This window comes from Scleropages formosus, chromosome 9 (genome assembly GCF_900964775.1).
Source record: "Scleropages formosus chromosome 9, fSclFor1.1, whole genome shotgun sequence".
NCBI lineage: Eukaryota > Metazoa > Chordata > Actinopteri > Osteoglossiformes > Osteoglossidae > Scleropages > Scleropages formosus.
The window spans coordinates 6,096,686-6,167,406 of NC_041814.1; the positions used below are offsets into that span (position 1 = coordinate 6,096,686).

General features: G+C 42.7%; 5 protein-coding genes across 8 annotated transcripts in view; all 5 read right to left on the reverse strand.

The window, feature by feature from the left end:
• Positions 1 to 728: 728 nt before the first annotated feature.
• abca7 (ATP-binding cassette, sub-family A (ABC1), member 7) lies at positions 729 to 30,151 on the reverse strand. Of its 3 annotated transcripts, none has more exons than XM_018745881.2 (50): positions 30,024 to 30,151; positions 29,001 to 29,072; positions 28,336 to 28,429; positions 27,949 to 28,090; positions 27,731 to 27,858; positions 26,612 to 26,733; positions 26,300 to 26,494; positions 25,610 to 25,702; positions 22,725 to 22,962; positions 22,347 to 22,486; positions 21,977 to 22,093; positions 21,609 to 21,806; positions 21,207 to 21,412; positions 20,782 to 20,958; positions 20,023 to 20,245; positions 17,568 to 17,789; positions 16,954 to 17,158; positions 16,755 to 16,868; positions 14,005 to 14,176; positions 13,748 to 13,879; positions 13,416 to 13,555; positions 13,111 to 13,248; positions 12,094 to 12,317; positions 11,788 to 11,842; positions 11,481 to 11,683; positions 11,055 to 11,169; positions 10,874 to 10,897; positions 10,318 to 10,463; positions 10,080 to 10,204; positions 9,893 to 9,985; positions 9,444 to 9,636; positions 8,769 to 8,863; positions 8,633 to 8,665; positions 8,411 to 8,516; positions 8,173 to 8,247; positions 7,907 to 8,076; positions 7,607 to 7,784; positions 7,303 to 7,418; positions 7,004 to 7,148; positions 6,143 to 6,266; positions 5,541 to 5,670; positions 5,288 to 5,411; positions 5,087 to 5,149; positions 4,799 to 4,905; positions 4,433 to 4,574; positions 4,081 to 4,215; positions 3,867 to 3,970; positions 2,374 to 2,466; positions 1,445 to 1,688; positions 729 to 1,335 (listed from the first exon to the last, which is right to left on the reverse strand). In XM_018745881.2, the coding sequence occupies exons 2-50, from the start codon at positions 29,064 to 29,066 to the stop codon at positions 1,039 to 1,041; spliced, it is 6,921 nt and encodes a 2,306-aa protein (XP_018601397.2). In that variant the 5' UTR covers positions 29,067 to 29,072; positions 30,024 to 30,151; the 3' UTR covers positions 729 to 1,038. The 3 variants fall into 3 exon arrangements, with proteins under 3 accessions (XP_018601397.2, XP_018601398.2, XP_018601402.2); XM_018745882.2 differs by having other exon boundaries at positions 29,001 to 29,111; XM_018745886.2 differs by lacking the exon at positions 10,874 to 10,897.
• Positions 30,152 to 33,382: 3,231 nt separating this feature from the next.
• Positions 33,383 to 40,472, reverse strand: cnn2 (calponin 2). Its single transcript, XM_018745954.2, has 7 exons — positions 40,309 to 40,472; positions 36,592 to 36,713; positions 36,404 to 36,470; positions 35,460 to 35,597; positions 34,956 to 35,072; positions 34,616 to 34,762; positions 33,383 to 34,399 (listed from the first exon to the last, which is right to left on the reverse strand). The coding sequence occupies exons 1-7, from the start codon at positions 40,369 to 40,371 to the stop codon at positions 34,136 to 34,138; spliced, it is 918 nt and encodes a 305-aa protein (XP_018601470.1). The 5' UTR covers positions 40,372 to 40,472; the 3' UTR covers positions 33,383 to 34,135.
• A 6,143-nt stretch (positions 40,473 to 46,615) lies between these two features.
• LOC108930490 (amyloid-beta A4 precursor protein-binding family A member 3) lies at positions 46,616 to 56,132 on the reverse strand. Its single transcript, XM_018745763.2, has 12 exons — positions 56,052 to 56,132; positions 54,966 to 55,113; positions 53,628 to 54,623; positions 53,448 to 53,478; positions 52,643 to 52,788; positions 52,454 to 52,540; positions 51,889 to 52,071; positions 50,732 to 50,911; positions 49,897 to 50,109; positions 47,997 to 48,116; positions 47,614 to 47,754; positions 46,616 to 47,326 (listed from the first exon to the last, which is right to left on the reverse strand). The coding sequence occupies exons 3-12, from the start codon at positions 54,564 to 54,566 to the stop codon at positions 47,255 to 47,257; spliced, it is 2,112 nt and encodes a 703-aa protein (XP_018601279.2). The 5' UTR covers positions 54,567 to 54,623; positions 54,966 to 55,113; positions 56,052 to 56,132; the 3' UTR covers positions 46,616 to 47,254.
• Positions 56,133 to 60,462: 4,330 nt separating this feature from the next.
• pex11g (peroxisomal biogenesis factor 11 gamma) lies at positions 60,463 to 64,752 on the reverse strand. Its single transcript, XM_018745847.2, has 5 exons — positions 64,485 to 64,752; positions 64,055 to 64,237; positions 63,189 to 63,367; positions 63,013 to 63,084; positions 60,463 to 61,204 (listed from the first exon to the last, which is right to left on the reverse strand). The coding sequence occupies exons 1-5, from the start codon at positions 64,548 to 64,550 to the stop codon at positions 60,982 to 60,984; spliced, it is 723 nt and encodes a 240-aa protein (XP_018601363.1). The 5' UTR covers positions 64,551 to 64,752; the 3' UTR covers positions 60,463 to 60,981.
• Positions 64,753 to 70,707: 5,955 nt separating this feature from the next.
• LOC108930550 (FYN-binding protein 1) overlaps positions 70,708 to 70,721 on the reverse strand; it is a 20,084-nt gene continuing 20,070 nt past the window's right edge. For both annotated transcript variants that reach the window (XM_018745840.1, XM_018745839.1), the window contains exon 16: positions 70,708 to 70,721. This exon is cut by the window's right edge and continues 181 nt beyond it. The gene's annotated coding sequence lies outside the window, so the exon portion shown is untranslated.

A 70,721-nucleotide genomic window follows, 5' to 3' on the forward strand; every position in this document is an offset into this window, starting at 1 on the left:
TTATTCATAGAGGTCTCTATATATTTGCATACAAATAGATAAATTACAACATTCAAATGTTCAGCATAATAAATACACAACTTCCATACATTCTGCTTTCTGTTACTTGTCCCATATTTCTTTGTAACACATATCATAATTCTACACTCTCCACTTTCAAAGTGCAATAAATACTATGCAGTAAATAATTTAGAACTACAAGAAGAAATATAAAATAAAATAATTAAAAAAATGAATCATCCTAATGAAGGCAATAGTTTGAGTCTGGTACCCAGAGGCTGTACATTTTTTGTGTTCTGTACTGTTCAGACACAGAGGGAAAGAAAAATAAGTAATTACTAAAAACACTTTCGAGTGCAGCATTTAAATATTCATCCCATCCAGTCCAACCAAGTCCAGTTTGCCCAACCAAAATGCTATAAACACTTTTTCTTGCAAAGCCTTTAGTCACCAATAGGGGGCTCCACGATGCATGTGCAATATTTGCATGACCTCAAAATTTAAAAAAATTGACTGACAAGGGAGGGGGCGCGGTGGCGCAGTGGGTTGTACCGGGTCCTGCTCTCCGGTGGGTCTGGGGTTTGAGTCCTGCTTGGGGTGCCTTGCGACGGACTGGCATCCCGTCCTGGGTGTTTCCCCTCCTCCTCCAGCCTTACGCCCTGAGTTGCCGGGTTAGGCTCTGGTTCCCCGTGACCCCGTCTGGGACAAGCGGTTCTGAAAGAGTGTGTGTGTGTGTGTGTGTGTGTGTGTGAATGACAATGGTACAGCAGAGCAGCATTTGAAAAGACCCAAACTTTGAACTTCACAGAGCAAATGGAAATATTTCTAGTGCCCCAAAAAATACCTGAAAACAGCAGAAAGGTATAAGAATTGCAGCATACTCTGTAGTACAGCTTCTTACCAAAATAATCAAGGCACCAAACTCAGATTTCATCCGAGAGACTTTGAATTTTTTCCCCACCAAGACAATAAAGTAAAGGTGCGGTGCTGCCTTGTGTTAAACTTTGTCATTATTCTGACCAGCTGTGCAATCACAGCTCACATCTTGCTCTCCTGTGAGCTGCTGTTCACCAAGAACAGTGCTGTAGGGTCCTTGCTGCTGGATGCCTCTTCTCGGGATTCCGCTCCATTGGCTGTTGACTCCCTCTGAGATGGTGGTCTCTTTGCCATGGACATCCCGCTACCTACTGCCCCATTCACCTCCTTCGACATGACTTCAAGGGCCCTGCCGGGTAGTGCCGGTCGGCTGGATGGAGCAGTCTCTATTGTCCTGATTACACTCACCTCCCTCAGCTGGTCATCATCACTTTGGTCCTTTGCAAAGTTCACAAACACCTGCAATAAAATTACACAGATTTTGTACCACATTTTTCAAATTTAATCTGTGGCACTACTTCTGCCAATTAAGGATTTCTCAGGTACATTCACAGCTTTAGTCATCTACCTGGTCTAGTGTGGTCTGAGATACAGAGTAATCTGCGATGCCTAGTTCTCTGCAGCTGTTGGAGAGCACGGAGAAAACGTGAGCCAGGGAGCAGGCATGGGAGGGCAGCTGGTACTGCAGAACATTCTGGTGTCGCTCCTTCAACTCAATAGCAGGGAACGAGGTCCTTATAAACACGTCCACAGGACAGGGCTCCTCGGTTGGCTCTAACATGCGCAGAATGATTGTGTAGCCATCGCCAAACCTGTGAGATTTCATATGAACATTGGAATTTTATATCAGTCTAAGTAAAATAGATCTTTATTTATAATATACAATTAACAGCAATTGTAACACTCCTTATCACCGCTTATAATCTGAAAAAAATTTATGTTAACTGTCTTCACCATTGATATAACCATTGGTCAGCTTGGACCCACTCTGTTGGAACCCTGGTCCAACCAGTCAGCAAGCCAAATTTCATATATATTCATATTATTTTATGTATTTCATGCATGAAACTTTAGAAACTGAGAAATCTCTAACTTACACATAAACATCATTCAGATGTTATTGACTGTAATAAGAATTACTAGAGGTAATGAGATTACATTTAGAACACCCTGCGTTCTATTAGTGCATCAATGGCAGTCCACACAGTGAATATCTGCAAGGTAGCAAGGTTAAAACAGCTATATATAAATTCATTGTAAACCTATCTGTTCACCATCATACCATCTTGACTGTGTCCCTAAATTGGGATAAAAACTAATATAAATATGCTGCTGTCAAGCTGATATTGTTAACTGTTGAGATAATCAAAGCACTGATCTTGTTGGATATTCTACAGTAAATTTTGGCAGTCTATTTTGGATATTCTACAGTCTATTTTTATATTTTGTCACACCAGGTTTGTCCTATGATTACCATCACGACCCAAAATCCCATACCTGTTCTTGAGGTGTTGCACAGAACCCAGGCAACGGAACCTTCCATTGACCATGATGGCCATTCTGGTGCACAGAGCTTCACATTCCTCCATGCTGTGAAAATGGACACAAAAACACTTGCAAGAGCTTACTGACATAAAAGTTGACAATATAGATTAAATAAGTCTAGTAACTGACTAAATTAGTGTGCATTGGTACATCACAGGGGTTATGGACTCTATGACTATCTGACAGGCAGAACGCAGTTTGTCAGTCTTTGGGACTCTCTCCAACATGGTGGTCAGCAACAAAGGGGCACCACAGGGAGCAATACCATCTCCGTTCCTGTTCACCCTCTATACCTCCAACTACAAATATAGGTCTGGGCTGTGCAACTGTTGGGTGTATAGAGAAAGGCAACAGAGTAGAGTACGGGCGTTTAAATAAGGACTTTACTGGGTAAGGTTAACCAAGCTGGTGGCCGACATTGACTGTGCCAAAGAGCCCTTGTGGCTGATTTCTATTGATACAGATATGGAGATTGTTCGCTCCTACAAGTACCTGGGGGTGCACATCAAGAATAAACTGAACTGGTCACACAACATGGACACGCTGTATAAGGAAGTACAGAGCAGGCTCGTCGTTCTTAGTTGAAGTCGTTTAACGTGTACAGCAAAATTCAAAACATGTTCTATCAGACTATGGTTGCCAATTTCATCTATTATGCTGTTGTATGCTGGGGTGGTCATCTCTGTGTTCAAGACCAGCATTTACATTTATATGCATACCAGCAGACTGAACCAGCTTGGGAAGACAGTGGTTTCTGTCATGGGTCTGACCCCAACTCAGTGCAGCCAGCGGCAGAAGCCAAGATGAGGACGAAACTGGTGTCCATTATGGACAATAGCGCACACTCCCTCCACAAGGTGATGGCCATTAGTCACCAGATTGTTCAGTTACAGGTCACGAAGATGTATTTTTGAGGGCGCTTCTTACCAACAGTCAACTGTCTCCCTAATACCAGTCAAGGGCCTTTTAGTTCCTCAATGCAGGGGGTGCACTAAGAGTCATTGAACTGTTTTAATCATTCTCAAGTTAGTTCTAGGATAGCTGTAACATGTAAAAGTTCATTTTGTCCCTTTTTAATTTATTTTGTTACTCATTTATTGTTTTGTCAGTATAACTGCACTTTGGTTTTATATGTCATGTCTTATGTGTTATGCTGAGCTGCTGAGTGTAAATTTCCCTGCTGGGATCAATAGTATTATCCTGTCCTGTCCTGAAGGGGGCGCGGTGGTGCAGCGGGTTTGGCCTGGGCCTGCTCTGTGGTGGGTCTGGGGTTTGAGCCCTGCTTGGGTTGCCTGGCGTGACTGGTGTCCAGTCTGGGGTGTGTCCTCTCCCCCTCCAGCCCTGCGCCCTCTGTTGCCAGGTTAGGCTCTGGTTCACCGTGACTCTGCTTGGGACAAGCAGTTGTAGACATTGTGTGTGTGTGTGAGATAAACAGTACCCTCTACCTGTGGGAGGTGAGAATAACAGATCGACCCTCTTTGATGACACTGAGAATGCAATTCCAGAGGAACCGCTTGGCCTTGGGGTCCATGCCTGTGGTAGGCTCATCCTGATGAAGCATTGACATATGTGGGTAAGAGAAGTAAGCACAACAGATGTGCTGGTTAAAATTCAATCGGTTCATAAAACCCATTTCTGTGCTGTTTTGCTCTCACTCACCAGGAATATGACAGGAGGTGCCCCAATCAGGGAGATGGCAGTAGACAGTTTACGTTTGTTGCCCCCACTGTAGCCACCTGCTTTACGCTCAGCGTACTGGGTGAGGCCAAGCTTTTTCACTCCCCACTGGGCAACCTAAACGAAGAGTAAAAAACACTGGTATCCCTATTCCAGTAAACTCTTGGTCACATCCAGGCTCATCTGCTCATCTAAAATGAGAATCTTCAAGGTTTTCACATTATTCCCAGTATGTAAGTGTAATCAAATTGAATTAATGAAAATTACTTAAACATTGTATAACAGTGTACAATCTTTAATATTTGTATGAGAGTGTGTGTACTACTTCTGTCACCTTCGCTACAGCTTCTTCCCGGACCCCACGAAGACGGGCATAGAACTCCAGGTGCTCCCTTCCAGTGAGCAGGTCACTGACGGCATCGAACTGTGGGCAGTAGCCCATGAGTTGGTGAACCCGCTCCATCTCATTCAGCACGCTGATAAAAACAAGGCCTTGTTTAGAACTCATCCACATCAAAATCTAAGTCATCTTCACATGTGTGCAAGACTGCTGCAACTATGCAGTATATATTGCAACAACTGAAAAGATAGAACTTGCATTACGCCTAAAGTACTGAACATTTTAGGAAACACATTAGCTAAAAATCAATCAAGTATGAATCAAATATGCCAAACCTGTATGAAGACAAGAGAAACTTACCTGTGTCCATTGAGAAAGGCCTCTCCATAGGTGACAGCGGTGTCTCCAGTGAGCATACGAAATGTGGACGTTTTCCCAGCACCGTTCACCCCCAGAAGGCCAAAACACTAGTCAAGGAAGGAATGCAAAACACACCTTGGGTCACACTTTCACACTGTCAGCATACCCTACTGAGGAGTATACTGTTCACTGCATTGAAAGGATTTCAGCAAGCAACTTCTAGGCTACATATCTATAGTGTGACCAGGCACAAGTGAACTGAGTTTAAGAATAAGAAATGTTGCTCACCTCCCCTCGTGGAATCCCCAGACAAAGACGATCCACTGCAGGCTTTCTTCCCACTTTGTACACCTGCATAGTGGAAGTGAAAGCACTGCAGTTAATAAGATACTGAAAAAAAACACTATATTAATGTTTCAGATTTGTCCTTTGTGGAAAAAGTTCTAAATACTGTCTCTGGACACTACCAGTGTTCCATTGGCTACCTACCTTACTTAATTCTTTCATAAGCAGTATATCTTCTTGTGCTTTTCCACTAGTGACTCTGCGTCTTTCCTTAGCTACATCCTGGTCCTCTGGGCCCAGAGGGGGCAAACCCAGGTCAGAAAAGGGCCTAAAAAATGGTTAATCTCAACATAGTGGCTTTTTTGAATTGCAAATCACAGTGGATTCTGACATAACATGCAATAATGGACAAATGACTTTGACAGTATAGCACAGTACTAGTCGGCAGTTGATGTACCTGCAGTTTATGAAAAACTTGTACTGCAGCAGTAAAGTAAACAGGAAGAAGATGACACCTTCCACTGCCATGGCAAACAAATTCTTTCCCACAAAATCCCAGGACAAGGGATCGAGAGTCTGTTTGGTGCCTGTGAATATTGAGAAAATCAGTTGCCACTGTATTTTCATCCTGAACATTGGAACCATTGTGCTGTTACAGCTACTAGTCCATGTTACGCATTTGCACCTGTGAGGAAGTTATTCAGTTGTGAGATGAAGGCAAGACAAGGATGTACAGACACATTTACATTTACATTTATTCATTTAGCAGATGCTTTTGTCCAAAGCGACGTACATCTCAGCAAAAGTACAATTTATGCATTACATTAAGAGAAGGAGACATAGCTGCAGACATAAAAGTCTCAAGCAAACCTAGTTCGTTACCTACCACTTGCTGCACCAAGGTTCATCGATCGAGTAGGTGCATAAAACAGGATAGAGAAATCCCGATACCCTCCCACCAATTACAGACACAGTAGTGTTTGTTAATATCGATCTGTGAACATCCTTTCCCTTAGCCACACGTATCCGCACATTGATTCATTTTCTAGTGTTACATACCCAGACGCTGGAAAGCATCAACCATGGCCTGGTTTTTCGCCATATCAATGAGCCCACGGCCCAGACAGAAGTGTGGGAAGATCAGAAAGACCTTCTTCAGGATCTTATTCACATCACTGAGATACTACAAAGGAGAAGGGCCAGTATTAATGGGGTAAAAATCAAGCACATAAAACCCTTATTCAAAAAATAATATCTTAAAAAATTTACTGATTCAAAGAAAAGGAAAAGGCAGTTATAACTGGAAACAGCTGACTGAAACCACTTTAAAATCTGTTCGTATCCTCTGGTACTTTGTGTAGCTGCCCCTTCGGAAGCATGTGCAGGTACTTCAGGTACATCTTCTTTTCAATGCTCAATTTTAAGCCATAAATGTTGGAACAAGTCTTGCTTTCTGACACGCATTTCAACTGCACAGTGCTCTCTTTATTCAGCTCAACCTTAGCACATTCTTAACTATCAAAACTGAGGTAATTATTTTGACTGTTAAACCTGCTACAAGGTGTTATAAATCTGAAACTTTTGAAGAGGGTTAATGAGCACCACACAAATGTGCTGCAGTTTCTCAAACTTTCTTTTATACCTTAAACTGTAAGCAAATGCGACTGAATGCATTCATACACATGACTGAAGGGAAGAAGTACAAATCACAGGTTAATTAAAATGTATTCCAGAACCTTCTGGATTATGGTCCAGTATTATAGGTAGGGCTAAAACTATGAAAAAAAATATTTTTTAATACCCATTGTAAATTATGCAACTTAAAATCCTCAAGACACTGTAGCTATGGAACCCTATATACCTACAAAGGACTGGTGTGGTGTGTGGGTTGTGTGTGACCAGCAGATTCAATCCCAGTACCTGATCTGTGAAAAGTTCCAGGACAAATGTGGCTATGCTGCCATTGATGCCAATGAAAAGGTTGACAGATGTGAGGACCACATAGGCTGTACTTGGGACATTAAATATGAAGGATGCTGGGTACATAAGAGGCGTAATTGACCACCTGAAGCAGAGAGAGGAAGAACTGAATGAAATATCAGAGCACCAGTCAATGCCTTGTTGCTGTACATTTGAGAAGGTGCTTAACATTTTTTAACTGGTCCAACTAAATTTCCACTTTACGGTAAATATCAAGCGCCACAATACTTAGTTCTTACCCATAGAGCATGAGTAGCAAAACCAAAGCAGGTAGATTAGTGTCAGAAACATATGACTGTTGCTGGAAGCCAATGAAGATTAGGACTACCATCGTAGCTGGTACAGCATAGTTCAGCTATAACCAGGACAAAATCAGAGCAGATTTAGGAACATAGGAAATGCATACAGTGAACTTTATACTCATTTCAAATCAGATTAGAATTATTCTGATTTCTATGCAATTGTAATCTGAAATACAGATATTACAGAGCACTGTTTTCTGTTGTGACTGAGCAAGTAAACATAAGTCATATTCTAACTGACCATGTCCCATGTGAAATTGGCGAGCCAGTAGAGGACGGGTTTCACTCCACTGACAAACTGCAAGTGCTTGGCCTTGCTGACGCGCTCCTCAATGAGGAAAAGCACAAAGCTGGCTGGCACGAAGGACATGGCGAACATCACACAGATTGAAACCAGCACATCCACTGATGTGGTCATCCTAGCCAGAGACAGAGAGTGAGAGAGATACATCTCTGAGGAGACCAGAATCCATCAGTGTTCCCTGACTGGAAAAGCTAGAGTCAAAACATTGATAGAGCCAACACATTCCAATGTCCTCACATTGCCACCTCAGTGAGCTGTTCTTTGGTGAGATTGAGGGGGTGGTTGTAGGCTGTAATTCCATGTCTCCTCCGCTCAATTCCAGGTGGTAGGCTGGCACGGAGGAGCCCATTGTTCATGACATTGACAAAGGATGCCATGGCATGCCAACCTTTGTTGTTGAACCACACCTAGCATGGAGGTAACCACAGTCTGAGAATTAGCTCCAGGTACCACACAATGAGCAGGATGATTTAATAATAGAAACTGTGGCCCCACTCTCTCACCTTCACATTTCTTCGACTGCTCAGCCCACCAAGAAATTCTGGTAGTCTGTCCAGGAGCCTGTTCAGTGAACTGTTCTGTAACCATAAGAAAGCAGGGTCAACTGGGTGGTCAAGCATAACTAACACACAGATGAAAATATCCAGGTAAGAGACAGGTGAGAAGAGATTGTTTCATAGACTGATGAAATACATTTTCAAATTGTTGAAGAAGCTCCAAAATATGCTATCCAGTTCAAACCTGATGTATTCTGTAGCGACTTCTTATGGCAAGAATAGACTCCTCCACGCGATCAACTTGGGGTGCTGCCTGGGAACTGCTGCCACCCAGAGAAAATCCACCATATCTACAAAGCAAACCCAGTAAGTTATTACATTAGTCATTATGGAGACTGACATTTGTATACATATGTACCATCTGATCTACTCCACTTGATTAAAATTACATTTACAAAACATTTACCTGAACTCGTTGACCCATTTCTTGGTCTTCAAACTGGATTGAGACAACATAAATAGCTAATGAAAACTGTAACCTTTATAGCTTTCTTAATATTGCTCATCAAATTGTCCTTAGAATTGTCTTGACAAGCTCATACCTTTTTCGCAGGATCTGCGGATATGTCTTAACCAGATAGTCAGAGATGTTTCGCCCAGTCATGTTCTGCAGGATGTCTCCAGTGGGCCTCTTGATCTGTTAAACACAAATAAATATTCATTTCACACTGGGTAATAAAGTCAAATCCAGCTTTATTAACAGTAATTTAAAGATTGGATTCTGAAGAGTTCTTCCATCCCACACAAAATATTATTAGCCTGTATTTTAAACCATGTGTTAGCATTTGCAATCAAAAGTAAGGAGACTCCTGATCAGTCTGAAGTCTGTGTAGAATTTGCATGTCCTCCTCGTGTTCATCTGGGTTTCCTTCAAATGGTCCAGATTTATCCCACAGTCCAGTGATGTGTTTCAGGTGAATTAGTGACTCCTAATTGTCTGTAGAATGTGAGTGTGTGCATGATTGATTTGTGTGTGTGTGTGTGAGGCTACCCTGTGACTGACTGGCATTCTGTCTGGGGTGTACCCTACCTAGCCTAGAGCTTAACGTTTCTGGGATAGGATCTGGACCACCACAATCCTGCAACAGGACAAAAAGTCATCAATAGTGAGTGAGTAAGTGTCTGAATTAGCATTATGAATGTTGAGTGTTCTCTGGAGCAAAGAAGGGTAGAAGCGTGTGAGGGGAAGGACTGTAGTGGTCAAATAATGCTGTCACCTGTGGTGGGGGGATGCCACCTGCCCCCTCTGGGCAGTCTGCCAGCATTCTGCGGACCTTGTCAGTGCTGCACTGACACTCAGGGGAGGGCTTGGCTGCACTCCAGTTCCCAGTGCTGAAGAGCTTCCATGTAGAGTAGGGAATCTGAGGCCTTCTGAACACAGCACCTTCTTCTTCTGTACACCGGCTCTCCCTGAATCCGACACAGTGCGTTAGCAACACTGAAGGCAGGGAAGATTTCCCCATGCTTGAGCGGGAAACACATACAGTTTACAATAATGCATTCAGATCAGATCCTCCTCATGGCACTAAAACATGGTGGACAGTCTGCTACACTTCCATGATAACCAACTAGAAAATTCTGAGACAAGTACACTTTAAAAACAGAATTTTAAAAATCTGCCTGCATGTCTACAAGACCATACTGTAGAGGAGAAACAATGCCTTACCCATTCCTTTCCATACACTCGGTCCCAAAACCAGGGTTATCTAGTAGGGCATCCAGCAGATTATGGATTTCTGGGTCCCCAGGGGCATCATTGCTGAAAAAACCAAGTAGAATAAAATAAAACTCAAGGTATTGGGAGTAAAGAGGAGAAAGTGTCAGAATGTAAGCAACTGAGGAGAATTCCCTACCTGAAAAATGTGTACTGCTCTCCATACATCCAGGGCTGCAGCTCCAGAGACGGGTACTTTCCAAAAGGTGGGACAATAAGGCTGAACAGCAGGGCAATCAGCACAAACACAGCAGGCAAGACAATCTGAAAGAAGACAAAGCGGTGACTTCAAGGATCTTCAACATTTTGTACTCTCTGACCAGCAATTTTTATGCACAAAGACGGAAACTGTGCAATGAAGCATTATTAAAGGTTACCTGTGCAAAGATGCCCCTTCGACTGCGTCTAGCGTATAGCCACCTCTTAATGAAAAGGGCCCGTAGCTGCTGTACGGTCAGACCCCATCCGATACGGGGCACACCACCCCTCCCATCACCACTCAAAGGGTCCGTTTCCAGAGGTTCTGTGTGAGTGAAAACAATAACTGATGTGTCAATACCCTGGATGTTATGTTTTAAATATATGACATTAGCTGCTGCAGTTTGCTTTAATACTTTAGGAATATGCAGGGGTATGCCAAGTAGAATTGCTTTGCTGCCATTGTGTTGCAAGTGCTTTTATCAAAAGAGACATACATATTTGACCCATTTATACAGCTGGGTACTTCACTGCATCAGTTCAGAATATGGATGATGCTTAAGGATACTACAGCAGTAGCAGGCAATGGGTTTTGACCTAGCAAAATTAAGGTACAGGACCAAGTTCTTCTTTGCAAATAAAATATTTTCTAAAAACAGGAAGTTTAATGGGAAGAGCATGTGAATTTATTGCACAACTTGTGGGACACCTTTCCAAATTTCAAGTGAAATCTACCTTGTTTGCGCAATGGCTTCCTTCCTAGCAGCAGTGTGGACAGACAAAAAGACAGTCAAGAAGCAACACAGATGATGCATTGGACAGTGTTCACATATTGAGCTAAAGACAACAGACATGTCTGGACAACAAATAAAATGAAAGGACACTCCCTGCAGGAGGAGGGAAGCTATGAAGCTACCTGTCTCCGGTTCATCGAAGCGGTCGTTCCGCTGGCCGTGGGGACCAGATGGCTTTGAGCACATCTCCTCAGGGTCAGCATCCACCCCCGTTTCTTCAGCAACTTTCAGAAAGATCTGGAAATGTATGCAGAGCTCAGAAAACAAAGACTGGCACTCACGTGTGTTTTATCCACCCGTTTCAAAACAAACCCTTTAATTCTGCACAAATGCAAGCTAAGTGCAAGTTAACTCTCAATAATTCAAAAATGTTCCTCTCGAGCTATTCCAGTTGTATATAACCATATTCAGGCTGTATACTTAAGGTTATGCTGTGTACTTAATACTGTAAGACCTTTGATCCTTAAAAAAGTTTGATGTACTGCAGACAAGAGTGCTAAACACTTTAATGTCCCATGTTTGTACTTGTTTTAGTATTTCAACCTCACCTCCTCCAGAGTGGTGTCGGAAAGGCCATAACTGGCAATGCCGAGCTCAGCCAACCTCCGGTCCAGCTCTGCTAGAAAGGAAGCCAGGGTGCCGTCCTCCGCAGCCGCATGGGGAAAATTGATCACCACCTCTCTGCCCACATCTTCCACCAGCCGGACCTGAGATATATGGCGCTGTGCCAGTGCCAGCAGAGCTGCCGTGCCTGGTGGATAGCGAGGACCAAGTACGTGAGGAGAGTTAGATTAACCTATGGTTGAATTTAATGCATAAATCATCAATCCCAGGGCGCAGAGTAAGTAAGCTCACCTAAGCCACTCTCGTCACCCAGACCTGTGTCATCGCTCTTGGAGGAGTCGCTATCCTGAGACACACAGAAGAAGAGTGAATCACATGGGGAATGGGGTACTGCAGGCATATCAGAATAACAGCAGAATAAAGCTAATCGCACATGTTACTGTGTTTGATGCCATCTCAGATCCACCTAGATATGATAGTGTTATTTGTGACTAGTTTTGTTTGTATTGTTTATGTCGTTACGAAAAAATTTTACAATAAATGTAACATTCAATTGTATTCCCAGTGGTTAAGAGAAACATCAAGAAAACTTTTTACCTTCTTGATGGCAGAGGACATGGGCTTTCCAGTGGTTACGCTGCAATCTGGTGCACGATTGTCATCATCCTTCACAGCTGTGAGGTAGTAGCCAGTCCCCAGATGAGCCTTCAGGAAGAGTGGGGAGCCACAGCAGCACAGCTGTCCCTGAGAGATGATGGCGATCCTGTCACCCAGGAGGTCGGCTTCATCCATGTAATGAGTGGACAGGATAATGGTGCGGTCTGCAATCAAAGGAGGACAGTGCACAAGAACCAGAGATGCTGACATCAGGAAAGACAGCAGGATATCCTGACAACAGACAGTAAACGGTTTAACAGAAAAAGGCTGTTATATACAAGTGCATGGCAGAATTATATACACAGGATAAAAGATTAAGTACAATGAAAAAACAAAATGAGTATTTCCTATCATTAACATTAATACACACACACACACACACACACACACACACACACACACACACAATTAATACATAAAATTATAAATGGAAGGGAGTGGCTTGATTGGGATGCAGCAGCACAGTGGTTAAAGCTGCTGCCCCCCCCCAGCTACCGAGCCATTTGGTAGGTATGGGGTTTGAATCCTGCTCAGGGGGTGTGGAGTTGGCATGATTCTTTGTGTTTGTGCCCCCCAGAAGTGTGTGGCAGAAGGCACCAGAAAAGCACTTGTGTTCCTCTCGTGTCATGAAAAACCACACAAGTGGTTGCTATGTGAAGTCAATGTCCTTGGACATTTTTCTGATGAAATATTAATTTAACACATAGCTTGCACACACAATCAAATAGCCTTTACTGTCTTCAAAGTGATGCATTTTACATTTGCAGATCCGCAACAAGTTTTATGAAACATCCCCAGCCATGGTTACACACATACAAACTCCTAACACAGGTGGGTTGTACAAAGAAGGCAACAGAAGTTCGTACAACACACCATTCCAGATGGAAATATTAAATGGTGTTTTTGATGGACCATGCAAACCTGTAAAGTAAAAAGTACTCCACATAGTGTGCTGACCTTTTCGGTACTTCAGCAACAGGTCCCAGATGCCCCTGCGGGAATAGGGGTCCACACCTGCAGTGGGCTCATCCAGAACCACCACCTTGGACCCTCCCACAAAGGCAATAGCCACAGACAACTTCCTTTGCATGCCACCTGAGGGTGAATGTAAAATCAGTTTGAGGTTGTAAGCACAAATGCTGTCACTTTCATTATTGCACTTTGCCTTCTTCTCTATTCATGGTTTCAGTGATGGTTTCTGTTGTGTACTGGATAAGTATGTTATACAAGCAGCTTTTTGGAAGGAAATACTCAAAAAGTACCAGAGAGGTTCTTGATCTGTTCATGGCGTTTGTGTAGCAGTCCTACATCCTCCAGCAGCTTGTCCATCTCGTCTCTTATTTCAGGACCTGATAATCCTTTCAGACACCCGTAGAACCACACATGCTCTTCCACAGTCAGTCTGAAAACCAAAACAGTACTATATTAATTTCCACATCTTGCCAAGTTTAGAAGAATGCTCATTTCTCAATTTGCTCAATGATACATTTCACATTTCTGAGTAATTTATAGATATGGAAGATTATACTGCTCATTATTTTTTCAATACCAAGTAGCTACTAAAACAGAACTGCTATGTACCCCTTATTCTTACATGTCAAAGAGGACATTATGTTGAGGACACACGCCAAGGATCTTGCGGATATCATCCATGTCAGTGCGGATGTCCATACCCTTGATGTATACAGTACCAGCAGTGGGAGGAAACAGGCCTGTTAGGATGGACCTGATGGTGACAGTAATGAACAAGGCATTTCATAAAAGGGACAGATACATACATAAGCACCATTATGTAACTGTAAGAAGCACTATCAAAACATTTGGTTTTGGTCACAAACACACAGCCCTTACATAGTGGTGGTCTTGCCAGCACCATTGTGGCCCAGAAATGAAGTGATCTGACCTTCGTAGAATTTGAGATTGAGGTGGTTGACAGCCAGCTTAGCACCCTGCTTATAAATTTTGACAAGGTTGCGAACAGCCACTCCAAGAGGCAGATTAGATGGTTCCTCCTCCTGACAAACTGCAAGAGGGTGAGAACAGTGGTTGAAACCTCCAGGACAAAATATAGTGTTGGCATTGCCAGCCACACCACCGCCATTTACACTTACATGTATTCATTTACCCAAACCATTATCAAAGCAACATACATCTCAGAGAAAATACAATTTGTGCATTACATTAGGAGAAAGAGACATATTTGCAGACGTGTGATTCTTAAGTAAACCCAGTTTGTTACTTTCCACCATATGCACCAATGTTCATCACTCGAGAAGATGCATAAAACAGATGAAGATGTGTTTTAGTCCATGTGTTCTTCAAAGAATTAACCATGAAATGTAATTAATCTCTGGGGACAACCAAATGAGGTCTATTATATTTGCTTTTTAGTGGAATTACTGGACCTTATGGTTAATAGGAAAATATACCACATGAGGTTACGAAATCTGTAGCCGGTTACTGTTCAAACCAAACACTCTGAAATGGGTAGTCTATTTCTGAAAGAGTGTGATCATAAGTCCATTCAAGAAGAACATGGGGAAGAACAACTCAGGCCATGTTATACTCCTCCAGGTCTGTAGTATATGTTCCTTATTCCGGTAAACGTATACACATATAAACTGTAGCTTACAGCAGTATGAAGCTCCTGTTGACTATTTTGAGGACCACAAATATTTTATTACATTTTTTTTACTTCACAGACCACAAACAAATGACAAAAGACAAAATCCATAGATTATTGTTTTGAAGATTTCCATTGCCTTTCTTATTTGACTTAAAATCTAAGGATGGATGGGTTGTATCTAAACTATTCAATGTTGAGTTTATGGTTTCATCTAAAATCGTATAATATACTGATCAGCAAAAACAGTAAAACCACCTGGCTAATATTGTGTAGGGAGGGGCGTGGTGGCGCAGTGACACAGTGGGTAGGACTGGGTCCTGCTCTCCAGTGGGTCTGGGGTTCGAGTCCTGCTTGGGGTGCCTTGTGACGGACTGGTGTCCCGTCCTGGGTGTGTCCCCTCCCCCTCCGGCCTTATGCCCTGTGTTGCCGGGTGGGCTCTGGTTCCCTGCGACCCCGTATGGGACAAGCAGTTCAGAAAGTGTGTGTGTGTGTGTGTGTGTGTGTGTGTGTAATATTGTGTAGGTTCCCTTTGAGCTGCCAAAACAGCTCTGACCCGATGAGGTATGGACTCCACAAGACCTGTGAAGGTGTCCTGTAGTATCTGGCACCAAGATGTTATCAGCAGATCCTTTAAGTCCTGTAAGTTGCGAGGTGGGGCCTCCATGGATCAGACTTGTTTTCCCAGCGCATCCTACAGATGCTGTATCGAATTGATATCTGGAGAATTTGAAGGCCAAATCAACACCTTGAACTTTTTAACAATTTTTCCAGTGTGGCAGGGTACATTATCTCTCTGAAAGAGGCCACTGTCATCAGGGAATACCGTTGCCATGAAGGGGTGTACGTGGTCTGCAACAATCTTTAGGTAGGTAGTACATGTCAAAGTAACATCCACATGAATGCCAGGACCCAGATTTTCCCAGCAGAACACTGGCCAGAGCATCACACTGCCTCTGCTGGCTTGCCTTCTTCCCATGGTACATCCTGCTGCCATCTCTTCCCCAGGTAAAGGACGCATATGCACCCGGCCATCCACATGATCTAAAGGAAAATGTGATTCAAGACACTGGGCCACTTTCTTCCATTGCTCCTTGGTCCAGTTCTGATGCTCACGTGCCCATTGTAGGCGCTTTAGGACACTCTCTACAGCTACACAGCTCCATACGCACCAAGCTGTGATGCACTGTGTGTTCTGACAACTTTCTATCATGGCCAGCATTAAGGTTTTCAGCAATTTGTGCTACAGTAGCTCTTCTGTGGGATCGGACCAGACAGGTAGCCTTCGTTCCCCATGCGCATCAATGCGTCTTGGGCGCCCATGATCCTGTTGCTGGTTTACCGGTTGTCCTTCCTGGGACCACTTTTGGTAGGTACTAACCACTGCATACCGGGAACACCTCACAAGCCCTGCTGTTTTGGAGATGCTCTGACCCAGTCGTCTAGCCACCACAATTTGGCCCTTGTCAAAGTCGCTCAGATCCTTATGCTTGCCCATTTTTCCTGCTTCCAACACATCAAATTCAAAAAATGATTGTTCACTTTCTGCCTAATATATCCCACCCCTTGACAAGTGTCATTGCCACTTCCAATGTTAAGCTGCATACAATGATTTCCCCAATTATACAGCAGGGTATTTTTAGTGTAGCAATGCAGGGTATGTACTTTGATAAAGGGTACTACAGCAGGATTAAAACCTGGGTCTTTGGAGTGCAAGGCAGCAGCTCTAATCACTACACTACCTGCTGTTCCCCATCTATACAGCAGGATTTTATTGCAGCAGCTTAGGATAAGTTGCTCAAGGGTAGTTGAATCTGCAATCATCAGGTCAGAAACTCATGTCCATAAGAACCAATCTAGCTACGTGTGTCAGTCACATACTCCTTCAAGGCCCTTTAACGCTGGTGTGCCTAAACTTATACCAGTTATTTTTATTATTATTTTTTACCTATTATCTATGTCAAAAGGTGATTCTCACTTTCTGAATCGTCCCTTGAGGCAGGAGGGATGGGCATTCCTACTTCTAGGGGTACTCCTCCCCAGTAATTCAGCTGAAAGATGAAGTACCACGGCCTAGGAATCCCATACTCCCCTGAGAAAAAAAAAAATGTTTAATAAACTGAATTTTCTTTTAATATACTGCTTTTAAAATTAGCATAAATTCACAGGGTGCTTACCTGGAAAAACTGCTTCAATATACCATGTGGCGATCCCATAGATTATTGCATCAACAAACAAGATCACAATTACGGTACCAAAGTTATATGAATCTCCCTCCATGGGACTAGAAGCCCAGTTGAACCACTGGATGCCCACGCCTTGCTCCTCATACAGGGAGAAATACTCACAGCCAAAGCCAAAGGCCACTGGAGAAAGCAGGCTCTGTAGGGAAATGCAAGGAGTTTGTTTCCGAAGTAAAATGGACATAACACAACATAGTATTTGGAAAAAACGGGGAAGCATGTCTTGACAATAAAGACTGTAATCCTCTCAAGACAGCACTGGGACCTATTTCCAGGTAATAAAGACAACGAAAAACTGAGTGACTCAGGCAGCAGCAATCCTTTTCCAAACCAACCACTGAAGTTAACAAGAGCAGTGCTTCTTGGGGACTTATCTGTCTCATCTGACTACTGTATTATCATCTCACACATTCTGTGCAAAGAAAAGCATAGTTGTTGGGTTTTCAGGATTGCGCTGGACAAGCACTCATCCACTGCCTTTTGAAATTATTAAAGTCAAAGTAGCAAAGAGGAATGAGTAATAAAAACATTTCTCAAAAAATACTTACAGCTAAGATTCTGAGTTCAAAGGTGAGACGATCCCTCCAGGCAACACAGAGCACATAGGGCAAGTAGAAAGAGAAATAGATGAGACCACCACAGGCTGCTGCCAGGTTGGCACGGGAGAAGAAGGTGCTGATCAGGAAGCACAGCATAATGGTGGCTGTGGCAAAGGCAGCGAGGAAGAAAAAAACCACAGCTGGGTTGCTGTAGGGCAGAATGTCTCCCCACTGTGGGGGAAAAAAATCCAAGACATAAGAGAATTGTTCTCCCCATTTGCACACAATATATAACTTTTTACCACTATCATTTTATCATTGTGTTGATGTCACTTAAACCAAGTTGTCATTCACAATACATTGTCAATGCAGTACTTTTATAAATGTGTTCATTTTGCACCATGTTCTCAGTTTCTCAAATACAGTGGGTCCCCGACTTAACAACTTTAGAGTAACAAACTTTTTACAGTCGCAAACTATTTTGATATTTAGCATTTTTCCATTAATAGACCTAGCATAAAATTCAAATTCACCTCTTCCGGACCCACTTCGAACATGATCTACTAAGTTGATGTAATGTATAAAAGTCCATGCACTTTAACTGAGATCATGCCTGTTAAACAATGGATAACCCTTCATGCAACTACTCCTGTAATGTAACATAATTGTTTTTATATATATATATATATATATATATATATATATATATATATATATATATATATATATATATATATATATATATATATATATGTGTGTGTGTGTCACGTCCATGCCCACAACACAACCGACAGCACCCGATGATGCTCCTTGCACCTGATTGATCACTCACCCTTTAAAAGACCCTCAGTTCCTATACCTTTGCGGAATCTCGTCAGGGACAACTGCCCTTCTCCGTGACACTTCGCTCACACACTTCGCTAACTCTCAGTTCACGTTCTCCGATTTTCGACTCCTCGCTTCGTTTCCTGACCACGTCCACGGATCCTTGTTCCTGTCCTGTTCGCCGCTCAACCGACCCTTCGCTAAGTCCCCTGACCTCGCTCATGGATCTTCGCTCTGACCCTGACCGCTGATCGACCAACCCTTCGCCTGTCCCCGACACCAAGAACTTGCCTCTTCCCTCTACTCCGGACGAATGACGCTGCACTTGGGTCCAGCCATCCCAGCTCCTTATGTTTCTCGTGACAATACACACACACACACACACACACACACACACACACACACATCTTCAGAACCGCTCGTCCCATATGGGGTCACGGGGAACCGGAGCCTACCCGGTAACACAGGGCGTAAGGCCGGAGGGGGAGGGGACACACCCAGGACGGGACGCCAGTCCATCACAAGGCACCCCAAGCGGGACTCGAACCCCAGACCCACCGGAGAGCAGGACCGTGGTCCAACCCACTGCGCCACTGCACCCCCCCTCGTGACAATATTATATACATATTTATTTAAATGATTGTACATCAGTGCTATACATCGATTCATATGGTGGAAAGAAAATTAACTGCACTTAAGAATCACGCATTTGTATCTAAGTCTCTCTTTCTGCTAATGTAATGCACACATTGTATTTTCTATGAGATGTAAATCACTTGAGAAAAGCATCTGCTAAATGGATAAATGTAAATGTACAGTGAGCCAAACATTCACCTGATGCTGTGATGCATAGCGAACACAATAAGTGTCACCTTAAATTATCCAACACCCTGCACTAATTCTAACCAGGGTTCTTTATTGTGCTCATGAAAAACCCCTGCCCGAGGGCTCAGAGCATGCAGGAACATGCATCGTGGCTCACTGGAGAGAGGCTGTTTGCCTACCAGGTCTCCATGGGCTGCTCAATGAGAGAGATACATTTACATTTATTTAGCTGATGCTTTTCTCCAAAACGAATTACAACGTTAAGGTTACAATTATTACAGTTACAAGCTTAGGTATAGAGCTGTGGCCTCCCAGCCCTTGGTGTAGTAATCTTACTAACATTTACATTACATTTACTCATTTAACAGAAGCTTTTCTTCAAAGGAAAGAAAAAAAACTTAAGAGTGCATTTCACTGACAGAGAAATACAAGGACAGACAAACTATTCTTGCAATCACTTAGTCCAATAGCAGATTTTGCCAGCGCACATTACATGAGCAGTTGCACACTGAACTGATGACAAGCCCCTGGCCTCCTCCACGTCACATTTGACAAAGAAACTTGTAGCAACAAACCAACTCTCAGTACCAAAGAAGTTCTTAAGCAGAGGACCAACTGTACTGTTCCAGAATTGTAGAGCTGAGCAATACACCATCATACAGATGTGAGGAATCGTTGAGAACTTTTACCACAATGGCACAAAATGTTTCCACTTTTTCTGGAAAAATTAACGTACAGTGCTCTGCGCTAATTGGTATTGTCATCATGCCGAACACTGCAGCACCACTATTCACATCTTTTAGCCACAACTTGCCTTCAGTAGAGAAATGAGGAGAGCTGCGCTGATAAGAAAAGGGACAAAGCTGCTGATGAACCAGCTGGTCCACAGAGTGCCTGTGCCAAGGCCCATGATACGCATGGTCTCCTTTAGTCGCGCCTCCTTCTCGTACACCACACCCTTGATGATCATGGCCACGGAGTAGATCCACGCGAGTGTCATGAAGAGAGGCAGGGAGCGGTTCAGGACACGAAGGAAGCTGGAGGGAAGAAGGAAAGAAAAGTGGCAGGCTCAGACGTAAGAAGAAATCAGGATGGAGGAAAGGGAGTGAGAATAAGTGATGGAAAGAAAATTATGGCATCAGAAGAAACAATACTGTGATAGAAATGCTAATGCATAAATTGTACTTTTGCTGAGATGTACATCGCTTTGGATAAAAGCGTCTGCTAAATGAATAAATTTAAATGTAAATATGCTTCTGTGTGCATTTTGATGTAGTAAGTTCATTTCTTTTGCCTTATTTTACATCAAGCAAGGGGCACAGTGGTGCAGCGGGTTTCACCAGTGCCTGCTCTCTGGTGGGTCTGGGGTTTGAGTCCCGCTTGGGGTGCCTTGCGACGGACTGGCGTCCCATCCTGGGTGTGTCCCCTCCCCCTCCAGCCTTGCACCCTGTGCTGCGAGGTTAGGCTCTGGCTCACCATGATCCCACTTGGGACAAGCGGTTTCAGTCAGTGTGTGTGTGTGTGTGTGTGTGTGTGTACGTACAACAAGCAAGCTCTTCTGGGAAACACTCACACATCATCCACATAGCATGGGTAGGGCATCTGCTGCAGGTAGATGCCAATATCTTGCTTCTTGCCGCTAAGAACATGTGACACACTCCGCTCCACCAGGTCCTGCACGTACACAAAGCCCCCCCATATGTAGCGCAAGTCATTGAAGGGATCTGCTGCTGGACCGGGATCCCAGAATCTGAGGAGACAAATTCAGAAAAAAAAAAAAAATAAAAATAATAATAATAATAATAATTACCATGACACAAGTTACTGGCCTTTGCTTGCTTTCACAGCTGAGATGGAAGCCAAAATGCTTAAATAAGACATAAAACTTACAGTAAGACTAATGCAAAAATTAATATATTATGGCATATTTCACAGCAATACCACCAAGACAATAAAATCCAAAATGCATTTCCACGTTTCTTCCCCCAGGCTGCTTACCTGTCCTTGATCTTATTGGTGCGAGCAACATCATCAATGTCCATGCGGATTTTGTAGGAAACATGTGAAGGCAAAGTGGGTGATGAGGGGTCTGGCAGGAGGAATACAACACCAGCCCAGAACTGCCGGCTCTCCAGCAACTCCAATGCCCTTTCTATCATCTTGCCCTCAGAAGCAGTACCTTCCAGCTTGTTCACCGAGAAGCACTAAGTACAGTCAAAGGCAAAGCAAATGCTCGGCGTGAGATGCAAAGCTTGGGACACTCAGGAAGACACAATGCTTCGGACACTGCTAAATACAAAGTAGAGCAACAATAACTTCAGGTAGAGAGACAAACAAACAGCTGAAGAATCTCAGGCCATGTGGTCTAATTATAAGATACGTGTCATCACCAAAAGGCACCTGGGTAAACTGCGAAATGGTAGAAACGGTGGTGTTTATGCTCTGGTACACATCCTGCCATGTGATGGGTGCCCCCGGTCTCTTTGGAGCATTCGGCTGGGGTGTGGACAAGAATCGGGCAATTCTCGATGCTGTCCAGGACGTGTTCTCCAACTGTAGATTTACCAGCATAGCAACCTCAGGCCGTCTCAAGAGATCCTGTAAACCAGACGGAGAATAAAAACATGCAGTACTCACACAACTTAGCGAGAGACTACTTTGAGTAAGAATGGTCAGAGAATAGATGGAAAACTGTCCACCAACCACTGATGAAGGAGATGAGGAGAAACACTGTTATGGCAACAAGTTAGTCTTACTACAGATCCTACCTGCAGGAGCTGAATCTCTGTACTGCTTTCCATGAAGGCCTTGATTTGGGGTCCCACCTCTTCCCAAGCCTCCTGAATGTCCTCCAGAACCCTGAAGTCCTGAAAGGTCTTGTTCACCTATGGGACACATGAAAGCCAGTTGTATTTGGATAGTTACACACACTGTAAACAGAAAACAGGAATACAGTGAAGCACACATTCAAAGCAAGAATGAGAAACATTAACAAAGATGGCAATGCATCGATGCTGTGAAATACAGAAAATTTCCTAGAAAATGTTTAACAGCATAAAAATCAGTAAAAAACCCAAGAACAACAAAAAATAAGAGGAAGAAGGTAAAGGAAATGAAAGAGTGAATGCTATGATGTACCTCTCCCATGATGCTGCGAGTGACAGGAGTATCTGGGGTATAAAGCAGCTTTCCAGTGAACAGTGGTTTAATCCCTTGCCACACAATGCGGGACAATGGGTTAGACTCCAGGCTCTGAATGAGACTTTTACAGTATGGAGCTGCAAGAAATTACACACCCATTGGGACAACACAACACAAAAATGTGACTGGAGGAAAGAACGTGTGTCCGTTTGTGTCACACTATAGTTTTATAACTGGCTTTACAGACAAGATACAGTGCAATATTGCAGTACATAAATACACCGTGCATTTTGTTACTGTAATAGTTCACAGAGGTCTCTGCATGGGAGAACACATGGACCGTAACATACTTAATGAGGGTCAAGTCCTGCTTACTAGTGGTGTTGTCATCCTGTTTGTCTGTGTCTTCCTCGCTGCTCCTGCCCAAGAAGGACTTGATGTCATTGTCCTCGTACCAGTTGAGTGAAGGGATCTGCTCACCACCTCCCTCTGGGTACCCGCACATGATGCGAGACAGGGCCCTGAAGCTTTCGCGGGGTGAACTTGACCGGTTGTCAGGGGAAAGTGACTGAAGCTCTGTGCTTAGCTCCACAAAGCTGGACAAGGAGGAGAGCTGTGGGATGAGACAAATACAGCTGGGCTCTCACTTATGTTTGAAATGTCCAGCTCCTTTACTTCTAACATTAATGAGAACAGCGGGAAAGCTCAGTCTGCACGACATACAGGCGGTCCCAGACTTACGATGGGGTTATGTTCCGCGAAACCCATCGTAAGTCGAAAATACATTTAATACACCTGACCTACCGAACACCATAGCCTAGCATACATGCGATGGCCATTACGGGCTTTCTGCCTTCACGCTGGGCAGTAATCTTGAGTTTCTCCTCAAGAGTAATTGCCCTCCTCTTCTTCTTCCCACAAGTAGCAGGAGACACAGATGGACGTTTCTGTGACATTATGGATGCACAAAACACAACGGACATACGGGGGGTATCTGCATAGCAACCGCGTGGCAGACTAAGAGATGTGGATCGCTGCCGCTGCCCAGCATTGTGAGAAAGTATCACACCGCATATTGCTTGCCCGGAAGGAAAAGGAAAAAAACATCAAACTTCAAAATTTGAAGTACAGTTTGTACTGAATGTCTATAGCCAGCTCACCATCGTAAAGTCGAAAAATCGTAAGTCGGACCATCCTAAGTCAAGGAGCACCTGTACTGAAAACGAAGGCATGACTTTGAGATGCTCGTGTGTAACAAACAAGGAACACTGTTAATTTCCATTCGTATGCCGATGACACACAGCTTTATGTATCGTTCAAGCCTGATGATCCATCACATGTGGTGTCGTTAACTAATTGTTTTACCAGTATAAAATTATGGATGAGTAATAATTTTTTATCTCTAAATGCCAGTAAAACAGAGGTACTTGTGGTCGGTGGTGATGCTAAAACTCTCGACACAATCACGTCAATCTTTACAACAAATGGTATTACCTTCAAGCGTACCGATTATGTCAAGGATTTGAGTGTCCTGCTGGATGGAAAGCTGTCATTTGTATCGCATGTAAATGCTTTGACTAAGTCGTGCTTCCTTCAATTAAGAAGCATAGCTAAAATGCGGCGATTCCTTTGTAGACAGGATTCTGAGAAACTGGTTCATGCTTTTGTTTCCAGCAGGCTGGATTACTGTAATGCTTTATTGTCGGGTTGTCCGTACCAGACTGTATCCAGGCTACAGTTGGTACAAAATGCTGCTGCGAGAATTGTTACTAGAACTAGGAAGTACAACCATATAACAACCAGTACTTAAATCCTTGCATTGGCTCCCGGTCTCTTATAGAGTTGATTATAAAATCCTACTTTTGACCTATAAGGCAATACATGGCATTGCTCCAGCTTACCTTTGTGAGATCATTAATTTTTATATCCCAGGACGATATCTCCGTTCATTAGATGCAGGTTACCTTAAAGTACCTGTGATCAATAAGACCTCAGTAGGAGGTCACGCCTTTAGTTATAGGGCACCTAAACTGTGGAATAGTCTACCAGTTACTGTCAGAAATGCCCCATCTGTTTCTGTTTTCAAATCCCGACTTAAGACTTATATGTTCACTCAGGCATTCCACCTCGTAACGTAATTCGACCTGCCTTGGTTATTTATTTTATCACCTTTACAAAAATGCATTTTAAATTTACTTAAGTAACAAATTACTAACTCTGTCCTATCTTCTCATTGAGCACTACCTCGCTACATAAGACCTGAGGAGGCCGGCCAGTGGTGACAGACGAATCCCGTGCTGACAGAGGATGATGTCCATCTGCCGTGACGATCGAGACGTCCCATGCCGAGTGGGGGATCCAAGATGCCATTTACCAACATTATAATTACTTGTTAAACACTGGCTTACAAATTGTTATTTTCTAGAATGTCCAGGAGGGGTGGGCAACCACTGGCTCGTGGACCCCCAGAGGTTTTTTTCTCCCTCAACCCTCAGTTGGGAGTTTTTGTTCCTTTCCCTGGTGGCCAGTAGGTATACTTATAGCTCTATAATAAGTTCTTCATTATGGTAGCCATTAGTTGACTGTCTTCTTTGTTTGTATCAATTTTTCTTGCTGTATGCCTGTGTTAAAGCGCTCTGTGTCACTGCGTGAGAAGAGCGCTCTATAAAAAACAAAAATAAATAAAATAAATAAAACACTTTAAGAGTACCAACGAGCCTACAAGGTAGCTCACATTGAGCATTTTGAAACAGTGTAAGAAACAAGCCCCAACAAGCAAAAGAACTTTAGTCCCCAGGACATATTACTCTTCTCACATCTCCACCCTCAGCAGGGGGATTGCAGCAGACAATGTAAGAGGTCACCAGCGTAATGCCTGAGAGAGACTTTGCTATTGTACCCTTGAAAACAGTATGTAACCTGAACTGTTCCAGTGAAACATCCAGCTATATAGACTGTAAGCTGTGGATGAAAGCAACTGCTAAGCAACTAAATGCTGAAGAGCATCTGTCTCTCTGAGATGATGAGATGAGGCAGCAGTTAGTGCAGTTGTTAAGGACATGGCCCTGCGACCTGAAGACTGCTGGTTCACTCTGCACTCTCGACTGTTACCGCAGTACCCTTGATCAAGGTGCTTACCCTAAATTACTCCTGTAAAAACACAAAGCTGTATAAACGGTTCAACTACTGTAAGCCGGTTTGGATAAAAGCATCAGTAAAGCAAAGTAACACATTAATAAATAATAAAACTTGTTACTCACATTATCCATGAGTTGTGCTGCTTCCGCTGAAACGGAGGCGATCGCATTACTGAGGACCTGTAGCTCTGCAGCACTGGACAACAACCTGTCCCTCTGTATGCAGGAGAAAGGGTGAGGTGAGGATGCTCTGTCACAGATGGAAGATGGGTGGCCGACAGGGATGGGGTCTGAATTTGTAGGGACCAGCCATTACAAGCCTCCTTTGAGTTGCAGCATTTGTGTGTAAGAAAGTACTTGAGGCGACAACATGTAATGAAGAAGCGCTCTGTTTCAGAGGCCCATAGTACAGCAACCCGAGTCTTATCTGAGTCAAATAGCACAATTGGACTGTTTGTTTCTTTCTTTGATGCACTGCGCCTGGCAGTCAATCCTTCTCGAAAGAGTAAAGCTGTGCTGCATTGCAAGCAGAGGACACTCCTTTGTGCAAAGTGAGAGAAAAAGGCTATGGGACCATTCATATGTGTAATGGGAACCATTGTTGGGTTGCAACAAAGATGTCTTTCTCCAGCCAAGAGAAAAAGAGTCATCTGGGAAAAGTAATAGAGACGGTAGTCCAACAACCTGTTTCACCAGTTGGCTGATGTCACATGTTCATTGACTGGCAGAAAACCTTTGTACAAGAATGTAAACGCAATGTTGCAGTGTGTGTTGCAGTTCAGTCTGAAATCGCCCCATTGACTGTGTACTGACCGTAAAGAGCTTGCTGTAGTCCAGCTGGGAGAGGAAGATTTGCTCTGCTGCCTGCAGTATGTCAGAGGGCACTGCACAGAGGGCCAGCTGCAGCTCTGACAGGGATTCCTGCTGGCCTACGGTCAGGTACTGACCCAGCAGAGAGGCGTTGCACACAATCTCCTTCAGAGGCAGCCCAGCTCCAGCTAAGGACAGCTGCAGGCACAGCAACCCCAATGAAAGGAAAAGGCTGGCGTAGACACTCGCTGCTTGTAATATTAACGCTTACAATAAAGTGATCGATGATGGACATTGAACAAGGAGGTGCCTTACCACCTGAAAGTTGAGTTGTGCTTTCATCAGCTGATCCAGGGCAGTAGGAGGTAGGCTTCCATTGACAAGGAGGAAGCTGGAGAAGGTCTCATTGGCACGCAGGTACTCTCTAACAGGCATGTCTGATTCCCATACACAGGCAGAGCCATAGATCAAACGGTCACAAAGCAGTTAAGAGCCATTTCGTTGTGACATGTTACATAAAAAAAGGACTTTCACTTAAAAGTACACTGAAATTTCTTTCTCCAGATTTATAGAAATTCATAATTTTAAGATTTTCCAATAAATTCCTGCCTTGAACACACCAAATATGTGTTACACATCTTATCTGGATTCTACTTTCTTGCAAAATTCATCATCTTGTCATGTTTCTCTGCGTCACATACTGTCCTTCAGAAAACACACACGTGGTTGTGCACTTCAAAAATTCAAACTGCTATGCTGCGATAACGTCCTTCTGCACAACCAGTCATGTGCCCCATGCCAGAGACTGTACTGCCAGTTACACACAACTCACAACACCTGAGAGAGTAATGCGATTAAGTACAGACAAGATAACTCCCAGTCTGACTTGATGGAGCAATGCCAGTTCTCTTCTGCTTTCTAAGGTAATATATTACTCTGATAAAAAGTATGACCCATTGTATAATAAATTATAGGCAATAGCATCTGTTTACAAACATAATATACTTAACTCATTATATCAACATTGAAACCATAATATATGATTTAAATATACATTTGTTCCTCAACAGCCAATGTTTTAAGAGGATTAAAGAAGCTCTTAAGGCCCATACTCAACCACTGCATACTAATTCTTATCAAGAGATGAAGCTTTCACAGTAAAGGCCACCTGATGCATCCTCAACAGCAACATTTGCTTGTATTTCTGAAGGACAATTATAATGAAGTTAAATGCCACCAAGTAATTACAAGAAACATTTCACATGGAAATCACTGCTGAGACCCGTCAATTTTAATCTTTGATAAATGCTATTCCCAGTCTCCCTCCTTTTTGTCTGCACTTCGTCAACAGTATGAACCACAGGTGTCAACCACAACTGGCACTTAAAAAAAAGACACATTTAAGGCTTTTTACAGATAATACATAATCCTTACTTGGCCAGGCATCTGGCCTTTCTCCAAGCTTCTGAACAGCAGACAGAATTTCCTGGAATCCCGAAAAAACTGACTGATTGGCACTGTAGGACAGGATGGTCCTGGAGTCAATAAACAGTCGAGAAAGTCTGCAAAGGAGAGAGTACACAATTTATGTCACGTCACAAAGAAACTGGAACAGATGCTGTTGCCTCATGAAAGCAGTAATGCATGCTTACATGGAGTAGTCAAAGTTCCCCACCCTCCCAGGAGTCTCTCCTGGGGTAGTGTGGTGGAAGCATGGGTTGTTAATATTGCATATGATTCCTTGCACCCAGTTCAGGGTGCCTGCTGATGGGAGGGCCTTGTTGGGAAAATGACCTGAGGCACAACAACAACACAAGCACAAAGAATCTGAACCAATTTCAAGGTAGACGAAGGTCAACAGAAAAACAAGTTGCCAGTAAACTTGGTTGGCGTGGCACCCAGAATTACTTTCACTGAAGTAATCGGCTTATTGCTCAAGCTGGGGGGGAAGGGAAACTTAGTTGTGGAAAGACGGCTCTGTCATGAATCAAAGATGGCGTCAACTGGCTGGACACTAGATCACCAGAGCGAGAACTCACACTGGGTCTGCTTGTACGGAGGGTGAGAGTGGCGCACCGAAATGAGAATGACAAACAAGAAGAGAGGCCAGAGGAGCTCTATAACCAGCTGGATCTAGGAAGAGAAGATGACACAGCATTAAACTGAGGAATCCAACAGCTGAACATACAGATGAAACCAGCAAATATTACCTCTTTTCAAAATATACAAAATAGTGCCTGATATATTACTTTGAATTAAAACATTTCTTGAAGCACAAAATGCAACAAAGCAGTATTTCCAGTGAATGTTATTACTCAGCTATATTTACAAGAATCTCTGAGTGATGTTCTTTTTACTCATTCTCTTCACTGTCTTACACATGACTGTTGGATGCCAGTCCTCACAATTACATTTTACATTTTTATTTATTTAGCAGACGCTTTTCTCCAAAGCAAATTACAATGGATACTATGTAGTGTTACCAGCCCACACACTTTATTCACCAAGGTGACTTACTGTACACTGCTAGGTACACTACTTACAAAGGGTCACTCATCCATACATCATACAATTACAACATTTATGCTAAGTAAAGACCCTAACCTTGGCCTGACACACTACTGTGTACAGTACTACTTCTATATCAATCCATCTTTTTCAGTGTAGCAAGTGAGAGAAAAAAACAGCAGTGCTCAAGGCCCACCTTGCTTCTCCGGCGATAAGTGATGTTCTTCCACAGCAGGAGCTTCAGTGCTGTCCAAACACCCATGGTCTCCTGCACAGAGCTAACAGTCTAACACTGCATTTTTAATAGCTATGAGAAAAGGTCAGGGAAGAGTGGTAAAGACTGAGTCCATGAGCAAATTCAGCATCTGACCAATTTTCATATAATATAAAATTAATCTGTAGTGGGGAAAAGTGGCACCCGATGGGCAACAAAAAAAAAGTATAGAGGAATAGAGAAATAGTATAGAGAAATATAAAGAAATATACATAAACTCAACACAACTTTTTTTAGTACATACTGAGGCTACAGAGGAGAACATTATTTAAAATGTAAAAACAAACTACATGCCATCCTTAGTTTTGAACCAACAATCTGTGTAGATGCAATGGATTTTTCTTTTTCTTTTTGCAATCAATGTATAAACCAACAGTTTACCAGTCATGGGAAAGTGTTTACAAGCCAACACACAGGTTGTTGTTTAAAAAGTAAACGAGGAACAAGGAGCTGCCAATGAAACGCGTGAAGAAGAGGTTATTCTGAGCCCAGTCTGAGCTGTAATCTGCTCAGCGTTCCCCACCATCTACTGATCCTGCAGTCCTTATTACTCCAATCCAATTAAAGGAACTTGCATTTCGAAATCAAGTTTTACTTTCCTAAGACTGTCCCGTATCGATGATTAATTTATTTAAATGCAGCACTTTGACAACTCGTCCTCACTGTGAATTTTTTTCCTAACAGTACATCACCCGAAAACTGAAATTTAATATGGTGGCATTTATAATATATTTATTTATCATATATTTATATAATGCACTTCACAAAACAGATCAAACAGAACAGCGTCACCGACAACACATCTCACAGGATGTCGACTCATGTGCATGATGATTCTCTGCTCTCTCTCTTCTGATGCGGGCGGCGATCATTGTCTGGTTGTGAAATATTTATGGGAAACACCGACTGGACTTGGAATCATTCTAGAAATCCTTCCATACGCACCGCTTACATGTACAGTCCGTGTGCGTAGGGTTCTTCCTGGCTGCGATCCGGCCCGTACAGTCCCGCCGACGGCAGAAACTCGCAGCGCTCTGTCGTTACCTGCGAAGAACTCCAGACCGGCAGCACTGTCACCGGCAGACACACATGGTCACGTGAGCACTGAACAGCCACCCGGAAACACAGCTCTGCTTTTTGATTGGCTCTTTCGCAGTTTTCTCTGCACGCAATTCAGCACATAAGGAAAGCGGATTGGTCTAAAGCTCGGCAGGTGGCCGTATTGTGAATGTTGAAGCATGTTATAGTAGAAGGACAAAATTTATCTTTTATATTTTTTCTCATTTACTACGCGTGGATTTCATGTGTATAGGATTTTGTTCACGGATTTTTAGTAGCCTTTGTTTTATTTGGCTAACTTGAGCACCTTTAAATGGGTTTGATATTTGATGATTATAATTTATTATATGTGTATGTACTTTTTTTCTGTTTATTAGTTTTATCTTATGTTTTAGGGGGGTTGGTAATGTTTATATTGCATTTTAGAAGAAGTGTTTTATATGTTTTGGAGATGCATGTATGTGATATGATGTTTCAGGCTAGGCTGCTAAGGACGGTCCTTTCATGGGTGCGTTGATGTGTGGAAGATGTAGGTCAGTTGTATTTTTTGAAGCCAGGAGGGGGTTCCTTTTTTTGAGTTTTGAATGTATGTTATTGGAAAGAGACTTTATTGTGATAATGTATTTCATTTAAACATCTCTTAGTAAGTTTTGTTGACCAACCGGAAATAGTCGTTTTTAAATGTTTCGTCGTTATTTTGTTGAAACTTGATTTTTAACTGTGTAATATTAATAACTTTATTCGAATAAAGTTGAAGTTAAAAACAAAACAAAGGTAAAATGTAAGGATAAAAATTTAACCAAGAGCGCAAAAACCGGCACTTTTTGTAGATTCTAATTGCGTGTAATATTAAAAGAAATAGTAATATTCAAATTAGAAGAATGGCAAATGCTGCAGCTGTTACGCAAGTATATTATAATGACCCGAATGAGTATGGAACTGCACTAAGGATGATTCCCAAAGGGCTGGGGTTTATTAAAGTTCTGAACAATACGACGGGCTTCAGCCTCGTCCACAACCAACACCATAAACACTTTAAAGACAAGTCTAACGGACCGCGCGCGCACACGCAACTCTCTCACACATGCGCACTTCCACACCTCTCACGTCACACGCATTCTCTGAGCCACGCCCCAGATAGGAACACAATAAAACACAAAGTGACAACAAGCTACAGTATTTACAATTAAAATAATACCGCAAGTTATTACAATAGTTCAAACAAAACTGTGATAGCCTAGTTATTCAGTACGCGTAAGTACCGTTATAGCAAGATTAATCACTGACTTTTACAAATCTCGGAGTTACGAATTTAAAAACTTTTAAATTTAAGTTTAATTACAAAATCTTAATTTTTCGAGTGTCTTTTTCTACTTGTCGACGAGCAACAGCGACCTGCTTGGCCTCCAGTTTGTGGATAAGAAGCGATCAACATGTTTATCGGATAAATCCCTCAGCAATCGGGGCTCAGTTGGAGTTTGCGGACAATGCTCTATTTTTATATTCAATCAATGTTTTAATTTTAATGTAGCTTAAACATTAAGAATCTCAAAGTCTTTATACCTGTATTTAGGATTTTATCAGCACCAGCAAAATCAAGAGGGACACCTTTAGTGAGCTTTTGTATGAATAAGGACATGTTTGACTTCGTGATGAATTGATCAGCAATTAGGATCGAGTCGAAGGTTGTGGAGATGATCCATTACGAATTAGTTTTAATGTATCTTCAAGTTAACTGCATGTAATCCAGGCTGTACCCTGCCTCCCACCCCATGCTTCTAGTACATGTTCCATGTTACTGCAAACCTGCATTGTACATCTCTGCACACGTTGCTGCCTGCCTGTCGGATATCTCTTCATGTATGATCTCCAACTCAACCTCTCCAGACATTCTTTACCTCCCAGCTGGCCTGTCCTCCTGTCGATCAAACTGGACAACTCGCTCATTTTGTCTAGCTCCTTCGCTAAGAGTCTGGGAGTAACAATTGATGCAAGTCTGTCATTCTCTCAACATATCGAAGCCACAACCCAATACTGCAGATACATCCTGCATAATATTCACAGGATCTGTCCCTACCTCACTACTGACTCTGCCCAACTACTTGTCCAGCCATGGTGACTTCCCATCTGGACTACTGCAACTCTCCTGTATGGCTTTCCTGCTAATGCCATCAAACCTCTGCAGCTTCTACAGAATGCTGCTGCACAGGTTGTTTGATTTGCCAAAGCACTCCCATGTATCTCCTCTACTCATTTCTCTGCACTGGCTTCCTATAGCTGCCCAAATCAAATTCAAAACCCTGGTTACTGTGTACAAATACATCACTAGAACTGTTCCCAGCTATTTAGAAGACTTAATCAACTGCTACACCTCAGCCAGGCCCCTTCACTTATCTACTTCAGCTCCCTTGGTGGTCCCATGCACAAAAGGTAAAGTTTGGAGGTTCTTGGTCTGTTGTGGAATGACCTTTCCTTGACACTCAGCTATGGAAACTGTACTTTCAAGAGGGTCTGAAAACTCACCTTTTCTAGATCTACTTCACCCAAGATCTCTCCAGCTCATTTACAGTGCAACTCCACACATTGTAACTCCATAAGCATCTCCAGATACAACCTTTATTCAGCCACTACCCTGGTATTGTAGTTTGTGTATCTTCTATTTACGAGAAATGATGGGAGGGCATCACAATTTGTCTATCCTGTGTTTTAGGCACCTACTCGCTGCAGCAAGGTTTATCGTTCAAGTGGTAGGGAACAAACTAGGTTTGCTTGAGACTTTCATGTCTGCAGCTCTTAATGCAGTTCATAAGTTTACTTTTGCTGAGATGTAAATCACTTTGGACAAAAGCATCTTTTAAATGAAGTGTAGAAGCAGTGGCTGAAAGGAAGGATTCAGTTATAGCATTGTCTTTAAGACAAGCTCACCACACCAACATTATAGAACCTTTGATTAAGGTAAGAGCACTATAAAATAGAAGTGAATTGTAGAAGTAATTTGATTTCAACTCAAAATACTTCTGGTCCCAGTTGGGTTTACAACTGAGCCACTGTACTTCAAAATATACAGGACCAAAAGGGGCTGCTAAATCTGAGATTACTTTTTCCAAGTTAAATACAACAGTAGAATGACCAAATTAGCATAAACATTTCCTTTATTTTGAGAAATCAGCAATTGCAAGTCTTAAGTACATGAAATGTTACAAAATCAACTTAATGGCCAAAAAAATACTGAAAGATAATACAGCTTCATTTTCCCTCGAGTCTGACAAAAACTTTATTAAAAATATAACATTTAAGACTTCAGCACGTTGGAATTTTACAGGCAAGAAAAAATTGGTCCTTTATGAAAAAGAAATCCAAGATTGCCATCACAAACAATACATCTGAAATCCCTCATTTCTCAAAATATTAAAACCAAAACATTTAATGAATCAGCAACAGTCCATTCAAGAAAATACTCAAATTGCATCTGTGCCCTTTTGTGAACACCTGGAATGTCATGGCAGACACCCTCATTTCTGGGTGCTGAATAACCTCACCACATGTGGGACAGAACTAGTGAGATGAAAACCAAAACTAAGCACTTTATCTACTGAACATGGAGACTATAAATACAATTAATGCAACAGTAATTTACATAGCTGTGCCATAAGAGGGTAGAAGTATTGCATTGCAGACAGTCATTTCATCTTGATACCAAAGTTTGCTGCCGTTTAAGACCAATGGTCCATCATTCACTTTCAAGGCAGCTTTCTGTATCTTCAGTAGGCAATAACTAAAAGGCCCCCCCATTTCCCTATATAGGATACATCATGATATGCCAACTATAATCATTCTATCAAGAGGCCCTAATGAGTGGCAGCCAAATAGATGTCTAACAGTAAAAACTGAATATCTGAAACCTACTTTTTAAAACTAGGAGCAGAAGTGCCATTAAAATGCCTTTTAAACAGTCACCCAGATCCTAAGCAGCTTGTTGTTCCATCCCACAGATCACTCTAGTAGTCTTGCCCCTCTTCTTGGTATCCCTGGTAACCCTCATCCTGGTACTCTTGTTCAGCCTCCCCACCATCCTCCCCTAATTCACCTGTGGGACAGTACTTGGGATCATAAATCTGGCGGCCAAGGCCGAAGATCTGTCCACTCTGGTTGGCACCTTGGGTGTAGCCCATCTGCAGTGACATTGTGCTATTGTCACATTTGTCAGTGCCCAGCTTTTGGTCATAAATGGCACGCCTTGTTCCAGGAGCAGTCATGCCAGCCTGCATGGAAAAGTAGATGCATATTTCTTAAACAGCCATTGTTGCTATACATGTTACTTCAAGCTTTTGAATGTATGCTGTTTTTAAAAACACTTGTTTGACATTAGTGCTGTAGATACATAACCAGCAGATTAAATACCAGTATACTACAGAATGTGGCAAGTTGCTAGCATTATATTAATAGCTCCTTTGGGTTAAAGGCTTTGTAAGACTCACCTGACTAGCACACTTATTTGTTCCCATCTGCAGACTGATGGTAGAGTTATCCATGGGTGCCAAGATATGAGCCTTTGGGTCATAGAGGTGCCTTCTTGTTCCATAAGCATTCATACCAGCCTGACTGGCACACTTATTTGTTCCCATCTTGATTGGAAGAGAACAAATGCTATCATTTTATAACTGGACAACAAATGGAAGACAACCCACATCATATTAAAATATTACAGCAAAGTACCCTAGACAAAGGCAGCAGCTAGGTAAAGAATTCTGTTTTGGTTTGAAACATGTTACATCTTAGCTACCACCCTGCTAGCAGTTTGGCTAGTACACTTCATACCTGGAGCCCAATCACACACTGTCCAGCTTTCAGCTTCTCTTCACCAAAGGCCCTTTCCTGCTTGTCAGCATACTTGACGCCAATGTCCACTCGAGACTGCAGGCCTTTAGTCTTGGCCTGGGGGGAAGGCAATTGTACGAACTGCATGTTAACAGGAGCCGAATATTTTAGTGTGCATTAGGGGAATCAAGTTATGTTCACCTACATTACTCAAAAGCCACAAAAAAGCTTTCCATGCATTCTCACCTCAGAAAAAATATGAACAAATCACTACCATCAACAGGATGAATAGCTTCAGAAAACTGATTTACCATAAAGCACTAAAAACACAAATGGGCATGTAAAAATTACATCTTGAATCCCAATGTAAATTACTGAGTACAGATTGTGCTAGATGCTATGAACATAATGTAAATGAAACAAAAAACCTTAATTATACAGACACCTTTAACCACAAGGTAAAACCAAGTCAAGGGCATTAAATACCAAGACTAAAAGCCATACCATTCCAGCAAGAGCCAGGAGTGTCGTTTGGACCTGGGTCATGTTCCCAGATTCAAACAAGTCATTGGCTTCAAAAATGTCATGTGGCTTCAGTCCATAAGTTGTCATGGCTTTGATGAAGTTGGACAGGTTTTCCAGCTTAAGGGGGGAGGGAGAAGAATTAATTATTCATCTGTAAAGCCAAAAATGAAGATTCTACAGACTTACTGCAGAGGTACCAGAAATATCTTAGATTTGACTGTAGCCATATATTAAAACTACCCACTTCAAAGCCATTTGTACAAGGCTGTGGGAAAGGAAAAACCATGTAAACAAATGGCAAGTGGCTATAAAATTCAACAATTATGTCAATGATCAGAGTTCCCCCCCCCTCACTTGGTGTTCCTACCCTTTCTTTTGGTTACATTAAAAAAAAAGTTGTCCTTTCTGAAAATCTTGAAAAACAAGTTGAATATCAACACCCCTAATTATGTAGTGCAGTAAAACTAGAATAACTTGCATGCACTCAAATTACCACACCCATTCAAATTACATGCAATGCTTGGAGAAAGGGCCAAAAGAGCAGATTCTTGAAACCATGACTTAATATAGAGGTGGTGAAAACAAACCATATAAAAGCTAGATTTTTCCATCCAGAAGCTCTCAAAAATGGAAGAAAATTAAGGGTATTCTATACTATTAAATAAGCTTTCTACAACATATAGTATTTCACACCACAGCTGGAGAGGCTTAGTGCTCAGCATGAGACATTCCATGTGGAACTTGTCTGGTTTCTACACAAGCATTCACACCATTTCACCTCACTCCAGAGGCATGTGCTTTAGTTACGCAATTCAGGAAGCAGTGGTATTATTCAAGGTCCAAAGCTTCCAAAACCCTCTGACAAGCCTGCTCATGCCTGCAGACCTTCCAACTGTTTTCCATACTGCAGGCAGAGGACTCACCTGGTGCCAGTTCTGAGCAGAGTTATTTATCTTTTTCACAGAGCCAGGCTGCAGCTTATTGATCAGTCTGAAATTGATAACATGCAATCATTAGATCAACTGTTAAGAGCACAACAGCTTTACTTCAGAGCCATTCAAGCTGGAAAAAAGCATGCAGGCAGACACTTAAATACCAGACAATTACTCACTCGCAGAGAATGACTCCATTTTTCAGGCCCTTTTGAAAATCACCACCAATAGTGCGCCCTGTCACTTCCTCAATCCAAACCCGCAGCTCCTCCTCTTTCTGAGGATCATATTTCTGCGCAATCTGTGCATAAAAGAAAGGAGTGTGAAATTCAGAAATTCATAAATCCTCTAACAAAGAAAGGCAAGGGAAAACTGCACAGTGAACAAAAGATGTCTCCCCAGTGAACACTGAAAAGCTACTTAATGCTTTACATTCTAGGCACACTAAGACAAGTATTTACTTCAACTGGCCATTTCCCAAATTCAGTTAAGCTTAGCTTCTCCCCCCACCAAGGGGGTTCATTTAAAACATCATCCCCATATCCCACCATGGAGGAAAGTTTGTTTTTTGCTATATCAGTCTAGCTTGCCCATTATTTAAAATAAACCAAGCAACCATTACAGAAGGACATTTTTGGGATCCATTTTGAATGGTCAAACTAAAGAATTTTCTGGCAAACTTAAGACAGTTTATTAGGTAAAAAGCTATTTGAAGCTGTGAACAGTAGCAAGTGTTTATTTCTGCAAGAAGCATCTTTTCAGCAATCACATCAAAAAGTTAACACCTCACCTCTTGCAATGCTTTACTAAAGTCCTGTGCAAACTCCATGACAATAACACATCCTGTTGAGGGGGTAAATGTATACCACACCCCCCCCCCCCCCAGCACAGGAAGAGAGGGGAGGTGCAGTTCAGGTTCAGCATGAGGCAACCTGACATGCACAATCATCTTGATCAGCATCAGATCATCTCCTCACTACATGTACAGACAAGTACAAAAACCATATTGCTCCAGCAAATATTTGAACTTGGGTGACAAAATTCCAGTTTCACTTGAGCCAACAAATCAAATACACAAACTTCTACAACTTGGCCAGTCTTGCTTTGAAAAGGGTTGATGGTGTTCACTTTGCTGTAGGAAACACCAAAAAAAAAAAAGCTTTGGCAACCTTTGTACAATGTTACTTGCATATCATGTGCAGCAACTGCAAGTCAGCTTGACATTTTATTTTCTTAGACAAACATATGCATGGATTAAATGAAGATCAATTACAAGAGATCAACTAGTGGTAAAACGTTCAAATGCAGTACAGAACATGCTTTATGTCTGCCTTTACCCTACTGACAACTGTTGCACCATGCTAGTAAGAGTTGTCTTCAGACCACTTAATGCAACCATAATCCACAGTAGAACAGTCAAGCCATACCTACACATTTAATTGATTCTTTTCACTAGGTTATGAATTTGCACCAAAAGCTTTTAGCATTCTTTATAAGTTGTAACACCACTTTAGGTGGTAAAGCTCTGATTATAGTATACACACTTCTTTCCCTCAACCAAGAGGGTAGTACCCAAACAATCAGACAGGAAACAGTCATCATCCTTTCCCCCTAGCTTCAAAAGAGGAACACAGAAGCAAAGTCATTACAAGAAATGTTTCAAACATGGTTTTTGTTTCGAATTTGCTTGGGTCAGCAACTTACTTGATCTTCACAGCCAGCACTCAAAGTTACATATAATATATAGTCAGCAAAGGACAATCCCATTAAGAGGATGCACCTAAGTAATTTCAGGAATTACATTGGAAGCTGTAAATAATTCAATACACCTTTCCTAGCAAAAAGGCCACCTACAGAATTTTGTTTTAAATTACAGGAGGAAACAACAACAACAACCTGCATATAAATGCATTATGCTCCATATAGCCCTGTTTCAATGCTCAGATTGAAAGAAAACATTGATGTTGAAGTGTGTAGCTCCTGGAATGTGTACTGTCCATAAGTGATTTCTCACTTCCTGGAAAGTGAATAACTTTCCAAGTTGGTCATTGTCTGAGATGTTCAATGAGAGACTGGAATGTCAAGGACAGCCCATGTTTAGCCTATAGGGACAGCAGAATGTTGCAGGAGACAATTTGCATTCACAATAAATAGTAATTGAAGCAATAAAGTGCAAATGAAGAAAATTTTAGACCTGCCTTAAGCAATATGTAATAGACCACTCTTATCAAGCCAATAAGCTGAAAACATGAAAACAGCAGAACACAGTTTTGTAACATTTGCATTTCAATCTTGAAAAATGTGAAACCACCTATTAACTCTTGTGTGAACTAAAGGACAAGATAATAAAGGAAACAATTCTTTACACAGAAAGAATATTCATAGGCAGATAATCAGGGCAAAACAAAAACAGGCCATCAGTTTCATCAGGAAACTGAGGCATTCCACAATCCCCACCCTCAGCATAAGGTCAAAACACTGGCGTAAAATTCTAGGATGGTTCATTGACATTTAAACAGGCTGGAATACGGCACAAAGTGTTACTGTTAGAAGTGCTGTTCGTCTGTTTACTAAACATATTTACTAATATAATAAGACATACAAAATGTTAAGTTTAAAAGCACCCATCATTTACATTTATTCATTCAGCTGATACTTCTCCAAAGTGACAATTTACCTATTTATACAGCTGTTTGCTAGCAATTACAGGCAAGTACCTTGCAAGGGGTACAACAGCCAGAGGCAAGGCTCAAACCTGCAACCTTTGGCGTCCAAAAGAAGCAGCTCTACCACTACACTACCAGCTGTCCGTTTCACAAAGAAAAATCCTTATTAAACAGTAAAAGCTCCAGTGTTCGACATTCCTGAGGAGAACCGAGTGGAGCACTGTAGCCATGAGCACCGAACAAACGCAGTGAGTGAGTGTCCACCTGCACCTCCCGCAGGCCCGCGCAGAACCTCTGCTGTAGACTACAGCACGAGCTGAGCACGAGCGCCGTGTGTTCTCGCAGCAGGGTGACGAGGATGGAAAGTTCGGAATTTACCAGTACAAGTGAAACATATCGTAGAGGAAGGGGAAACACATCCAGCGAAAGGAACAATGGTGGGTGTTCATCCTTAGTGAACTACTTGAGCGTGAACTTGAGTCTACTTCCAACTATTCACCGAAAAGCCAAGGTTTCAGTTTTATATTTATTCGCCGTGTTCAACCAAGATAGATAGTCCATCTTATCTTGAATGCGATCGGAAACTAAGATTACGAAGGGAAACTGGTGTATTCCTCAAGTTACCCAGTGAAATTACACTTACTTGATGCTATATATATAGACACAGTAACAACAAATTGTTGAAGTGGATGTACGTTCGCAGCTCGTGGTCGTGCTGGTGTCTCTGTTCAAGGAAAAAAATTAGAAAAGAAGTTTCTCTGGGTGACGCCCAGATTATCACTCTTTTTAACCCTAAAGTGAATTTCTGTGTCATGCATGAGAAACACTACGTTAATCAAGGCTCTTGTTGTATTCGGTGTGGTTACATCACAGCAGCAAAAAAAAAAAAAAAAAAAAAAAAAAAAAAAGCAGTTTCCCCATTTTTAACCAAGACACCTGACCAATCAACGCCCTTCACGAGCAGCAACAACGCAACCTATTTAGACGAGAAGCACGAATGACCACATCTCCGGAATGCCTTAGGGTGGCATGCTTTAGCACCAAAACAACTTGTTTACATCATAAAAGGGTGAAATGCAGAGAACTGCGCATTTACTTTTTTCATAGGTCTCCGGCACACACGCGCTGCGCCATTCCAAGCTCACACAGAACGCGTCTGAACTCCCTCCCTGCGAGTTTAAAAGCAGACATTTTCTTTACAAAAGAAAAGGAAAAAAAAAAAACACGTACTTTGCTTTTGACTTCGGCAGAAAATCCATAGGCAGGTCCTTTGTTGAACTGCGTGTTAGACATGGTGCGTGTTTTCGCTCCGCGTGCTCACCGCTAAGCCGTAAATTCTACTCTTCAGTATAGAGCTCTGCTCACTTCACTTCCTTTATGCCTCTCATGCCGGGCGATGCGCGCGACGCCACGCCCAAGCCCCTCCTTCCCATTTTAAGACGTGATTGATATAAAAAAAGTCCTTATATGGATAGAGGAGCCGAATTCCTAACAGGGTGGGAGTTCCTTACAGCTGTCGGCCGGGAGAGAAGACGTGGAGAAGCGGGAAGGGGGGCTTGTCTGTCCAAGAAGTTATCGATGGACTTGTTAAAAGTTAGCTCAGCAACTGATTACACTCACAGTGAGTGAGCCCGGGCCCTTACTATTCCGCCGCAGTGAAGTGCTGTAAATGAAAAGTCCGCCGTTACATCCGGGGAATTTTTTGTCCGTTCCAGTTCTGGGGCTGCGAGGATGGATAGAGTTGACGAGGAACGCGCGTCACATTCCAGCGGCATTCCTTCCCTCATCAGACAGAGGAGCGGAGCGGAAATGGGCCCGTCCGCACCATTACGACACCAGTCTGTGACTCAGGCGCAACGCAAGCAGTAAACCATAGTAAAATTACATCATGAAACAATACAGACATGACATGCCACCTGTTTTTTTTTTTTTCCTCCACCACTGACGTAAAGTTTTCTGGAGATTTTTGGTCAAATTTCGATTGCCGTGGCCGAGTTGAGCGTTGTCTAGACTACTTAAACTGGATAAATGAATAAATTAATCAATGTTTGTTAGATGAACGAACGAATGATCTACGTCCACCAGATACTGTGGTCACAGCTTCTTGCCGTTGGACCTAAAAGTCGCGGGTTCGAAGCCCACCTACCCGATAGTGCCTTTGAGATTTGAAAAATTTACTTTTATTTATTTAGCAGACGCTTTTCTCCAAAGCGACTTCCAATGAACTCTGTGTAGTGTTATCAGCCCACACACCTAAATTTTCCGTTGAATAAAATGGGTAAATAATTCTAATTCGCTTCAAAGAAAAGCACCAGCTCCGTGAAAAGTGCATTTATTCATTCCTTCAACATCTGCAGTTGTCCAAGAAGTGTCATCAATATTTTTTTCTAATCAATGCACCCAAATAATGGCTTGTGTCGACAAGCAATTTTGTCTAAATATATAAACACGATTAAACCCCTAGAGCCGACAGGATAGCTTTCAATGATCGCGATGACAACTGACAGTAAAAACCTGTCTTTACATAGCAAAGGTAAAAAGAAATAAAAACAAAAGAGAGAAATCAATACACGCGCCCCGAGGCAGCATCTTAGCGCGCTTAAGACACCGTGAAAACATTTCATATCGTTCTTGGGTTTTACTACAAGCCTACAGGAAAAAATGGTTAACAGGAGTAACTAAAGATTAAGAATGTGTCATTATTAAGCGTACTCAGCCATTCATAGTATGAACAGTTCTTTTAACAAAGGGTGTTGTCTTTATCTTGATGGCAGCAAACACGAGTTGCAGCCGCTGAGCTGCTCAGCGCGAATTGCAGCTGCAGACTCCCATTCACAACGAAGCGCGTTCCCGCCTCCGCCGGTTCACAGCTAAGCGCGTTCCCGCCTCTTCCACCCGGGACCTCCCAGCTGACTCCTTAGTTTGCAGCAACGGGTACTGGTGCGTCTCTGCTCAAGAGGAAAGGAAGGGAAACACACCCGGACCCGGGACTGTAGCCATGCTTGTAAACGTATTCGGAATAGCCCCAATACCTGTAACCTGACATTCAAGGATTGCTTGAAGAACTAGATTTCACTGTGAATGTTCCCGGCGCTTCTATCTGCTGAATTTACCCACACACAGGAGGAGGCTGGTACTGGGAAAAGAGTGCTTTAATGAGGGACAACAGCCGCGCTTGTAACAGTACGGTCTGTAGGGACCGTTAATGATGTTTATCTGACGCGGTGTGAGTCCCGTTACTAAGGTGACCACGCTGATTACTCTGTACGCGCGCGATCTGTTTCACCAGCTCCTTTTTCATGACATCAAAGCCAGAGTAAAACCCATTCAGTCTATAAAGGTATCTGTATACGTATATATAAGTATCAAATAAAAACTACTTTTGAAAAAAAAGATGGAAAATGTTGGTTTTCTTTTAGAGCAGAATTGTACACGCAGGCCTATGCTGTTGATTTAAAGATATCTGGCTAGTATCAATACTCACTTGTGACACAGGCATGGACGAGTATTTTACTAGTGATAACATCTCAGTTGCACTTTAGAATGTCTGTTAACAAAGCTTGAATACATGTTTGCTGCTCGATCAGTGTTTGAAAAAACACAGTGAATGTTAATTGTCTCTCTGAACAGGCAATCTTGTGGTAATGATGATGATGATGATGATGATGATAATAATAATAATAATAATAATAATTGTAGGAAGGTTATCGGGATTCATCTATCCTGTGTTTTATGCATCTACTCAAGCAATGAACATCCATGCATCAAATGGAAAGACAAAATACTAGGTTTACTAAAGAATCACATGTCTGCAACCATCATGTCTCTTTCTCCTAATGTAATGCACAAATTTGTATTTTCGTTGAGCTGTACGTCGCTTTGGAGAAAAACGTCTACTAAATGAATAAATGTAAATGTAGATGTAATAATAATGGGCACGTGTTGTATATTTCTAGATATGATGCAGAATGGGCATCTTTGGAGCTCAGCAGAAGCAGGAAGCACACAGGAAAGTCCTTCTTCTACCACAGCACACAAAAGGAAGTTGCAATTTATACCAAGTATAAACATACAGTGAGCACAAACAGCTCACAGTGGTTTCATGTTCTGGAAGCATTACCCATTTGAATTGTTGAGATCCATCTATGGAAGACAAACCCATGCCCAGTTTCCCAGGAGGACCAGGATTCTGCTTAAAAATGAGCATTTCTCCTACATTCTTGTGCTATGAGGTCATCCTGTAACTGACAGCTTCTGTCCCTGGTGACTCTAGTGATGGGCAAGTCACAATTTTTGCATCTGCCATATGCTGAAATCATTGCTTTAGCCTGAAAAAGACTATATTAGAAAACAAAATATACTACTAGAAGCCAGAACAGAAAGTTAAAACATTTTGACTCTAGTGGTCAAACTGTGGGGAACCTTATCAGATTCACTCTTTTGACCAGTCAGATACAAGCCAACATGTTCCAAAACATAGAGCAACAGACTAATTTTGCAAAATGTGCTGTATAAAGCAAGTTCACCTTTGTACTGAAAAATGAAAATATTTTAACAGAATATGAGCATTTAAATGAAATTGTAACTTCCATTTTCATACTTGAAACTTTCATTAATTGTAACATGCTGACTTTTCTAAAAGTGGAGTTTATTAAAATGCTCAATTTTACTTTTTGTGGGTGTGGATTTGAATTGATTGAAATACTCCATCCATCCATCCATCCATCCATCCATCTATCTTCTTGCCCACTTGTCCTTCTAGGGTCGCGGTGGCAATAGGGAGAGCAAAGAAGCCCAGACGTCCCTGTCCCTTGCAACTTCTTCCAGCTCAACCGCAGCCACTCCCAGGCCAACTGGGAAATATAATCTCTCCAGCGGGTCCCAGTTGGCTGTGCCTGGCATACCTCCACAGGGAGGCACCCAAGGGGCATCCTTATCAGATGCCTGAACCACCTCAACTGGCTTCTCTCAATGTGGAGGAGTAGCGGCTCTACTCTGAGTTCCTCCCGGATGTCCGAACTCCTCACCCTATCATGGAGAGTGAGTCCCAACACCCTGTAGAGAAAACTCATTTCAGCCACTTGTATCCACAATCTTATTCTTTCGGTCATTACCCAGAGTTCATGACCATAGGTGAGGGGAGGGTACGGACGTAGACTGATTGGCTCAGCTCCCCCCTTCACCATTACAGTCCAGTACAGCGACCACATTATTGCTGCCCCTGCTCCCAGTCTGCAACCGATCTCATGCTCCCTTCTCCTCTCAGTAGTGAATAAGACCCCAAGATACTTAAACTCCTCCACCTGGGGCAGATTTTCTCCCCTTACCTGAAGGGGGCATGTCATCCTTTTCTGTGAGAGAACCACAGACTCACACTTGGAGGTGCTGATCCTCATCCCAACCGTTTCACATTTGGCTGCAAACCATTCCAGTGCGTGTTGGAAGCAACCATGTGACAGTGCCAAAAAGATAACATCATCTGCAAAAAACAGACATCACCTTCCAACTCCCACACAGAATGCTCTCCTGGCCTCGGCCGCGCCTTGGTATCCTGTCCATGAAAACCACAAACGGGTGGAGACAAGGCGCAACCTTGGCGGAGTCCAACACCCACATTGAACGGGCTTGACTTAATGCCAAGTATGGAGACACAGCTCTCGCTGTGTGTGTACAGAGACAGAATGGCCTGCAGTAGGGGCCCCGGCACCCGATACTCTCTAAGCACCTCCCACTGAATTTCTCAGGGAACACAGTCATAGGCCTTCTCCAAGTCCACAAAACACATGTAAACTGGATTAGCGAACCCCATGCCCCTTCAATTATCTGTGAGAGGGTAAAAAGCTGGTCCACTGTTCCACAGCCAGGACGGAATCCGTATTGTTCCTCTTCAATCCAAGGTTCAGCTATCGGCTGGAGCCTCCTTTCCAGCACCCTGGCATAGACTTTCCCAGGGAGGCTGAGAAGTGAGATCTGTTTGTCATTTATACTGTGGAAAGCCTGATTGCACAAAAGTTACATTTTACACTTCCTTCATGCTATAGAACTCAGTGAGATTTTAAGTATTGGCTATAATTGGCTATATATTTTTATACTCTAATAAGCATGTTTAGAATAAGACCCCTTGGAAACAATGTTAGCTTAAAACTGGAAATATCAGTAGCTGGACAGAGACCTGTAATTTCAAAATTTTGAATAGATATACGGGTCAATGTTACGGACCAATGATAGACCCAAATTTAGACCTCGTTAAAATTATGAAAAAATGCATAAATATAAAGATCTGAATCCACTGTAAACAAAAAAATATTTTATGTGAAATGATGGTCGACACATTTCTCATTATTGTTACATTTGCTCACATGCTTGTCATAGTGACGGGCATGGTTCACACACACACACACACATTTTCAGAACCGCTTGTCCCATACGGGGAACCGGAGCCTACCCGGCAACACAGGGCGTAAGGCCAGAGAAGGAGGGGACACACCCAGGACGGGACGCCAGTCCGTCGCAAGGCACCCCAAGTGGGACTCGAACCCCAGACCCACGGGAGAGCAGGACCCGGTCCAACCCGCTGTGCCACCGCACCCCCCGGGCATAGTTCAATGACGTTTTATTCTTCCATGATGCCTCAAGAAGTTAAGATTACAGATGAAGACAAGATAGATTGATTTTGATCTTCATACCTTAAAAGCGTCATTGATTTCTCTGTAACTCCTATAACTCCATGGGTCCTCTTTACTGTAACATGCTCTTGTTGAAAATCTTAAGGAAGTTAAAGTGAGTAATTATTTAGGGTGGCATGGTGGTCCATTCAGTAGTGCTGCTGTTTCAAAGCACCTGGGTTAAGCACAGGTTCAAATCCGGCTCATTTTATGTGAAGTATGCATATCCTCCCCATGTCTGCTGGAGTTTCCTTCCACAGTTCAAAGACATGAAGTTCAAGTGCACTAGCCACTCTAAATTCCGCTTTGTGTTTGTGTGTATGGCTACCCTGCGAAGGACAGGTGTCCTGCCCAGGGTGTATCCCCCCAGCCTTATGTGCAGTAATTGCAGGATAGGCCCTGGACTACTGGGACGAGCAATTATCTAAGGTGTGTATTTTAATTTCTCAGAATTTTTCCTTATAGTCAATTATTCAGTTCTTGTCTTGCAGAACATAAAATATGGAGTAGGTGAAGACACCTGTGAGAAACATGGGCTCCAGGTTTCATGAGGTGCGGTAGATTCTTGGAGTAAAGTGCTATTCACCTAACTGCATCCAACTAACTCTGCTTCTTATGTACATCTAAACAACAGTAACTGAGGACTCAAAATGAATCACTTTACATAAAATTTTACAATGATGAATTTAGTTTATGATGATAGAATGAACTCAACTGAAAGGCCAAATAAAGATTTTAAAGGACAGAAAGTGTAAATATAAACCATTAGACCATTAAACCAATCCAACCAACAAAGAAGTTGCTAAAATTGTTATAAAAATTTAAAGTTTTTTTCTTCTAAGTGGATAGAATGAAAACAAGGGACTAGTTCAGATAAATCTATTAATTCACCACACTTAGAATTTATTAAAAAATATGTTACACCAAATATCAACAGCAAACCCAGAATTCAAGGCTCATTCTAAGTTTTTGCAAGCACCACTTTAGAGAAGAGCATGCAAAAGCAAAGCTTTCATGTGCAGAGTGTCACTTTCTTGTGCAGGGGAGAAATGAGGCTCATGCATGATATCCCAGCTGAAGTTGCTCATTGATTTGTCCTTATGACTCAATTCATTTAATAGAAATACAGTGTATATAAAATTTAAATAATTTTTAAAAGATCTTCTTTATGCATGTGTAGTTGAGGCACGCTGGCAATAGAGCACTGAAACTTTATATTGTTGGTGTTCCTTATCAGTCAAGAGAGAAGTAGTTGGCATAACAACAATGCTCAAAATATTAACAAATACAGTATCTACTTCCTAAAAACTCATTCAAAATGATATTTTCAGCAGACTGCTCACAGTCAAATATGATTCTGGGTAAGAACCCTAATTAAACCATGACAAAACAGCTGTTTTGATACACCATGTTAGCAGCATGGAACAAAACCAAAGTATGACTAAGGTTCCTGGTTTGCCCACATGGGCAGAGATAAATCTCGCATGTTTTTTTTTCCCCTTGTCTCGCTCTCAGAGGAAGAGGGGCTGCTCTTGTCCGGTCAACAAACGATACGTAGATGCAGGCATTGTCTTCAAGTGGATCTGCACAAAGATGTTGACATAATTAATAGATGAATGCTGCTGTCTTGAAGCTGCACTGAAACTGGGACATTCTTGAAGCAAACAAGCTTCACGAGGAAGTTCAGTATTTCACCAACTACTGCAAAACTTTGCACACATTTACCTTGTGTGGAGTGTGGTAACATTCACCACTTAAGTGTAAGAGTCCGAACAATTACGAATGTGCTAACTGTAGATATGTGAAACACACTTTCAGTGAACATATTCTGCTGTGTTTTTTTAAGGGTCACGTGTGTACTGTGACATACCTCTCCTACTGCATGTGTCAGTATGTGGATGATTTTTTCATGAGGTGTTGCCACCACACTCTGCCCATTGATTTCGATGATGCGATGTCCTACACGAATGCCCCCTCTCTCTGCGATGCCTCCTCTCATTAAACTGCAGATCTGCTCCGAGGGAGAAAACAGGTGAGGAACCAGATTAACTAATGCAACAACAGACAATACTGTAAATACAATACTGACAATATTGTACAATGGAAAGTTTAAAATTGCTGTATAAATCCAAGGGATCCATATGTCCAGTTTTCAAACACTAGTCCATAACTACAAGTTAAATATATCAAAAATATTTTGTCTGTCTTCACAAAATCTCTAAAACAATCATTATGATATGTAGAGAGACTCACAATTCCATCTTCCACACTGAAACCCAGCTGATATTTTGGGTCAGGTCGCTTTATTATTGCCATTGTAACGGGGGGGCAATGGACAATACTCAGCTTTATTACTGTCTGGTTCTTCAAATCCTTGAAAAACAAAGATCACCAATTATTTAGCTATTTCTACTTCAAACAAATGCCTTTCCCTTCCTTCTCTCATTTATGTCCTGGAAATTAAAGCACACCAACTGCAGAGGTGTGTGGTGTAACTGAGAATTTGGGGTAGATTTTACAGTTGCTGATGTAAACTGGCCGTTTAATATATTTTGGGTCACCTGGATCAAAGCTTGGTGTGAGGTTTACGAAAGTCTATGTTGAATATGAAGAGAAGAGCTTCCCATTTACATTAAAAAAAAATGCATCAACGATGCTCCCCACCAGGAAGTCATAGCACTTAAGCATATTGCTTACTTCAAACAAACAATCTTAACATACTGTAGCTTACATGTACGAATGTTTTTTGCAGTTATGTCAATTTTTGTTTGAAAAGTAAAGGTACAAGTAGTAAGAATAATTCTTCAGATTAAGTGGTGCATGCTTGACAGCGTTTACAAAGCCCCAACTTAGAGCTTTGCAATAATCATTTGCATTTCACAAGAGTTCACATGTTCTCTTGCATATTTTACATCTTGTTTCAACTGTACTGATCACTGTTAGACAATATCCAGTCAATCTGTTTACAGCATCTTATCTGCCATGTGGTTATTTTAAAGCTATGTCATTTAGTAATGGTTCTTCAGTTTGCAGATACTGTATATAAAGCAAAGACTGGGGAGGTGCATCCTGTGGTCTCCTGCATCTTCTTCATATAGACTTGCTCTATCTGTGAGCATTTTTAGAGACATGCCTCAGCAATTTCGTGCATACAGTATACATTGGTATACTATGTTATTAACATTCTGGTTACAAATTTTAAAAAACGGAAACATTTCACAATTTATTATTTTGAATTGTACTTTCTAAAATTTTGGGTTGGAGAGCCAAAACTGTCACGAGATTGCAGCAAGATGCACAGAGAGAATAGAAACGTAGGAGTTTGGCACCTCCTTTATTCTATGCACTTTTAACCAAATTTATGATGGTTACAGCTCCTTGTGTTAAAAAATGTCAATTAAGTTTTTAAGTTAATAAAAAGTAATAGAAGTGTTATACTGCAATGTAGTAGCATTATGTCAGGCTGTGTACTGCCTCACCATTTCCAGGATAGGCTACATACATCGTGACACTGCACTGGACAGTTAATTTTTAATAACAGATGGATGGATGGACATGTTACAGAGCACTTTATTATTGCTCTGTCTGATGTTTTTTCAGAACTTCTGTTAAAAAGCAAACAGATTTATGCACTGTTATGCTTTCACTAATTGTGTCATTGTAAAAGTGATTTCTGAGTTCGGGACAAACAGTTACAAACAGACTCCTGGCCCTAATTACGTTTGTAAGTTGAGGAACTAGTATATATGTGAACACTGATGCAACATCTGTACCACCTTTAAACTTAAACACAAGTTTTATCATTCACCATTTTTGGCACATTTATTACTGACATGCTAACAGACATTTGTATTTTTGTTCATCATCTATACCCTAATAATGGCATATTGGTTAATTTTAATTTTCATTTTATTTTGTTAATTCTCAGTATTATAGGTTTTCAATGTTTACTTAACATACATTTAATTAATGTGTTAAAGCTACCTTCTTCCTACATCAGAGGCCAGCCTGTTATCACATAATGTAAATAATGAATCTTGCAAGACTGCGCCCATCAAGATTTACCATACACTATCCCATCATGTTGCAGTCTGGGCAGGTCTACCTGCCTGTCCCTTAGATTGTCTTGGCCAAGTCAACATAACCCACTTACCCGGATAATGCTCTGGCAAGTAGTGAGGGGCAAGCCCACCAGACTGGTGCCATTAACAGACATAATGCGGTCCCCGATACTGAGCTCCCCACTGCGCTCAGCAGGACCCCCGTGCAGCAAGTTGGCCACAACCACAGTGGGCAGGATGGAACCCCAGCCTGATTCCACTATTGCCAGTCCAAGGATCTCACCTTGGGCCTTGATTATGGTCACCTGGCCAGAAGTACAGTGATGCACATTTGAATAAATGTTAGCCTTCTAAACACAAAGGTTTACTGAAGAGAACTAGAGCAGTGGGAAACTTTTCCAACTCATTAGTAAATTTCTATTTATTTTTATAGAGTGCTCTTCACATGCAGTGACAGAGTGCTTGAACAAAGGCATAAAGCAAAGAAACAAATACAAAAAAGAAGACAGTTGACTACAGACTAGTGTAATACCTTATCAATGCATTTATAAAGCTATAACTATGCCTACTGGCCACGGAGGAAAGGAACAAAAAACTCCCAACAGAAAATTAAGGGAAAAAAAAAAAAGCTTGGGGGGGTCCAAGGGCCAGTGTCTGCCTACTCTCCTGGGCATTCTAGATTAAACAAGACTTCTAAGTCAGTTTACAACTAATAAGAGCATTGTTGCTGTATGATAACTTGATTTCCCAGTTATACAACAACAATGCTATTAAGAATGCTATTATTAAATATCAAACAGTTTTTTTCCTTTCTGCTTAAGCATTCAAAAACTTTTAAAAGTATGTTAGAATTAACCTGATCAATCACTGAGTACTACTCAAGAAAACCTCAAGAACTATGCAGTGAAAAGCTCAGGAACCACTGACCTCTCTGATGTTCTCAGAGCGAGAAAAGTGAACCAGGTCACCATTGTAGAGCTCCTGCGTGCCCAGGTAGTCGCTATACTCGCTTGGTCGAAGTTCGCTGGCCTTGATGCCATTGGCTTGCAGAAACTGCTGGTAGGCCACTCCAAAGGCCTGACCAATGGCCTGAGCAATAATCTGTGCCTATGGGGGAAATCAGTGACAAGACAAAAAACAGGGCATGAGGACACTATCATTTGTTTAAACTAAATATTTCATCCACTAAAAAAGCAAGTTAGTGTGGCTTGGTTTACAGCTTCTGTAGAGCAACATGGCATGGATGCTATTTTTCTTTGAAAGAAACACACAAACACATCTTATCTTAATTTTCTGATAAGGCATTAACCTCCTAAACCAGGGATTACAGATTTGGATCTCATTTGGAGTGAAAATCCAGTATTTCTGAAGCTGAAGTTTGAAATTGTGGTCGTGAAGTTGTAGTGTGATGGTTTAGTGGGAACAGCTGGTGCCTTATAGTGCCAGGGCTATTGGTATCTGTCATGGGTCCAAAACAGACTCAGTCTGTGCTCTCGCCATGTTATTATGGGTTTCCTCCAGGTGCTACAGTTTCCTCCCACAGCCCAAAGACATCTTTTTCAAGTGACCTGGTGACTCTAAATTGCCCACAGAGTGTAACTGAAGGAGTGCGTGATGAACCGATGTCCTGTGTCCTGCCTCATGCCCTATGCTTCTGTAATAAGCTTCAGATCACTGTGACCCTGCATTTTGCAAGTGATTAATGAAAATGGGGAAAAAAATGAAACTTAAAAAAATGATAAAGTATGCTTTCTAATTTGGAAATCTCAAATTGTATTTTAGGGTTAAAAAGACTCAATGTTTCACTTAATGTTTCAAAGGTCAAATTGCAGGTTGACAGCTATTACTATGAATTAATTTTTTAAATTCAAAAGTTCATGTTTCTAATGCAAAAATATATAAGACTGATGTCTGAGAAGGTAAATATAGAAAATAATGAAACAATTCAGTGTACTGAGTTTGTTCAGAACGCAAGTATATTAATGAGTAATGAGACAATCCACTAAATGCAGAGCTTTAAGGTAGATCATGTCTTAAAGACTCTTACTCTACAGTCTAGCCATTGCACTACTGGGCTGACTCACGTCCTCAGAAGAGAAAACATGGCAGATCATGCAGCAGTTCTTGCGAGGGCCTGGGGAGTCTGACTGTGGGCTACCATCCATGCCTTTCTTCCCCACTGGCTTCCTTCGTGCCATCAGGACCACTATGGAACCAATATCAGCGATGTAAGAGATCATCTGGAGTGGGTGGTCCATCATGGCTTCCTATGCACCAGGGAAGAGAATGGTGATTTGTAGTTCTCTGAGGACAGATGGTCAGAATTAGTGCTTTTGTAATTAAGTAGGTCTTCCATGCTAGGAACAAGGTAATTACTTAGGTTATGCAAAAAAGCACTTAAAATATATATTTTTTACAGTTCATATTAATATGTATTTACTGGTCAAACACAGAGAGAATGATTGTAAAGCTCCAGGCATGTCCACATGAAACAATATTATATTAGCCTGAAAGAATTTCAGTTTATCCAAAAAAAAAAACAACTTAGGAAAACTGTTCTGATTATAACTGAAATATTGATTTATGTGCAGGAGAAAAACTGATTGTCAACTATAAATCCATATGTGTGTTAGGGCTACTTAAACTCACTTGTGTGTCTGCACTAAGAACTTTGATACGCTGAGTAGAAACAAACAGGTCCACTTCTGTCATAGGCTGAGATTCCCCTTCTGGAGCCTGAACAAAGGACCAGCATACACATATGTTTTTTTTCCAGGATAAAGCAAACAAATTAAAAAAACACTTCCTTTTAAAAAAGAAAGTAAGATGATGGTACACCTTGATCCTGTCCACTGCTTCCTGTGCCTGGGCCATACGGGCATTGGTAGAGGGGTTCTTCTCCGACATTAGCTGAGTGGAGCCCAGATATTTTGCTCCAAAAATCACTCCATCCAGAAGGTCCTCTGGATCACATGGACCAGGCACTGGGTATCAGACCATGAGAACAAATTATTCTCTTTTTATTGGGCATTACAATTTGCAAGCCTATTTTAGTTTGAAGAAGCAAAACAAAGTTCTAAAATTATCTTATTTGAAACACAAGTTTTAATTAGACACCTTTAGATTGAGATGGTGGTATGTACTGGATTACTGAAATGAATGACAATTTTGGAAAAAAAAAAGTTTTTCAGCACAATACCATTTACATTTACAAGGTAAGAAACCTAAATTTTTAACTGGTACCCAATAAATATTATTGCCAAAAATATTGATAATACACACACACAAACATACAGTCTGAAACTGCCTGTCGCGAGTGGAGTCATGGTGAACCGGAGCCTAACCCTGCAACACAGGGCGCAAGGCTGGAGGAGGAGGGAGACACACCCAGGACGGGATGCCAGTCCATTGCATGGCACCCCAAGCAGGAGTAGAATCCCAGACCCACCAGAGAGCAGGCATAGGTCAAACCCGCTGCGCCACCGTGCCCCACCAATCCACAGTACAGATATGCATTTTTAATATTGTTTCACACAGCCTTCAAGTTATACACTGCTGTGTTATTCACATCTGCTTATTATTTACGGAGCCAAATAACATTTAACTTATTCTACACGGCTCTGTATTGCTCACATTCACTTACCATCTTTATAGGCTGGATGACACTCTGAATCCTAAAATCAAACATAACAGTAAAAGATCAGTTCGAAAATACATTTCTTTGTTGAGAAATTCATGTTGATTCAGGGTTTCAAACAGTAAACCAAAAGTAATTTTTTAAAAATCATTTCTGGCTTTAATAAACATAATGCCATGTACTGACCAAGTCACTGATACAGGTAGCTGCAGTTTCTTCCCCTGAAGAGGTTCTCCCTGCAGCCTTCAGACTTGCACATTGTGGCGTCTCACTGACGGACTCATAATTAATCTTTGCATGGTTACTGGTGAAGTGATCCCAAAACCGCTCTCCTTCCTCCTGGCTGTATGATACTGAAACTACCGCATCTATGTCACCACTATATGACAATAAATTTGGGCCATCTGCTCCTTGTGCTTGGATTTCCCTTTCACTGCATTCCAGCAGCCCCAGAAGGTCTTTATGATTACTTTCAGAGAAGAGAAGACCTCCACACTGGTGGCCCTCATTGCCTGGCTGAAGTATGCCGAAATCCGCAGAAGCTACAATTCTCTCTGAAGGAGTGTAAGTGATGGGACCAGAGAGGTCCTGGGTGGAGGTGTTGGAAAGTGAAGTCTGCTTGAAAACATGTAGTTGGGACAAAAGTTCCTGGATCTCTGTGTGGTCGTCATCATCTGGTCTATATTCTTCACTTTGTTCATCTCCATTCATCTGATAATTCTCATTTTTTCCCCTGTCATCCACTATCTCCTCCACGATGCTGCCAGCATGACAGTCCTGATGGTTTATAAGACTGGAGACCTGCTCCTGGGGACAGGATTGGGGTGCCACATAAGGCTGTGGGTCACATATTCTATCCTCAGTATTGTCAATTAAGTCTGGCGTCAGAAAGCTCCGGTCATCCACGTCAATGAGGGAGTCACCCTCAGTAGATGAGTCTGACTTCCAGTCCAGGGGAGGGGGCTCAATCAAGTTGAAGGAATCCAGATCATCCAATTCTGGGTTTTCAGTGTCCTCTTTATTCGCACTCTTGATGGTTTTGTTGCTGAGATTATCTGCCATGAGGGAATCAGATTCAGCAGTCTGCTGCTCCACCAAGAATGAGGAATTTGAGTGTCTGTTCATTATCTTGACTGCATGTATGTCTTTGTAGTTTTCTGAGTTTCTGAGTGCACTTTTATCCTACATTCAAGATACACAGGACAAGATGTTATACCCCATGCGTATATTACAATGGCTGTACACAAGGACTCAGTCCAACCAAATTCACCATGAAACCACCGAGAAGAACATTCAACATTGCCACCATACATCTCCATGACTCGAAACAAGAAGCTTAACTTCCCTCCTTAACAAACACAACCACAGGGTACCATTATGGTATATCATTGAGGTTGTCAAGTGGGCACCTCCCTTCGTCTAAAGCAAGAGAACAATGTTTAAAGATGTTACCTTAGCTGATTTCACTTTCTGGGAAGAAAGGAGTAATAATTACTCTGCTCTGTATGTGGTCCAATGAATTACCTTTCCATATGATGTCTTCCCATTTCTCCATCAAGGTTCAACGATGGACATACACGGTAGAACTGGAAGGAGCAGAGGATGCTACCTTCACTTTCTGCCAGAGGGATTCAACCCATGTACAGCTGAGGGTCCAACCAATGTGTTACTCCTATCAGAGAAAAATCACACCTTTTACGATAGTATTGATAGTTTAACGGGCTCATAGTTAGTAGGTCACAGATTTTTTTTTCTCCTTCATGCATTACACATATAGGAAAAAAACTGAAAATCATTACAAGTTTAGCTGGGCGTTCTCAAAACAGTACAAGAACAAGGAGCCTTTTACAGTAATGTCACTACCTAGTCCTTGAGCTGAATTATAAATGTGTTACACACAATCTGGCTTGTATGATACTTAAGTAAGTATCATGGTGGGTTATCTTGGATCATCTTTCCTCCTCTGTATTTATGTGCGGTACAAAGTGCAGTCCACAGCTCTGAAGAACACACTGACAACTGATCACGTCTCAGCGCTACAGCCCAGTAACTTGGAAGCCAAGAGAAGACACCTACCAAGGACTTCAGCAGAAAGAACTCATGAAAAATGCAAAATTCGTGCTGACAAGGACACGAAGACAACGGATAGCATTCTGAATTCAAAGCGGAGGGGTCCACTTCAAAAATCTGCCGAAACGACCTTCCTTTGGGCTTGAGGGTCGCGTAACCCCCCCTCCAGTAGAAAACTTACCCATTCAAGAAAGGTTAACGAGAGCAAATGTAAGATGAAGTTAAGATTTTTTTTTAAAAAAAGCGATCGCCATGGATAAGTTGTAAATAACGACTTTACCTCATAGTGCTTCAGTGTAGCGCATACTGGTCAAGTATTAGTATTACTACCACGAGGAACTCACTGCACGAGTTTTTTAAACTTTAATGCGCCAACACAAATTAACTTGACCCACTCGGTGAGTTGGTTTACAAGAACAGTAGCAATCGTTGCCGGTGTTGGTACAGTACTACTGAAGTATATAGTGACAATATCCAGAACGCCTCAGTACAGACCACCACTGCCATAAACATATGTAAATAACACCGACTGCCACCTACCTACGCGTCAGGACACCATCACAGCCGTCCGCTTTGCACTGGCAGTGCTACCTCGTTTCCGTTCGAAGAGTTGTGCGCATGCGCGGCAATGATACCAGGCCTGTCCAGTCTATCGTCAAACAGTCGTCAAACGGGCAGGAAGAAACATATCTATTGAACTGCCAGATATAGTTTTGACGAAAGGTGCAGACATATTTGCGTACTGTGCCAAAAAAAGGCAACACTAATGAAATTACAAGTGTGTTTTTATTTTTTCCATCATATAAATATGTGAACAAAATCTCCAGTACAAAAATAAGCAAAAAAGGAAATGAATCCATCACATGTCTGTATTGTTTATACTAATTACATGTATTTTAAGCAATTCACTAATAACATGTATAAGTTCCAAGTGGTCTAAACAGTGCAGTGATATAGGAGTAGTAAAATATTAAAATTATTTAAAGTTGTAAAAATAATTATTCTACAGTTGATTAAAAATTACAATAAGGAACAGGAAAAAGAGTTTTTAATCTAACTGATGACTTGAAGCATTCAGCACCATCCATCCATCCATCCATCCATCCATCCCACTTGTCCTAATAGGGTCACAGTGGCAGAAGGGAGAGCAGAGAGGCCCAGCCGCCCCTGTCCCCCGCAACTTCCTCCAGTTGTTCCCAGGCCAACTGTGAGATATAATCCTTCTAGCGGGTCCTGGGCCGACCTCGGGGCCTCGTCCCAGTTGGCCGTGCCTGGTATACCTCCAAAGGGAGGCACCCAGGGGGCATCCTTATCAGATGCCCGAACCACCTCAACTGGCTCCTCTCAATGTGGAGGAGTAGCGGCTCTACTCTGAGTTCCTCCCGGATGTCCGAACTCCTCACCCTATCACGGAGAGTGAGTCCCAACACCCTGCTGAGAAAACTTTCAGCCGCTTGTATCCGCGATCTTATTCTTTCGGTCATTATCCAAAGTTCATGACCATAGGTGGTAGGGACGTAGATCGACCAGTAAATGGAGCGCTTCGCCTTATGGCTCAGCTCCCCCTTCACCACTACAGTCCAGTATAGCGACCGCATTACTGCTGCCGCTGCTCCCAGTCTGCAGCTGATCTCACGCTCCCTTCTTCCCTCACTCGTGAACAAGACCCCAAGATACTTGAACTCCTCCACCTGGGGCAAATTCTCTCTCCTTACCTGGAGGGGGTATGCCATCCTTTTCCGTGAGAGAACCATGGACTCAGGCTGTGATGTGCTGATCCTCATCCCAACCGCTTCACACTCGGTTGCAAACCGTTCCAGTGCGTGTTGGAGGCAACCCTGTGATGGTGCCAAAAGGACATCATCTGCAAAGAGCAGAGACATCACCTTCCAACTCCCACATAGAATGCTCTCCTGGCCTCGGGTGCGCCTTGATATCCTGTCCATGAAAACCACAAACAGGAGTAGAGACAAGGCACAACCTTGGCGGAGTCCAACATCCACAGGATTGACTTAATGCTGAGTATGCGGACACAGCTTTCGCTTCGTATGTACAGACAGAATGGGCCACAGTAGTGCCATGGTACCCCATACTCTCTAAGCACCTCCCACAGAATTTTCCAGCAGACACGGTCATAGGCCTTCTCCAAGTCCACAAAACACATGTAGACTGGATTAGCGAACCCCATGCCCCCTCAATTATCTGTGAGAGGGTAAAAAGCTGGTCCACTGTTCCACGGCCAGGGCAGAATACGCATTGTTCCTCTTCAATCCAAGGTTCAAATATCGGCCGGAGCCTCTTCTCCAGCACCCCGGCATAGACTTTCCCAGGGAGGCTGAGAAGTGTGATACCCCGATAGTTGGTACACATTCTCCGGTCCCCTTTCTTAAAAATAGGGACCACCCCAGTCTGCCAATCCAAAGGCACTGTCCTCGAGGTCCATGCAACATTGCAGAGGCGTGTCAACCATGACAGCCCTGCAACATCCAGGGCCTTAAGCAGTTGCGGGTGGATCTCATCCACTCCTGGTGCTTTGCCACTGTGGAGCTTACCAACTACCTCAGTGACTTCCACCAGGGAAATGGACTCTGACTCCTGTAAGGGAGGCATATCACTTGGGCTTAAAAGTTTTTCAAAGTGCTCCTTCCACCCTCCAACAACATCCTCATCAGAGGTCAGAGTTTCTCCACTCCTGCTGAACACAGCCTGAGCGAAACTCCTCCAACCCCTTCTGAGCTGCCGGATGGTTCTCCAGAACCTCTTTGAAGCTGATAGTCATTTTCCATGTCCTCTCCAAACTCCTCCCATGCCCTGGAATTTCCTTTGCAACCGCAGGCCCTGCTGCCTTTTTCGCCTGCCGGTACCTGTCTGCTGAGTCAGGAGTCCCCAGAGCCAACCAGGCCCTAAAGACTTCCTTCTTAAGCTTAACAGCTTCCCTCACCACCGGTGTCCACCAGCGGGTTCTCGGGTTGCCGCCCTGGCTGGCACCAACAAGCTTTTGGCCACAGCTGTGCCTGGCTGCTTCCACAATGGAGGTTTTGAACAGGATCCATTCAGACTCCATGTCCCCTACCTCCTCCGGGACATGGGAGAAGCTAAATTTTAAACATTCTGGACAAGGTCCTCCGACAGTCGTTCCCAGCACACCCTCGTTAAACATCTGGGTCTACCGGGTCTGTCCATCAGTTTTCCTCGCCATCTGATCAAACTCACCACGAGATGGTGATCGCTTGACAGCTCAGCATCTCTCTTCACCCGAGTGTCCAGAACATGTGGCCTCAAGTCAGATGAAACAACTACAAAGTCGATCATTGACCTTTGGCCCAAGGAGCTCTGGTACCAAGTACACTCATGAGCATCCTTGTGTTTGAACATGGTGTTTGTTATGGACAAACCATGGCTAGCACAGAAGTCCAATAACATTTCACCATTCGGGTTTAGATCAGAGGCAGGCCGTTCTTCCCAATCACCCCCCCCCAGATTTCCCAGTCATTGCCAACGTGAGCGTTGAAGTCCCCCAGCAGGACTACGGAGTCTGTAGGTGGAGCCCTGTCCAGAACCCCACCCACCCTCTCCAAGAAGGCCGAATACTCTGAACTGCTGTTTGGTGCATAAGCGCACACAACAGTCACAGTTTTCCTCTCTGCGACCCTCTTGTCCACCGGGACAAACTCCAACTGTATGGCAGCCAGCTGGGGGCATGCGAGTATCCCCACACCCGCCCGGTGCCTCTCACCCCGTGCAACTCCTGAGTAGGAGAGAGACCACCCCCTATCGAGGAGTTTGGTTCCAGAGCCAACGCTGTGAGTGGAGGTGAGCCCAACTATATCTAGTTGGTATTTCTCAACCTCCCACACCAGTTCCGGCTCCTTCCCCCCCAGTGAGGTAACATTCCACGTACCAAGAGCCAGTTTCTGTTGCGAGTGGCCGCAACGCCATGCACCACCCCGCCCCCTCCCACTGCCCGGTACACATTGCACCTGACCCCGATGATAGACTTTGCTGGTGGTGGGCCCACATGGCCCCCCCACAATGCCTTTTCGGGCTGGGTTATGCGGGCTGCCCGGTCACCAGGCGCTTGCCTAGGAACACTACCCCCAGGCCTGGCTCCAGGGGTAGGTCCCGTTGACCTTATTCCGGGCAGGGTAAACGTACTTCTGTTTCCATTTTTCATAGGGGTTTTTTGGATCATGTTAGTCTGGATTTTCACTCCAGACCTATTCGCCTTGGGAGACCCTACCAGGAGCATACTGCTCCCGACAACATAGCTCTGGAGATCCCTACATCATGCAAGCCCTTCTGCCACGCCAAAGCCCCGATCCAGGAAGGGAGCATTCAGTACGTTAGATTTTAATCAGAGTTAAAAAAGATAATGCACTGGGTTCTCAACTTATGAGCCTAAATGTGATCAGAAGCCTGATAGTGGTTGGATTTACAAACAATTCCTCTAACTATATATCACAATCAGTGAACACTTAATACAGATGTTCCTCAGTTTATTTGCAGGTTAGGTTCTATTTTTATAAAAAAAATGTAAAAACCTCAGATGAAGTAATAAAGAATAAAATATTTCCTGTACTTTTATTTATTCAATTTTTAACCAATTGCTCATCCTATGCAATCTTTGTTCTGGAATCTATCTTGGAAGCACAGGATGTGAGGTAGAGAACATCCTTGATGTGATGACAGCAGGTCATAGGAGCTGTTTTCAAAATGATCATTTAGCAACTTGAAGTAACAGTAAAATTAAGTTGAAAAATTAAAATCAGTGAAAATACAAAAAAAAGCATGATCTCCACAGACTCATGTTCAATGTTTTGTGTTATACATACAACACAGTGCTGTGTGCCCATCAGGTGTACGAAGAAAAGTGGGACAGACAAAGGAGAAGAGGTAGGTAGGGGAGAATGAATTAAAAAGTGTCACATTTGCAGCTGAGGACACAACAAAATTGGTGACAATGACAGAATCTATGACATATGCCCATGTGATATTCTTCCGCATCTGTTTATTTTCAGTTTCCTTTAATATCTCTACAGTCAAAAACCAGAATAATAGTCAGGTACCTTGATTTATTCCCCAAGTCATTTCTGTAAAAATCTAGGCTAGAGGTAGATTTTTTTTTTTTTATTTTAAGACTTTATAACATTATATGTGTACTACATTAAAATTAAAATAACAGAAAATAAAAAGTCTCCACACACTCCTGCTCAATTTTGACTGTTGACCGCAAACATCAGCGACATGTTACCTTGTTATAAAAACTGAAAAAGTTGAATTAACTCAGTCTCATATCCCTGCTATGTCTAGGTGGGTTTTAATGCCAACTAACGTCTAGGTGACATGACATCTGGTCTGCAACAAGTTTTGGAAAACAAACAAGTGACCAAAATACGATTAAAATTAAACTGAAAATGCTTGTATTTTCAAAAACTTGTAACTTGAATGTTTGCAACATAAGGACCCAGCATCAAACACCAGCACTTCTACCAGAGCACATCTGGTACAAGCCAATGAGGGAGGAAACAGTGCCCATGAGTCCCACCAACCAATCAGGGAAGTGGCCAGACCAAAGAAAACCAGGAGGCATCCAATGAATGGCATTGCTCAGGTCAGCCATACTGCAGAGTACACTGAGCACTTCTCCCCACACCTGCTGCTGGACCTCAGTGGTTCTGTTCACAGCTGCCTCACTGAGAAAGAAACAGGGTGCATAATTGGTTTAAATGCCAAAAAGTGCATTGGTCCCAATAACTGAAACAGTTTAGGTGTTAAGAGAAAAGTACTAATTTTGTTTCATTGCAAAACACATGCATCTGAACTATGATTTTCACATTTCAAACCATTTTATTCAGCAGGATTTTTGATTGACCTGTGATCTGGGGATATGAATGATGGTTCTAATGAAATAATTTTTAAAATTAGTTTAAGTAGAAACTTTAATCATATTTTTCTGTTTTAATACTACACAACTAATGATCTATAGTATCTACAATAGAATTTGCTAGGCTTCAGACCACCTAGGCCTCCTTTGGACAAGTGGTTAATTATACTAACACAGAATATACTATGACTTGGAAACAGTCTTTTCTATTCAACTGAGATCTATATATTGCACAGAATCATTCAGGTCATATTAGTTTATTGCCATGTTGAATGAGATGAACTTTGAACAAATAGCCTCAGCAGGAATGAAAACAAAATCTACTTCCCACAGTCACACTGGAGCACATTTCAAAATAAAAGTTATACATGGGTAATAAAATAGTCCAGTAGAAATACAGCACACAACATATAAAACCAAATCAAAGTTTTTTTTTTTCTTTTGCCCAAACTGGGTACACACACACACACACACACACACACACACACACACACACATTTTCAGAACCGCTTGTCCCATATGGGGTCACGGGGAACCGGAGCCTACCCGGCAACACAGGGCGTAGGGCCAGAGGGGGAGGGGACACACCCAGGATGGGACACCAGTCCGCCGCAAGGCACCCCAAGCGGGACTCGAACCCCAGACCCACCGAAGAGCAGGACTGTGGTCCAACCCACTGCGCCACCGCACCCCCACCACTGGGTACATATCTGCTATTATATAACTTTTATACTGAGAGTCATCAGCAATAGATTTCATAAATCTGTCATTTAAAATGGGTAAAAAACAAACAAAAAAAAATCATTAAATAATCATTCAAAAAAACATTAATATTGATTTAACAGTTATTTAACAAATTTGCACAGATTTTATTCTAATTTACATTATATATTCTATATGATATTCTATAACCTGCTCTTATATGTAGTACAGTCAAGTTGTAAAGCTGGCCATCATGTCTGTAAGGCACTGGTGAATGTGGCACATTTCAGCAAAGAGGAATGTTGACTGTACCATGTATATATTAATGTAAATTATATCAATTCCACATAAATAATATCAATTCCACATAAACAATATCAATTCCACATAAATAAATATCAATTCCACTGGGTTATTCATGAAACAGCCAATTAAATAACTGATAGTTTAGCTATTAATCAGCTACTTTATTCTAAGAAATTCTACAGTACAGAGACATGATATTTATTCATTTAGCTGATGCTTTTCTCCAAAGCAACTTACAATGTTAAGGTGTTTACAATTATTTACTCATTTAAACAGCTGGGTAATTTTACTGAAGAAATTTAGGATAAGTACGTTGCTCAAGGGTACTACAGCCAGAGGTGGGGATCAATCTTGCAACCTTTAGAGCCAAAGGCAGTAGCTCTAACCACGACGCTACCAGCTGTCCCTGGCAGAATATTATTCAAGAGGAAAAATCTAAATGATGTTCAGATGTTTTTTGGAAACTATATTTACGCAGGTATACAGCCAGGATGACATTTAAGGTTATATGACATCTCCTTTCTGGGAAGGTCCACTTCATTCGACTCAACGAATCTTTCTCAAAAAGTCAATTTAAAGATGTTCAAATCATGCCAACAGCGCACTCACCTTTCATTGTTCTGACTGCTTGTCCCATTTTGCCTTAGCTTCCTCTTGAGCAGTATAAGAATCCTGATAGACCTATGGGCAGTGGAACATGTTAACAGCCATGCAAAATATGCAACTAAAACTCTCTTCTTGTGCAAGTTATATCTGAGAGAGACATATACGGAAAAGTACTGCACCTGAGAATGCCGAGCAGCAATGATACACCCCAGGTCACAGTACTTAGTGTCCACCACTTGTCCGACTTGGCACGAATGAGCTGGGCATCAGCTGCCCAGGCGATGTGTTCCAATGGGTAGTACAACTGGTCAGCGACATTATTTATCACACCCATCCAGCGCAATCCAGGATCCCCCTCCTAAGAAAAAAAGGCTAAAATCAGAGAAATTATAGAACCAACTGGGACTTCTTTGTCTTGTATATTTCCGTTTATTCATTTAGCTGATGCTTTTCTCCAAAGTTATGTACGTCGTTAAGAGACAGCGATTCACTATTTATGAACAGAAAGATGTGCTGAGTCCAACTCATACCGACCACTCATGGTTTCCAAAGCAAGGAACCAAGAACAGCGGTTTTGCATGTCTCAAGGGGGTGCAAACACAGGTAAAACATATAAACTGCACACGCTATGAGCTGGACTCGAACCCCACACCCACTGACTAGCTCAAGATCCATGCAACAGAAACTTAACCTGCTGCACAACCATGTCCCCTACTGTTTATACAGCTTCATGATTGTGACTGGAGGCAAAGTACTTTGGCTGAAGGGTACTACCGCAAGGGGTAGGACTCTGAGTCCAGGGGGAGACCGCTCTAAATAGCAGCGATCAGAGCTGCTGCCATGCTCTCGAAGGACTCAGGTTCAAATCCCACCTGCAACCATGGTACCCGTGAGCAAGGAACTACTTACTCGGACTTGTTCCAGTACAGTGACCCAGCTGACAAAGCGAGTAAGTCACTGAAAGGGGGGAAAATGTCAGCTAAAGGCACAAAGAAGAGTTGACTGGAAGAAGAGGGACCGCCAGGGCTGTGGGCCCTTTACTGACCGAGGATCCGAGCCCATAGCTCCAGCTGTAGGACAGCATGGAAAGGTCGTCGAAGAGCCGCAGCACCGTGCGGCACTGGCTCAGCTGGGCCGACAGCAGCAGCAGGCTCCTGCCCAGCTCTGACTGCTCCTTCCTGGACAGGACCCCACCGACGAGCTGGGAGCCATAGCACAGGGTTCGAATCTGCAACACACACAGTTAACCTGAGGTTTCTCATTCTTTGAGTCTGCAACACACACACAGTTAACCTGAGGTTTCTCGTTCTTTGGCCAACACACACACACACACTTACTTCACAACAACAGGCATGATTGACTTTAGCCAGCGTGACTGCGTCAGTTTAATAATTTAATAAGCTTAGGGAACGTGTCGTGTGACATTTTGCACAGAAACAAAAGATTCGATACGAGCTGACAAAAAACACACCCACCACTTTGTCTCGCCCCCTGTAAGACTCCAGGACATTGACTAAAGACTCCACAGAATCCTGCATCATGTCGTACGGGTGCCTTTTCCTCGCGCTCACTCCTCGTTCCCGCGCACATACATTTTTTTCTTAAAGTCACTATTTCTTGTCTGCACGCTGGCTGCGCTGCCCTCACACAGATACAGATATAGAAATCAGACGGTATCGTTGACTTTCATATTGCATGTTACGGGAGATGAACTTTGAGCTCAACGCTCCAGTCTCGGCAGAAACAAACAACTTCCTGTAGTTCATATTTCAAAATAAGAGTCCTTCATGGCAGCGTTTCCTCCCGTCGCCACCCCCACAACTGAATAGGCTAGGCGATGTGGGAACGCAAGTTCTCCTCATGTACCGCGCTGAAAATCTGAAGATAAAGTGAATTATCGTAACTTAATCAAACCATGTAACAGTGATAACTAGTAGCATAATAGTTAGAGCTACTACCTTTGGATCCAATGGTTGCAAGTTTGAATCCCACCTCAACATACAGTACCCCCGAGTACTTACCCTACATGTAACATTGTTCAGTGATATTACCCTGCTCTATAAATGGGTCAATGATTGTAAGTTGCTTTAGGGAAGAGTGGCAGCTAAATGAGCCCATGTGAATAATGTATGGTGGCGCTTCAGGTTTGGATGGGGAGAAGAAGGATGCATGGACAGCATTCATGATGAATGCCTATTTTAACAGCAGCACAAGGAAATAATGCTCTTGGGCTGAGGACCCATTTCTTCAGGGCAGTCCAAATTTGCTAACAAAAAAACATATTTTCTGTTTTTTTTTTTTTTTTTATTTAAAAAAGAATTTAAGCAGTATATAAACACTATGGAGTGTAATAATAAGGCCATTAAAACTGTACATAATTGTAATATTTTTAAGGTAGTGATGCAATCAGCTATCCCTGGTGGTCTAGTGGTTGGGATTTGGTGCTTTCACAGCCCATATTCAATTCCCGGTCAGGGAACACTGTCTTAAGAAAGAAAAAACTACCCTTGGGCCTTCCAAAAAGGAGTGTGTTATTACAAGATGTTCAGCTGTAGTATCCTTGAGCAAGGTACTTACCCTAAATCACTCCAGTAAATTTACCCAGCTGTATACATGGGTAAATAATTGTAAATACCTCAATATTGTAAGTTGCTTTGGAGAAAAGCATCAGCTAAATGAATAAATGTAATGTCTCTGATTATTGGAGTGCTTTGTAATATTTTTTTGTGTATTCATTTTTGTTTGGTTATTTATTTCTCTTAGTTTATTCCCCAGATACGTTTGATGTTCTGGATTAATGTTCTTGTCCTTTGAGTGTTTGAATTGGTCAGATAAATAAAATAAAAAAAAAATCCTCAAGGATCTTTACCTTAAATCAGCCTTCCCAGCCTACTTAGCACCCCTCAAACTTTTCTCTCCTTTTACCCTGACAAACACAATTATCCCCTGTAAGTCCCCCCAGTGGTTGAACATTTAATTAAATTTTTCCCACAATACAAATATTTACAATGAACCCATTTTCCCCCTCAAACTCCCAGTAACACAGGTCGTTACAGCATTCCTGAGTAAAATAAGGTTTGCCCATTCCCTGAGTTCTTTACACAGCCACATAAAACACAAACATTTAAGTATGAAAACAGAAAATTAAACAATTTAAACAAGGTAATACAGTAGACCAGTAAGATAATAAGAGAAAACAATATAAAACACAAACACTTAAGTATAAAAATAGAAAATTAAATTTAAACAAAATAATACATTTACATTTATTCATTGGAGTAACCCGGCTCCAGCAATGTCCCGGCCGTTGACACATGGTACCAGGCTGGTGCCGAGGTCTGGCAGACCCTTCAGCAGCACCTCCTCCACAGTCAGGCCCAGGTAAAACGGCAGGCCGACCGCAAGAGGCAACCGCTCACAATCTTGCCCGAGCAGAGAGTCTGGCTGTCTACTAGGGGACGCCGGGGGGCTTACTTCGCCAAAAAACTCGGTCCCCGGTACGTTGGGCTGTTCAAGGTTCTCTGCCGAATCACTCCGGTCTCTTACCACCTCCAGCTGCCTCTGCACCTGAAGATCCACGCGTCGTTTCTCAAGTTTTGCGCTGCGTCACTACACCAACCACCACTGCACTTACCGCCTTCGCTCCCGTTGCAGGATGGAGGCTCCCCCATCTACGCGGTGCAGGTGCACCTAGGTTTCCGCCGGAAGGGTGGCATCCTGCAGTACCAGTGGACGGGGAGGGTTACGGCCCGGAGGATGTGTTGGGTTGTCGCGGCCGCTTGTGGGGGGAGGGGGGGTACTGTCGTGCCCTCTGCCTTGGTGCAACGAGGAACACCTGCCGCGGATCAGAGGAATGCAGCATAGAAGGGAGGCATGGAGTGCAGTCAGACTTGGAACCTAGTTCAGCCCTGCTACTCACTCGTGGCTCTACAACTTGCGGTCTTCTCCTGACCTTCCCGTCCTTGTTCCCATTCCTCGCCCTCTCTCCTTAATCCCAGTTCCCTCCTCGTGTCCCCGACCTTTCGGCTCGTACTTTTGACTTATGGTTTCAGATTCTCCTGTTAATGACATTCACTCCTCAGTGACCCACACCTGCATTACTGCCCACAACTTTTGGATTACCCCCCGATCAAGGACGCCTCTGTTCTGTGCTTTGGTCTGGAGACTCATGTCCCGGTGAGAACCATGACAGTACATCTAAATACACTGCTCAAAAAAATTAAAGGAACACTTTGAAAACACATCAGATCTCAATGGGGAAAAAATCATGCTGGATATCTATACTGATATGGACTGGGTAATGTGTTAGGAACGAAAGAATGCCACATCGTTTGATGGAAATGAAAATTATCAACCTACAGAGGGCTGAATTCAAGGACACCCCGAAAATCAAAGTGAAAAAATGATGCGGCAGGCTAGTCCATTTTGCTGAAATTTCATTGGAGAAACTCAAAATGGTACTCAGTACTTTGTATGGCCCCCACGTGCTTGTATGCATGCCTGACAACGTCGGGACATGCTCCTAATGAGACGACGGATGGTGTCCTGGGGTATTCCCTCCCAGATCTGGACCAGGGCATCACTGAGCTCCTGGACAGTCTGAGGTGCAACCCGGCGGCATCGGATGGACCGAAACATCATGTCCCAGAGGTGTTCTATTGGATTTAGGTCAGGCGAGCGTGGGGGCCATTCAATGGTATCAATTCCTTCATCCTCCAGGAACTGCCTGCATACTCTCGCCAAATGAGGCCGGGCATTGTCGTGCACCAGGAGGAACCCAGGACCCACTGCACCAGCGTAGGGTCTGACAATGGGTCCAAGGATTTCATCCCGATACCTAGTGGCAGTCAGGGTGCCATTGTCTAGCCTGTAGAGGTCTGTGCGTCCCTCCATGGATATGCCTCCCCAGACCATCACTGACCCACCACCAAACCGGTCATGCTGAACGATGTTACAGGCAGCATAACGTTCTCCACGGCTTCTCCAGACCCTTTCACGTCTGTCACATGTGCTCAGGGTGAACCTGCTTTCATCTGTGAAAAGCACAGGGCGCCACTGGTGGACCTGCCAATTCTGGTGTTCTATGGCAAATGCCAATCGAGCTCCACGGTGCCGGGCAGTGAGCACAGGGCCCACTAGAGGATGTCGGGCCCTCAGGCCACCCTCATGAAGGCTGTTTCTGATTGTTTGGTCAGAGACATTCACACCAGTGGCCTGCTGGAGGTCATTTTGTAGGGCTCTGGCAATGCTCATCCTGTTCCTCCTTGCACAAAGGAGCAGATACCGGTCCTGCTGATGGGTTAAGGACCTTCTACGGCCCTGTCCGGCTCTCCTAGAGTAACTGCCTGTCTCCTAGAATCTCCTCCATGCTCCTGAGACTGTGCTGGGAGACACAGCAAACCTTCTGGCAATGGAACGTATTGATGTGCCATCCTGGAGAAGTTGGACTGCCTGTGCAACCTCTGTAGGGTCCAGGTATTGCCTCATGTTACCAGTAGTGACACTGACCCTAGCCAAATGCAAAACTAGTGAAAAACACTCAGAAAAGATGAGGAGGGAAAAAATGTCAGTGGCCTCCACCTGTAAAACCATTCCTGTTTTGGGGGTTGTCTCATTGTTGCCCCTCTAGTGCACCTGTTGTTAATTTCATTAACACCAAAGCAACTGAAACTGATTAACAACCCCCTCTGCTACTTAATTGACCAGATCAATATCCCAGGAGTTTAATTGACTTGATGCTATACTCTGATTAAAAAGTGTTCCTTTAATTTTTTTGAGGAGTGTAGATTCAGTAATATTACTAAAAAGTAACAAATTACTTTTAACAAATTACAAACAACATTATGGCATTTAGGTATTTGTATACCAACTAAACGTGGAAAATGGTGGGTGATACAATGTTTACATAAATGTACATTGTTTAGGTAGCACAAATGCAAATGAGGAAACCACATCCAGATGAATGACAGATTTTAGAAAAATTGGGAAATATGTATTTAATAATTGTTGAGTGAAAAAAGACTAATTTGTCATGTGCTATACATATACACATATGTACACACACACACACACACACACACACACACATTTTGGGACATGTATTTACTAGAAAATTACAGTTTTTACATTAAATTTTTATTCATTTTATTTACTTTTCATTATTTCGATTTAGGCGCGGTGGCGCAGTGGGTTGGACCGGGTCCTGCTCTCCGGTGGGTCTGGGGTTCGAGTCCCGCTTGGGGTGCCTTGCGATGGACTGGCATCCCGTCCTGGGTGTGTCCCCTCCGGTCTTACGCCCTGTGGTGCCGGGTAGGCTCCGGGTCCCCGCGACCCCGTGTGGGACAAGCGGTTCAGAAAATGTGTGTGTGTGTGTATTTTGATTTATTTAACTGACCATTATCACCAGTGAGACATCCAGTGAACACTATGTAGTAGTATCAGCCGCCAACTTATTCAGCCAAGGTGATTTACAACGGTAGATTCACTACTTACTGTGAATCACTTATGCATGCACCAGTGAAAGACACTTTCTCTTTGTTACTCACAATTATTTTTTGCAGCTAATATTGCTTCTGTGCAGCAAAGTGTATAGGCTTTAAATATTTAGATGTAGGGGGTGTGGTGGCGCAGTGGGTTGGACCACGGTCCTGCTTTCTGGTGGGTCTGGGGTTCGAGTCCCGCTTGGGGTGCCTTGTGACGGACTGGCATCCCGTCTTGGGTGTATCCCCTCCCCCTCTGGCCTTACGCCCTGTGTTACTGGGTTGGCTCCGGTTCCCTGCGACCCCATATGGGACAAGCGGTTCTGAGAATGTGTGTGTGTGTGTGTGTGTGTGTGTGTGTGTGTATATTTAGATGTATTTGTGTATTTCACGTGAGGACTTTCATTTAAATGTCAGCCAGACAGCAATGACCTGCACTAACTGACTGGTTAGTGAAGTGTAGAGCAATTGGCTTCGAAGTGCACACAAAAACACTTCTCAGCGATACAAAAAATAACAACCCAATTTTATTGGGAGACATAACTTTTACAGGAACCCTGGCATTAATAATTATGGTACAATGGCTTTTATCAATGAAAATGATTTCTTGATAATACTGGTAAGGGGTGTCGTGGCGCAGCGGGTCTGGCCAGGTCCTGCTCTTTGGCAGGTCTGGGGTTTGTGTCTCACTTGGGGTGCCTTGTGATGGACTGGTGTCCCATCTGGGGTGTGTCCCCTTCTCCCACAGCCTTGCGTCCTGTGCTACCAGGTTAGGCTCCGGTTTACTGCGACCCTGCTTGGGACAAGCGGCTTCAGCTTGTGTGTGTGTGTGTGTGTGTGTGTGTGTGTGTGTGTGTGTGTGTGTGTGTGTGTGTGTGTGTGTGTGTGTGTGTGTGTGTGTGTGAGTGAGTGTGAGAGAGATAATACTAGTGCACTTAGTTACCATGATGGAGCATCCATGTCAAACAGAAACATCTTTGAACAAGTCCAGATGTACATCCACAATCAAACCCACATACAAAAACTCCTGACAGATACAAAAAAAACTTTGTCTATAACACTTAGCAACTCTGAAGAGAAATATAAGGAAACTTAACTTACTGTTTGCCTAAAATAGACTGTCATGATAAAGATAAAATCTGTGATTGTTCAAAGCACTGCACAAAATCATAGTGTATAAAAATAGACTACAAAAATCTATTTACAAATGAACTCAGTTGCCATTTTTTGCTG

Coding starts and splice junctions, on each gene's coding strand:
- abca7 (XM_018745881.2), bottom strand. CDS start 29,066: ATGGGTGTTTGGACAGCACTGAAGCTCCTGCTGTGGAAGAACATCACT. Junction 11,843..12,093: donor TGTCCTCTGCCATCAAGAAG/GTAAAAAGTTTT, acceptor TGTGTGTCTCAG/GATAGCGACTCCTCCAAGAG. Junction 6,267..7,003: donor TGGAACTTTTCACAGATCAG/GTACTGGGATTG, acceptor TCTCCTTTGTAG/TATCTCAGTGATGTGAATAA.
- cnn2 (XM_018745954.2), bottom strand. CDS start 40,371: ATGTCTAACACGCAGTTCAACAAAGGACCTGCCTATGGATTTTCTGCC. Junction 35,598..36,403: donor CTGCTCAGAACTGGCACCAG/GTGAGTCCTCTG, acceptor TCCCCCCTTAAG/CTGGAAAACCTGTCCAACTT. Junction 35,073..35,459: donor TCCTGGCTCTTGCTGGAATG/GTATGGCTTTTA, acceptor CCTTCCCCCCAG/GCCAAGACTAAAGGCCTGCA.
- LOC108930490 (XM_018745763.2), bottom strand. CDS start 54,566: ATGAACAGACACTCAAATTCCTCATTCTTGGTGGAGCAGCAGACTGCT. Junction 52,072..52,453: donor TTCTTAGTGCAGACACACAA/GTGAGTTTAAGT, acceptor CCTGGTGCATAG/GAAGCCATGATGGACCACCC. Junction 50,912..51,888: donor ATGTTTTCTCTTCTGAGGAC/GTGAGTCAGCCC, acceptor TTTCCCCCATAG/GCACAGATTATTGCTCAGGC.
- pex11g (XM_018745847.2), bottom strand. CDS start 64,550: ATGATGCAGGATTCTGTGGAGTCTTTAGTCAATGTCCTGGAGTCTTAC. Junction 63,368..64,054: donor GCTATGGGCTCGGATCCTCG/GTCAGTAAAGGG, acceptor TTTTTTTCTTAG/GAGGGGGATCCTGGATTGCG. Junction 61,205..63,012: donor AGCAGTCAGAACAATGAAAG/GTGAGTGCGCTG, acceptor TTTCTTTCTCAG/TGAGGCAGCTGTGAACAGAA.